The sequence below is a fragment of the Callorhinus ursinus genome, unplaced genomic scaffold (genome assembly GCF_003265705.2).
Source record: "Callorhinus ursinus isolate GAN/ISIS: 27379988/994484 unplaced genomic scaffold, GSC_fseal_2.0 scaffold18, whole genome shotgun sequence".
NCBI lineage: Eukaryota > Metazoa > Chordata > Mammalia > Carnivora > Otariidae > Callorhinus > Callorhinus ursinus.
The window spans coordinates 29,851,586-29,920,941 of NW_027397080.1; the positions used below are offsets into that span (position 1 = coordinate 29,851,586).

The 69,356-nt window shown below is 53.4% G+C and overlaps 1 protein-coding gene across 3 annotated transcripts; it reads left to right on the top strand.

Annotated features, from left to right (window-relative positions):
* The first annotated feature begins 2,330 nt into the window (after positions 1-2,330).
* On the top strand, positions 2,331-52,822 carry CTNNBIP1 (catenin beta interacting protein 1). 3 transcript variants are annotated; one of them, XM_025855700.2, is made up of 6 exons: positions 2,451-2,551; positions 10,295-10,348; positions 25,706-25,790; positions 30,460-30,578; positions 31,147-31,237; positions 50,376-52,822. In XM_025855700.2, the coding sequence occupies exons 4-6, from the start codon at positions 30,483-30,485 to the stop codon at positions 50,432-50,434; spliced, it is 246 nt and encodes an 81-aa protein (XP_025711485.1). In that variant the 5' UTR covers positions 2,451-2,551; positions 10,295-10,348; positions 25,706-25,790; positions 30,460-30,482; the 3' UTR covers positions 50,435-52,822. The 3 variants fall into 3 exon arrangements, with proteins under 3 accessions (XP_073759477.1, XP_025711484.1, XP_025711485.1); XM_025855699.2 differs by lacking the exon at positions 10,295-10,348 and having other exon boundaries at positions 2,415-2,551; XM_073903376.1 differs by lacking the exons at positions 10,295-10,348; positions 25,706-25,790 and having other exon boundaries at positions 2,331-2,551.
* The last annotated feature ends 16,534 nt before the right edge of the window (positions 52,823-69,356 follow it).

The window sequence follows — 69,356 nt, forward strand, 5'->3', positions numbered from 1 at the left end:
GATTATTTATTTATTTATTTATTTATTTGAGAGAGAGAAGCAAGAGCAAGGGGGAGAGGGAGCTCCTCCCTGAGCTGGGAGCCCCACACCAAACTCGATCCCAGGACCCTGGGACCATGACCTGAGCCGAAGGCAGACGCCCAACTGACTGAGCCACCCAGGCGGCCCAAGCGTATGTCTTTTATTTTATTTTTTTTTGAAGATTTTCTTTTTTGGGACACTTGGGTGGCTCAGTGGGTTAAGCGTCTGCCTTCAGTTCAGGTCACGATCCCAGGGTCCTGTGACCAAACCCCGTGTAGGGCTTCTTGCTCAGCGGGGAGCCTGCTTCTCCCTCTGCCTGCTGCTCCTCCCTGCTTGTGCTCTTTCTCTCTGTATCTCTCTCTCTGACAAATAAATAAATAAAATGCATACATTTTTAAAAAGACATATGCTGGGGCACCTGTGTGGCTCAGTTGGTTAAGCGGCTGCCTTCGGTTCAGGTCATGATCCCAGGGTCCTGTGATCCAGCTCCCTGTCAGGCTCCTTGCTCAGCCGGGAGCCTGCTTCTCCCTCTCCCTCTGCAGCTCCCCCTGCTTGTGCTGGCTCTCTCAAATAAACAAATAAAATCTTTAAAAAAAAATGCGTTTATACATTATGTCTTGAATACCAAGCAACTTGTTTAGTTTTAATTCATTTGTTTAAACATCAATATTTACATCATAATTTGAATGTGTACATTTTTTGCATTGGTGTGCTATGGGAAACTTGAAGGATCCGCTGGTACAGTGTGGGCAAATATTGGTTGAGCCCTTGCCGTGGGCATAGTAGCCTGGATACTAATGGGGATACAGACATGACTAGGACCTATTTCTGACCTTTGAGTTCATAATCTCATGACTTCAATTTTTTTTAAGATTTTATTTATTTGACACAGAGAGAGAGAGAGACAGCGAAAGAGGGAACACAAGCAGGGGGAGTGGGAGAGGGAGAAGCAGGCTTCCCGCGGAGCGGGGAGCCCGATGCGGGACTCGATTCCAGGACCCTGGGATCATGACCTGAGCCGAAGGCAGTCGCTTAACCAACTGAGCCACCCAAAAGTCCACCTAATTTTGATAAAATATTCCTCAGTTGTAACTAAAATAGTTATGAACTCAAAAAGAGTAATATGGACATTACAAAATGTAAACACAATAAAGTAAAAAAAAAAAAAACTCCTATTCTTCTCGCATAAGGATGGGGAAGAAATGTGAGGGGAGCGGAAGAGGATGGGACTGAAAAGAGGTGAAAGGAAAGGCTGGAAAAGCCAGGCAGGAGGGCTTCTAAAGTGTGGTTAGCGTAACACTATGTAACTGTTAAAAATGTTGAAAGTGAGGCCATTCTTAAAGACACGCGTCCCTTTAAAAGGGAAAGTGGGTGTTCAAAGCAATTCATATTTTGCCCAAGAAGGGCTGTTTCTCCCTGGATTCTCTCCAGTCAGAGCCTTCTAGCAGACAAACATTTTAATCATGGACCCTTTCTCCCCAGGAAAATGTACTCCCCACCAAGATACATGATGTTTTAAGTTGAACGGACCCACGGAGGCCCATCCCTGAGCTTTCTGGGCTCCGTGGATCCCAGGTTAGACAGGCGTCCAATTCAAGAGTGGGCCTAGCAGCTTCAAAGGTAGCTGTGTTCCCAGTTCCACCGCGCAGGAAGACCACGCCTCGAAATGTTTTGCAACCTCGTCCGTTTCAGATTTTTAGGGGTCTTGGAGAAACCGGCCTCACCGAGGATTCCGCCCCGTCTGACCGCTCCCATTTTTAAACACAGACTCGTGTGTGGGAGAGGCCATTATTTTTACGGGATCTCTGTGCCTCTGGAGCAGCTAGGGACGGGCAGACTCGCTTCACCGCAGAACCAGCTCCATCCTTAATCCGCCCTCAGCTCCGCCCTCAGACCGCCCCTGCCCACCCTCCCCGCCCCCGCTCCCGCTCCACCCCTTGGTTCTGAGCGCGGCTCGGCCGCTACCCACGGCCCTGTTTCCACCCGCCCATCTCGTGGCCCCGCCCCGGGATCCCTGGCCCCACCTTCTCCCGAGGAGCCCAATGAGCGTCCCCGCGCTCCCCCCAGTACCCTCCCCGTAGGCAGGAGGCCCCGCCCCATGGGCCGATTTAACCAATGGGCGTCCCACGGCCCCGCGGCCCCGCCTCACCCTCAGGTCCCTCCCCTGGCGCCCGGCCCTCCTTCCCCCCCAAGTCCCCCCACACACACCCCCGGGCCTTGCGGTGGCCGCGCCTCCTCCGCCCGCGCGGAGCCAGGTGCCGCCCCCTCCGCCGGTCCCTCCCCCGGCGGCCTGGCGCCTCCCTCCCTCCCCGCCGCGGTGACTCACGGAGCGGGAGGCGGAGGCTCTGGCGGCCGCTCCCGCTGCTACTGCTGCTGCCGCCGCCACCACAGCCGCCGCCGTCGCCGCCGCCACTGCTGCTGCTGCCGCCGCCGCCGCGGCTGCTCGGGCTGAGCGCGCCCCGGAACAGGCCGCCGCGCGCCGTGCGCGGACCCGCAGCCCCCGCCGGCCCGGCCGGGTCGGGCGGCCCAGGTAAGCGCCGAGGCCGGCCCCGCGCCCACAGCGCCGCGCCGGGGCTCGGGGGAGCCGCCGGCCCTTTGTCTCCCGGGGAGGGGCCGCGGAGGGCGCCCCTGACCCCTCTCGGACCCGCTGGCTGGCCCCCGGCGCGGCGCCCTGGTCTGGGCCCGGCCTCCTCGCCCCGCCTGGTCGCCGCCGCCTCCCGCCGCTCGCCGCCCGCGACCCCGCCGCAGACCACCCTCCAGCCGTCCTCACCTTCGCCCCGGGGTCGCCTCCACAGGTGTCCGAGCCACCCACTCTGTGGTTCACCCCACCGCGTCGGCGCGGTTGTCACCGTCTGTCAGCACTCCAGGTCCCGTGCCCTCCTGACCGTCCCCTCACTTGCTCCCCACGCTCAGCATCCCGACCCTCTGTATAGAGCCCCTCCATATTTCCCCAAAATAAATGCTGCTAAGGTCTGGCCGCTGGGCCGCCCTTCCTCTCTCTCTCGTGTGATTGAACTGTCGCTTCCCCATTCCACCTCTCCTGGTGAGTGTTCCTGGATGGTGCACATTGCAGGCACATGTTTCACCTGTATGGCGGGTGTGCATTCGTGAGCCTGCAAAATGAACCACTGGGAGCCCCAAACTGCACTTGTCATCTCCTTTTCATCACCCCCACCCAACCACCTTCCTCATTCTTGAACCTGGTAACCGAGGCACATAGATTGGTCTGGACACCCAACCTCTGTTAGGCCCCCCATGCCTCCCTCTCTCTTGTGTGCTGAACTTGTCTGAGCAGTACCTGCTGTCAGGTTAGCCCCTGGGAAGGCGGAGGAGGCTTGCCTTGGCAGCAAATCAAGAGTTTTATGAATAATGAGATGTGTGGCTTGCAGCACCTCCTATCTGAGAATCTAAGTAGGCTGTAGCTGTTAATTATTTTGTCTCCTGTCACTCAAAGAACTTAGGGAAGTGTGCCTGGCCGGCTGCTGGGTAAATTGAGGCACGGGGTGTGTCAGTATTGGACCTGCAGGCAAGTCAGAGTTTGTTCTGAGATTTTCTTCCCAAGTGCCTTGGCTCTTAGCTCCCTGCTGCAACAACTGGGTTTTTGTTCCTGGTTTTGGGTAAACTGAGGCACGGGGTGTGTCAGTACGGGACCTGGAGGCAAGTCAGAGTTTGTCCTGAGGTTTTGTTCCCAAGTGCCTTGGATCTTAGCTCCCTTCTGCAACTACTGGGTTTTTGTTCCTGGTTTTGGGTAAACTGAGGCACAGGGTGTGTCAGTATGGGACCTGGAGGGAAGTCAGAGTTTGTCCTGAGGTTTTGTTCCCAAGTGCCTTGGATCTTAGGTCCCTTCTGCGACTGCTGGGCTCTTGTTCCTGGCTCTAGACCCTAAGTGATACTCATCTTTTGGGCCATTAAAAAATGTCCAGAGATACCAGTTTCCTCTGATTTAAAGTAGGACTTTGAATCATAAAAAAGGTGCTAGCTGTTAAATGTCAGTGTGTCATTCATGGTTTTCTGGTGGAGTTAGTGGGCTTTGTAAATACAAGTTGCCTCTATAAGTTGGAGACTCATCCATAAGTGGTGAGTGCTCACTATGTGACATGCACCATACTGAGCACTGGGGCTCCAGGGGTGAAAACAGACCCAGCCCCTGCCCTCCCGAAGCGGACACTCTAAAGAGGAGGGAGTAAACAAATAAGCAGACAAAGTAATTTTAGTGGCGTTAAGTGCTATGAAGAACCAGTTTGGATCGTATTCCAAGTGCAGTTAGAAGCTGTTAGAGGATTTTAAGCAGAGGTGATAAGATCTAAGCTTTCAAGGATCCGTTCTGGCTGTTGTATAGAGACTGGATTGTAAGGCGCAAAGGTAGAAGCAGGGATACCAGTTGGGAGATAGACGAATGCAGCTTCTGGGCAAGAAATGGTGGTGGCCTGGGGGACCAGGCTGGTGGTACTAAAAGTGAAGTGAAAAGCAAAACTTCAGGAAACACCGACTCAGATTTATACGTCTAGCAGATAATTTCTATGTCATACTCAGGTTTAGTTCAGCTAACCTTGCTCAACCCCATATTGTGAGCCAGGTACTGTGCTAGACTGTAGGGATATAGACAAGAACAAGGTGAATAGGGAGTGGGCCCCCCGTTATAACGATGTGCTCACGGAAGGGTCACCCCCTCCTTGATGGAAGAGGGTTTGTGGGTTAAAAAACCAGTTAAAGGTGGAGGAGCGCAGAACACACTGGGCTTCGTTCCCATATCTGGCTGCATTATTGGAATGAGAGTATTTTTATTGCCCTGCCGATGCTGTAAGATGTTGCTCAAAGAAATTGGGACTGTTCTCATGGTAGATGAGACGACCAGTCAGTGGCCATGCACTTGAACTATTAACCAGAATAAAACTTGATCTCTGTGCTACTCCCAAACTGTGCTATCAGAACATGTGAGAGGCAGAGGACCTTGGGGGTTGTGTAGGCCAGCCCCCTCTTTTCTGGCTGGGGACCTGTGGCCCCTAGAGGCTACGTAACTCCTGAAATCCCATAGCAGTTTGTACATTTTTTAGTGGCACCTGCCAATTTCGACCTCTGTTTCAGCTTCAAGTGTACCTGCATGACTCTCGGCTTTCTGAGGCTAGGGTCTCTGGTGGATTCATCTTTGCATTGCTCCCAACGTCAAGCTCAGTGTCCTGCACAGAAAATAAACTCATCAAATATTAGTTGACTTGTCTGGGTGTCTCAGCACCTAGAACTAGAAGCCAGGAATCCTGGCCCCGTCCCTGTCTTGTCATCAGACCACACCTCCCTGCAGATCCCTCCTCATGCAGGGCACAGTACAGTGGTAAAGCCAGCCGTCTCCACCTCACTGAGCTCACAGAACAGGGCAGCCCCTCCTCAATGGATCTGCTCTCTCTGCAGCCCTGCCTACAGAGAACAGCTGTGGGCGCCGCTGACCGAGTCCTTATTCAACACTCAGCAAAGCGGAAGTGTAGCTCTGAATCAGAGCATGGACTTTGTGCCAGGACTATCTGGGTTTGGATCTTGGTTTCTGCCATTATAAGCTACGTGACCTTCAGCAAGTAACTTAACCTCCCGGTGCCTCAGTTTCCCCATCTGTAAAATACTAATCCTTCAGGGAGTGGTTGGGAGGCTTAAATTAGGTCATACCCATCAGATGCTTAGAACAGCACCAAACACTTAGTATGTGGTTGGTTGAAGTAGTGGTTATCATTCCACTGTTATTTATCTGTTTCTTATTTGCCACCAGAAGCTCTTTGAGGGCAGAGATTTTGTCTTTTTTTTTTTTTTTTTTTTTTTGGTCTACTGTTGTAGTCCAGTGTCTAAACTTTGTAGGCACTCAGTAAATATTTGTTAAATTGAATGACGTACTGAACACCTACTTTATGCCAGACCCCGTGGTAGGTGCTGGGGGTGTATAGCCAAGAACAAGGTCACCAGGATCCGTGGTCTAATGTAGATTATACTCTGGTGGGAGAGACAAACAGTACATAGGTAAACAAAGTAATGCAGGGTGGTGAAAAGAGATATGGGGAGAATAAAGCCGGGCACTAAGACGGAGATGACTGGGATAGGGGTTGGGATCAGAACTCTAGCTCGCTCTCAGAGGGCGACTTTGAACGGGGACCCGGCTGATGGGCACAGAGGACAGCCGGAGCCCTAAGTCCGGTGGGGCTGGAGTGTGGTAACCGAGGAGATGACAGGGGGCTGGATCTGTGGCCGTGGTGAGGAATTTGGATCTTACTCATCAATTCTGAACAGTGGGAACTCACTGCATGGGAACTTTTCCTTGAGGGTCCATGCTAGGAGAAAGAGCAGGATGCTAGGAAGAGCAGTGAGCGGCTTCTCCTTGTCCTGGGAAAGCTTCTGGAGGCCAGCAGGCCAGCAGTGTTGACTTTATTCCCATCAGGTTCCTCTTTTCTCTGGCCTAGGTGCCCAGGAGATACAGGAGCCATCAGCTAGGCTAACAAAGGCCCAGGTGTGCGTGCGTGTGTGTGTGTTTATGTCCTGCAGATTCCTTTGAGCCTTCTTCCTCACACCTCCCCCCCGCTCCGCCAAGAATGAGGATAATCAGTTTCTTGAGTTGAACGAATGAACATTGCCTGTTCTTAGCATCTTGCCTTATACCGTGGCGTGTCGTATGTTCTCTGCTCTTCTCTGTATGAGTTAAAGCTTCTTTTTTTTTTTTAATTAAATACCTCTCCCACCTTTTTTTTTTTTAAGATTTTATTTATTTAGAGAGAGAGCACAAGCAGGGGTAGCAGCATGCAGAGGGAGAGGGAGAAGCAGGGTCTCCGATGAGCAGGGAGCCCAATACAGGGCTTGATCCCAGGACCCCGAGATTGTGACCTGAGCCAAAGGCAGATGCCTAAACTGACTGAGCCACCCAGGCGCCCCGAGTTAAAGCTTCTTATCTTGGCAGTGACACTGAAATAACGGAGTTTTGCTGTTGGTCTTCATGTGTGCATCAGGGATGTCCACACACATGTATGTCACAGCATCTTTGTTGAGATTGACTGGGTAGCTGTCTCCCTCCAGCCCACCACCACTTCTCTTCCAGGCCCCTGTTCAGTATCACCTGGCCCTCTATAGAGAGTCTGGCCACACCTGTCACCCATGAACACCTCCTGTTTGAGCAGGAACACAGTGGTACCTAGAAGGCATTGGCTGTCTTGTCTTTGGTCTGGGCTGAGAGCAGTTGGGAAGCTCAGCAGAGCACTCAGAGAAATGGCATTTAGAACCCAGGGGTTCGGTTGGCCAGGAATCCAGAGTTGGCCTCGTTAGATGGGGTGCTGTTGGCCGGCTTCTCATTCAGGCATCCCCCTTGTCACTTGGTGTTCATGATGCCACTTGCTCTGCTAACCTTGAGGGGCCAACACAAGTCAGTGGGAATCTAAACTTGGTGTTGGCAAGTCACTTTCAGGCTCCTGGGACATTTCATTGGCAGAATCCAAAATGCCTGTTAGTCATATGTCATCTGCAGCCTTGTAAAAACTAAGCCCAGGGTGGGTGCAACCCTTTTTTCTTTTTTCTTTTTTTTTTTTTTTAAAGATTTTATTCATTTATTTGACAGAGAGATAGAGAGCACAAGTAGGCAGAGTGGCAGGCAGAGGGAGAGGGAGAAGCAGGCTCCCTGCTGAGCAGGGAGCCAGACATGGGGCTCGATCCCAGGACCCTGGGATCATGACCTGAGCCAAAGGCAGCCGCTTAACCGACTGAGCCACCCAGGCACCCCGCAACCCTTTTTTCAAGTAATTTTTTTTTCAATGAGAGTGATGTGTGCTCATTGAGAAAATGAATGAAAATGGCATTTTATATACATTGTCTCATTTAATTCTCACCCTGGTTTTGGAGATCGCACCATTAGTTCCATTTTACATATTCAGATGCTGAGGCCCGCAAAGGTTAAGTAATTTGTTAGAGATCAAGCTAGTCAGGAACAGAGTCAGGATTCAAACCCAGGCAGTATGTCTCCTGGTCACGAGCTCAGAGCCCCATGTTAGATACTGCTTCTCGGCAGAAACAGTAGAGAAGAGAAAAATCTCTTAAGCCCAGCGTGGGTGACACTGTTCGGGTGGCCAGAGTTAGCTGACTGGCTGCTGCAAAGGGTTTGAATCCTATACCCTTTCCCTGTCTCATCTGACCTTGGGCAAGCTAATTAACCTCCCTTTACCTTACTTTCCCCAACTGTAAATGGGGATAATGATACTTGTACCTTCAGAGCTCCCAGGGGCATTGTGATGTTTGAGCCAAAGTACTTTTGAACTTCTTTTATGAAAGGGCGCTGAGCACCAATTGCTGTTATAACTCGGGTATTAAAGACCCATTATGCCCTGATCCTCCATGAAGCCTTGTTAAAAGGGAAAGACAACAGTCCCCAGAGGGAGAGGTGTCCTTGCGTGGTGGACACAACTGGACCAAAGCATTGTTTTCCTCCTTCCGAAGTTTCGTAAGGATTGAGGATCATGACTGTTTCTCCATTTTTCCTGGTTGTGTTGTAGTGTACAAGTTTCTGTAAGCAGGTCTGCATGCCTCCTAACATGATTGAGGACTACTGATGGCAAGGCAGAGAAGGGAGATAAAGGGCTTGGTTTCTAATCCTGGCTATGATGTCTTTATAAGATAAGCCAAGAACACAGAGATACCAAGAAGTGACGGCCGTCTTCCATTCGTCCTTCTTCCTACCCCCCTTCCTTCTAATGATTCACTGATTCAATTAATAAATATTTACAGAACTTTTATTACGATCTGGGCTCCATGGTAGGCACTGGGAATATTGTGATGAGCAGAGTAAAAATAGTTCTTCCCCATGCAAAGCTTATAGTCTAGGGCCAAGAGGCTTATTATCTAGATGGAGTCATGTGAATAAAGAAAGAATGTGTTGGTGAATGTTTTGAACTCTCAGGGAAGAGTGAGGATATAATTTCCAGGTGTACACGTTGGCTCCCCTGGGTACCTGCCCTAGGTGGGCCTTGAGGTGGAGGACTGTGTTTGGCTTCCCAGAAGAGCAAGGGGAGAGTTAATAGATTAGAGCCCTTTTATGTCATGCTTAACAAAAGGTGCACTTGGTGTGGACAGTAAGAACTCATTTCCACTGAAAGCCTCAACCCTTTGTTACTTGAGTTCAAGTCAGGAAGGAATGATCATAGGCTCTTCCCAATTTTTTGTTGTTGTTGTTGAATTTATGCCACCAGTCTGGTGCCTTTCTTTATGCCTTGTCTCTCCTGCCTGTCAGGTCTCCCTCTGCCAACTCTGGAAAGCAGGTATATGGCAGTGGGCGGGCTGTGGGGCTAGCGGCTTGGTGCTCTCCGGTAGGCCCACGGGGTTCCCGAGGGAACTGGTGCCTGTCGACACCTGTGTGGGGTCAATTTATACACAGTGGGGTGGGAGGATTATTTCTTCCCCAAGTCTTCCCAGCATCAGGCCTCAGGATCCCTTCAAAGAGTGAGGTCAGGGAGGCCCAGCAGGTCATGGGAAAGCACACAGCGTTCTTCCTCTGTCCGTCCAGCAGGGCAGGGGTGGAGAGGGCAAAGGGCTGGCAGAGGCATCTGCCCATATTCAGAGTGAGAGGAAGACCCAGCACAGCATACTCCTGGGTGATGTTACTTTCACCCGGCCCCTGACATGTCACTGCCTTCCTGGGGCTAGTCAGCTGCCCCTTCTGCCTGGGGGCTCATCACCATTTGCTGCCAGATCAGGAGGAAATGGCCGGCCCAGCAAGAAGGCCAGGTCACTCAGTGTCCCTGGACTTCTTTAAGTGTGGCTGGAGCCCACAGTGACGCTGGTTCAGCCGGGAGAATGTGACCCACTTCCATGTCCTCTCCCACGTGGAGAGCTGGGTGGGAGGCTTTTGGAGACCAGCTCCAATTAAGGTTTTTTTCAGACCCGAGTATCTCCTGAGTATCCTATGCCACCCACATGTTTCCTGCTGCTGGAATCCTGTGGTCCGTGCCCCTGAGCTGAACAACAGCTCCAAGACAGATGAAGTTACCGCCTCATCATCCCGCAGTCCTGGGTTCTGCAAGCGAGGCTTCCTGTGGGAATCAGGATCCCTGTGGGTTCAAACACCTTTCCTGATGTGGGCCCCACCCTTGTTCTTCCTGCTAAATCACCAGGCAAACCAGAGGCCCGGTTTCCAAGGACATGGGTTAGCCTTGGCAGCCCCCCTACCCAGACCAAGGCTCACAGGCCCCCACAGGCAGGCAGCCCTGGCTTCCCACAGACCCCTTCTGACCCTCGCCTCTCACAGAATGTTCTTCTGCTGCAGGAATATGAACTGAAACGTGTTTCGGACCTTCCAGGTTTCTTCCATTCTCTTCAGGTAGAGAACATTTGGATGATTTTCTCTTTGTGATTTTGTTTCTTCTGTGGGGATGGGGGGGTGGGTGGAAGAAGGCTGATTTATAGCCATGAAGATGTGAAAACTACCAAGATGATTTGGGGGTTTTAAGCAGGTAAAAGTGGTAGTTCTGAGCCCCGGAATGATCCAATCGTATTTACAAAGGTGGGAGCAAAAGGTGGTAGGGCAACTGCCAAGGTCAGCTCGGGTAAGCCATGATCTCAGACCATGTGCTCAGCTTCCCGACTGAGACAGAAACTGTGTCATCTCCCCCTCACCCCTGCCCCCCACCCATGTCTGTCCCCACTGTTGCCACTGCCTGGTGGCTTCTCAAGGCACACGGCATTTCTCTGGCCGATCGCTGGAGTTGGAGGAAGATGGGGTGCCGGTGATTTTTAGGAGGACATGGTGGGGCCTACAAGCCCGCAGGTTGGCTGTGGGGGCGTCTCTCCAGGGCCCTGGCTCTGCTTTCCTGCACAGAGCAGCCTTCTGGAGCTTACGGGAGAGTGGAGTTGGCCAGGACAAGTACAGAGTCCTTCTGCACCCCCCAGGGTGAAGCTGCAGCTCTGCCCGAGAGGCTGTGTGCCCCGTTTGCCGCAGCTGTTGGCTGCCCACGTTCTGTCTCGTAGGGAGAGAAGAGGTTTGTTAGGCCTGAGAGCCACAGAGAGAGGAGCTTTAATGCCCCCCACTAAGCACTTCCTGGGCCGGCAGGACCACCCAGAGGAAGAGCTCTCTCTTATTCTTGTCTTCTGACCCCATCCCCCTTCCTTTAAAAAATAGCATTCATTTCTTTTGGCCTGGGTCATCGAGACATAGTATAGAATTCAAAAGGCCATATAGTCTTCCTTCCTGGCTTCCCAGCCCCAAAAGAGACCGCTGTCAGCCAGTGTCCTGTGTGTCTTAACCAGAGACATTCTACATGTGTGCACATGCTTCGTGCACAAGCGTGATCACACACACATGCTTGACATGCACTGTTTGTTTTCACACCTGTCATACACAGTGTTCTGCATCTTGTTTTTTTCACCTCACAATAAGTACTGGAACTCATTCTTTTTTTTTTTTATTAAAGATTTTATTCATTTATTTGAGAAAGAGAGAAGAGAGAATGAGAGACAGAGAGCACGAGAGGGAAGAGGGAGAAGCAGACTCCTTGCTGAACAGGGAGCCCAATGCGGGACTCGATCCCGGGACTCCAGGATCATGACCTGAGCCGAAGGCAGTGGCTTAACCAACTGAGCCACCCAGGCGCCCTGGAACTCATTCTATACCAACACCGTCATCGTTGTCATCATTCAGCTCATACCTCTTGAGCACTTCTTGTGTGCTGGGTATTGCTTTCTTTTCTTTTCTTTTTTTTTTTTAAATAGACTCCATGCCCTGTGTGGGGCTTGAACTCGTGACCCTGAGATCAGATGCCCCCTGTGTGCTGGGTATTGTTAAAAGTGCTTTACTTATATTACTCATTTACTCACAAAAATCCTGTGAACTAAATACTGTTACTGTCTGCAGTTTGCAGATGAGTAAACTGAGGCGTGGAGAAGTCAAGTTACATCTAAGGTCATTTAGAACTCTGACTCATTTTCATGGTTCTATGGCATTCTTTGATTGGTTGTATTTTATTTTATTTTTTTTAAAGATTTTTTATTTATTTGACAAAGAGAGAGCACAAGCGGTGGGGGGCAGGAGAGGGAGAAGCAGGCTCCCCACTGAGCAGGGAGCCCGATGCGGGGCTCCATCCCAGGACCCTGGGATCATGACCTGAGCCGAAGGCAGACGCTTAACGACTGAGCCACCCAGGCGCCCTGATTGGTTGTATTTTAATTTCTTAAACCCGGTCCCCCATTGGTGAACTTTTAAGTTTTCTGTCTTTTGTTACTATTAACAAGGAATATTCTTATACACATTTTTGTGCACTTAAGGGTATCTATAGGATAAATTCTAGCTGAATTGCTAGAGCAAAGGGTGCATCTGTTTAGATTTGCAGTATTGTCAACTCATTCTCATGGAGATGGTAACATTTTATATGCCCATTAAAACTGTATATGCCCATTAAAACTGTACACGAATACCTATTTCCCCCAACCCTTGGCAGAAGTTGTCAAACTTTTTTTTTTTAAGATTTTATTTATTTATTTGACAGAGAGAGTACAGGCAGGGGGAGCAGCAGGGAGAGAGAGAAGCAGGCTCTCGCAGGGAGCCCAACGCGGGACTCGATCCCAGGACCCCGGGATCATGACCTGAGCCGAAGGCAGATGCTTAACCAACTGAGCCACCCAGGCACCCCAGTTGTCAAACTGTTTAATTGTTGCTAATCTGATAGGTTAGAAATGGTATATCATTATCATTTTAATTTGCATTTTCCTTATGAAGAAATAAAGGAATTTTTCATTTCATAGCTTCAAGAGCCATTTATGAGCAATGTGTTACACTGTTTGCTTGTTTTTTTCTTGAGCTGGCAGTCTTTTCTTATTGATCAACAGGTGTCCTTTATATATTAAGAAAGTTTGTCTTGTGGTACCTGGGTGGCTCACTTGTTCAGCAGTTACCTTTGGCTCAGGTCATGATCCTGGGGTCCTGGGATCGAGCCCTCATCGGGCTCCCTGCTCAGTGGGGAGCCTGCTTCTCCCTCTCCCACTCCCCGGCTGTGGGCGCTGTCTCTGTCAAATAAATAAATAAAATCTAAAAAAAAAAAAAAAAAGTTTGTCCTATGGCTGTGATATACATTACACATAGCTCAACAATTTGTCATTATTCTTTTGATTATATATTTCTTTCCATGCATAGAGTTTTGATTTTATGTGATCAGATTTTAAAATCTTTTATAATGTTCAGGTTTCATTTCATACTATTTTCTTTTTTTTTTTTTTAAGATTTTATTTATTTGAGAGAGAGAGACATAGCAAGAGAGGGAACACAAGCAGGGGTAGTGGGAGAGGGAGAAGCAGACCTCCTGCCGAGCAGGGAGCCCGATGTGGGGCTCGATTCCAGGACCCTGAGATCATGACCTGAGCCAAAGGCGGACGCTTAACGGCTAAGCCACCCAGGTGCCCCCATACTATTTTCTTGTCTCACTGTTTTCCTGCATTTTCATGCAATATAGCTACTCTCTATTTTAGATATTTAAAACTTTGTTCCACAGCCAATGAATCAAACCCAGCATCACCAGAGATGGGATGAACCAGGATTGGGTGCCTCCAGTGGGGTGTTGGCAACAGCTGTGATAGCTTCTTGCCAAACAGTTAGTCTTATTCTTAATTCTAGGGAACAGTTAGGCAAATCTAGGTTGTGGGATGTCCTAAAGACTACGTTCCTGGACTCTAAAAAATGTTCATGTCGTGATAGACAAAGAAAAGCTGGTGAACCATTCCAGGCTAAGGGAGGTGAAAGAGCATGGGGATTGAATGCACTTGAGATCCTCCATTGGATCCTGGATTGAAAACCAGTGATGGCCAGAGTGCCTGGCCTCAGTGGAGTGTGTGACTCTTGATCTCATGGTCATGAATTCAAGCTGCATGCTGGGTATCAGGATTACTTAAAAATAAAATCTTAAGGGGCGCCTGGGTGGCTCAGTTGTTAAGCGTCTGCCTTCGGCTCAGGTTGGGATTGAGCCCCGCATCAGGCTCCCTGCTCAGCAGGAGGCCTGCTTCTCCCTCTCCCACTCCCCCTTGCTTGTGTTCCCTCTCTTGCTGTGTCTCTCTCTGTCAAATAAATAAATAAAATCTTTTAAAAATAAATAAATAAATAAATAAATAAAATCTTAAAAAAAATTAAAGAAAACCAGTGACGGTCACACAGCAGGGCTTGGAACCTGGGACATGGGTGTGCATCACAGAATACTACTGGGTCAATGTGAAATTCCTTGGGGGTGCACATAGTGTCCTGATTCTATGTGGGAGGATGGCCTTAGGAGACAGCGGTGAGACATTTAGCAAAGTATTGTGACGTCTACAGCTTACTTTCAAATGGCTCAGGAAGAAAAGCAGGGTACACACCCCCGTATGCCCACAACATGGAGAGACATGAGACGAATGTGGCAAAATGTTAGCGAGCGCTGACTCTAGGGGCAGGTATTGGGATGTTCCCTGTACCAGTCTTTCAGCTTTTCCATGGCTTTGACATTTGTCACAATAAAAAGATGAGGAGAAAAAAAAAAACCAACTTTGTTCCATCTGGAATCTATTTTGGTCTGGTTCTCTTGGCTTTGCCTGGCGCACCTGGGTTACCGTCCTGGATTTCTGGCTTCTTTCCCCTTCTCTTACAGCGTGCACAGTGATCTATTTCCCTTTCTCTTAGGAACCTCTTTTTTTGGGGCGCCTGGGTGGCTCAGTTGTTGAGCGTCTGCCTTTGGCTCAGGTCACCGGGGTCCTGGGATCGAGCCCCGCATCAGGCTCCTTGCTCGGCGGGAAGCCTGCTTCTCCCTCTCCCACTCCCCCTGCTTGTCGTTCCTGCTCTTGCTCTCTCTCTCTCTATCAAATAAATAAACAAAATCTTAAAAAAAAAAAAAAAAGGAACCTCTTTTTTGGGAGGGTTATTCTTTTTTTGGAGTTGGAAATTTTTATGACCTCATATCTTTCTGGTAGACTTACGTGCTTTTCTAGAAGCAGGTAAGAACCGGTGCGCATTGGTGCTGGTATTCTTGTTTTGTTCCTATATTGCATTACGTGCTCCAAGTAAATTTGCAAGGAAGTTTAGGTCTCTGAGACCAAAAGCCTCAGGCGGTGAGAATACCCTCAAACTAGTATGTAGTGTCATTAACCTCTCTCTCTGCGAACCTTGATAGAAGCTTTTTCTTCTCAACTGAGAGTTTTTGCAAGAGGTCAGGCTCCACTTGCGTCATGTGGATATGGTAAAAGACTCCTGCGTCTCATTTTATGAAACGTGATGGTCTTGGGTGGGTAGCTGGCCTGTAAAACCAGGAGCCTTTTTGCCAGGGGAGTGGTAACAAGCCAGTTTTGCTGGGAGCTTCTGCTCCCCGTCCGTGGCTTGGTGACTAATGGTTTCGTGGCTTTGGGAATGAAGGATGTCATTACAAACGGATGATGGGGATTTGGCTGCTGAACTGGATTATCTGGGTGTGCCTGGTCTGGGTGTTTATGCCTACACCCATTGGGAATGGGGACAGTTTCTTTCTCAGCCCCCGCTCGGGCCCCAGCAGCCTCCAGTCCATTTCGGTCCACTGTTCTGAGCTTCTCTGGTGGTCGTGGCCCCGAGCAGACCCTCTAGGTGACCCTCTAGGTGACCGTGGCTGGATTCCTGCTGTGTTAGGTGCTGTGTTTTCCCTGACCGTCCCTCACCTCTCCAGGCGCCACCACATTTGTCCTCAGGCTAGAGCTTTGTGGCCCCCATTGGGGAGTTCTCATCTCCATGTCACTCCCCTTCCCCCACCTATCTCAAGCTAATGGAATAAACGCATATGGATTCTGGAGTTGTCTTTGTTTGAAACATTTTTGTTTTTGATTATCAGCTTGTTAAACATTTAGAAACTGAGTCTTCACAGCCTCTTAGGGGGAGGTTTCCTCCTTCCTCAGATTATTTTTTTGTTCAGAGGTAGCTGGAGGGCAAGGAGAGGGGAGGCTACTGCTTGTGTCATAGAGCAGAAGCAGTTATCCAAACAAACTGTGTGGCTAATGGGACGTGTGGGTAGAATGGATCCTTGCAGTTTGTAGCAATGGTATGCGTATGGTTTTGAGGTAAACAAACATACCTATGTTTTATGCAAATTAACGCACACCTATATGTTGAAAGCTTACAGGAGAGAGGAGGCAGTAATCCTAAAACTTCTTCTTCTTTTTTTTTTTTTAAGATTTTTTAAAATTTTATTTATTTGAGAGAGAGAGCGAAAGAGAGAGCAAGCACACAGAGGGAGGGGAGGGGGAAACAGGCTCCCCGCTGAGCAGGGAGTCCCATGCAGGGCTTGATCCCAAGACCCTGGGATCGTGACCTGAGCTGAAGGCAGATGCTCCACCGACTGAGCCACCCAGGTGCCCCCTAAAACTTATTTTCTTAAGGGTCTATATGAAGAATTTTCACCCAGGAGGCCACGCTTCGAGCCTCCCAGCCAGATCCCAAGGATGGTCATCCCCAGAGCTGAGCGGTAAGGACCTGCGGGCTCTGGAGGCCAGGAAGCGGCCAGCCTGCTGCCTCTGGGGGAACTGAGCCCTCTCCCCAGCAGGCGACCCCATTGATTTAATGACCTAATTCTCACAACAGGAAGTTGGAGGCCTTCCTGGCCCTGGGATTCTGAGGGGATGCAGTGAACCCATTCAGGAAGCTTATTTACTTGAACCAATTATAACAGAACTTTAATGGAGGGAAGGGATGGAGGGAGAGCTGAGGCAAAGGAAGAAGAGCTGGAGAGGCCAGTGCAGGGAGGGGCGGGGAGGGCTGGGCCGGTGCCATGCTTGGGCCTGCCATTACGAGGGTGGCATGAACGCGTCCATAGGCTTCTGAGTGAAGGGACCTCATGCAGCTCCTGAGAAATAAATAGCACTGAATAAATAGTCTTTCCCCTTCCTCTTAAAAAAAAAATATTTTAAATTTCTCAATTTAATTAAAAATGTTAAATGGTGACCTGCAAGAATTGACATAGCTGTGGGCTGTGGGGTTGACAGGACTTCCATGGGTTGAGATTACCATTCTTGCCTCCTTCTCTGGAGGTGACACAGGTCTGTGAAACCTCCTGGCCAGGCTCCTTCCCACCAGGCCTGCAGTGGACTTCAGCTCTTTCCCTCAGAACGCTGACCATTGATGCAAAGTGAGTTTTCCCTTGGTGGAGGGGAGCAGGGGCGTCAGCAAACTGGGGGGCATCTCAGATGTCAATCTAGGTTACAAGAGAGAAAAAGGGTCCTTCTGTCATCAACTTGCACGGGGTGGCTTCGGATGCTGCCAGGTGCTCAGCCTGTGGTGAGGGTCATCCAGCCTGATAGACCTCCTGCCCAGGGCCGGGGACAGAGTACGCTTGCACCCATCTGAGAGCAGGAGCTTCCAACCTCCATTCACTTATAAATAGACAGGAGTCTGCTCTGGAGTCTGCATTACCCACTCCCTGGAACCTGCCAGAGGCCGAGGGTCGTGAATCAGACTGAATCAGAGGAAGATCCGGAGCCGGGTTTTGTAGGCGCACTGGTTCCTGACTTCAGGTCTCCGGCTCTGGCTTGGCCGGGTTTCAGGGCTCCAGCTGTTCTCTGGGAAGAAAAAAGAATATTTTAAAATTAGGTCAAAAGATGCTTTTTTCCTTCTGTCCTCATTCCCCTGTTGTGCTGAGAGAACACCACCACCACCTGTGTGTCCCTCGGTCAGAACCACAGCCTCGAAACTTAGCCCGGGATCAGGAGTGTCCCTGTGCAGCTGGGGAAACTTCCTCCGGCCCCTCCACATTCCCTTCCTGTTTGCATTGTTCTCAGCTGAACCGCCCTGAGACGCTGTCACAGCAGGCCTGCCAGGTACTCTTTCTTAGCTGTAAAAAGAGGGGTTTCACCCCAATCAGGACTTGAAGAGACAGCAATATCCGAGTAACTTATTTTTATCAGTCAGGTCAAAATCATAGGAAAAAAAATTTTTTAAGCCAGAAGTGCTAAACAGATGCCTTATATCAATGCAGCCACGTCAACATTATATAGTCCAAACATACAGGCCCCTTCTAGTCCTCGATGTCTCAGATTCCCTGTGGGGACAGCATTGGGGCTGGGGGCTCCTTTGTGGTTCCCAGGTGACTCAGGTTCCCCGAATCTGTTCATTCACATAACAGAGCCCAAGATGTGACTGGCGGCACTGTTCCCTACCCCCCCCCCTCCAGTGTATCAGCTCCCTCTATGAGTGAGAGAAGAATTAGATTTAATGAGATGTGTGGGTTCATTTTAATGTCTCTGAGAATAAGGCTGCCTGGGGCCTGCCTGCAGATAGCTTGCAGCTTGGAGGTGGGAGGAGATATGCAGACACCCCGGAGCGGGGGGGGGGGGGGGGGGGATGTCAGGCGGGGTCTTGAGGCGGGAAATTTGGGCAGGTGTGAACCCAGGGCTCAGGGCAGCCCTGGGAAGGTGTTACAGAGCAGAGAACAGCAAGTAGGAAAGGGCATTCTAGGCCGAGGGGCCTGCAGCTGCTATAAGCCCCAGAGGTGTCGAAGGAGCCCCATGCAGCTGGTAACTCTGAGGTTACCAGAGGTAACTGAGGGATACCACGGGCATCCCAGGGCCCTCGGCAACATCCCTGGCCCCTGCCCACTAGCATCCTCCCCATTACAACGACCAGAAATGTCTCAGACATCGCCAGATGCCCCCGACTGAGCACCCCTGCCGCGCAGGGACGTGGTGGACAGCTGGTCCTACTACCTGCCCCTGCCCAAGGCGGGATGTGGGGCAGGTGCCCTTTCTTCTCGCCTCCTCTCCACAATGCAGGTCCTGGGGAGCCCTCTCTGGGCAAGTCTGTGCCTGTCCTGCAGCCCTTTGTTGTTACTGTTTAAAGATTTATTATTTTGAGGAGAGAGTAGGGGAGGAGCAGAGGGAGCGGGAGAAGGAGAGAATCTCCAGCAGACTCCTCACTGAGCGAGAAGCCCGACACGGGGCTCCATCCCTGGACCCTGAGCCGAAATCAAGTCGCCTCTTAACTGGTTGAGCTGCCCCCCCCGCGCCCCCTAGAGCCCTTTGGTTTATGCTACGTGCCCTCGGGTGCCATGTGCCTGTGGGCCTTGCTCTGAGGGGGAGTCTTATCCTGGAGGCCCTCCCTCCCGATGCTTCCAGGCGCCCCCTTCCCAGCCTAACCACGCTCTTCTGTGTGGCTGCCTTCCCCACGGTTGTCAGGACAGCCGGGCAGGGCGGCCGCGCTCTGCTTGCTGTTGGGTTGTTTTGAATCAGGTCCCATGGATTTGATTTTAATGCCACGAGAACCTTCACCCAAGGGCCTTCATCAGAGCGGTTCACGCCTGGAACAGGATGCGCCGGCCGCATTGCCATGAAGGGCAGGTTATAGCTCTGAGGTGGGGGGTGTTTGGGGGGGTGAAAAGTCCAAGAGTTTGGACTCACTCCTGTGCCCACGAACCTGCAGCTAGAGAGGAGCAGGGCTTATCTGTGTTCAGGCCTCAGAGCTGCTCCCCACTGCAGCAGGGCCTTCAGGTTGGACTACACACAGCTCCTCACATAGACACACACCCACACACCCACCCCAGAGCAAGGGCAGGCCCCTCCTACTGCCTTGCTTGACCATTTCCCAGTGGCTTTTCAATGTTTTCCCGACTTTTCATTTTGATTTCAGATCTGCAGAAAAGTTGAAATAGTAGTGAACTATGACCTTTACCTAGTGTCACCAGTGTTCACCTTTTGCCATAGTTGTTCACGCACCCTCTGTGCACGCTCACACACCCTTAGGCACACACACTTTCTTTTTCCCCCTGAACCACTTGGGAGTAAGTTGCAAGCATTGAGGTGTTTCACCCTTACGTACTCCAGCCCGAATCGCTTAAGGACCAGGGTGTTTTCCAGAGCGCCCAGGATAAAATCACAGTCAACACACACAACATTGATACAATACCATTATCTAATCAATACTCCCCAGTAAACCTTCCCTAATTGCCCAATAACGGCCTTTATGACTCCTTCCCCCTCTCTCTCTCCCCGGATCCCATCAAGGACCATTCACTGTGTTCAGTTGTTATGCTGTATTATCTTATTTTCTGACTGGCAGGTGTTTGGGGCTCTGGCCTTTTTTTTTTTTTTTTTTCTGCAGTGGATTTTTTTTTTTATTTCAGTTAAAATGGCTGACGCTTCTCAACTTCTGAGCCAGGAGGCGCTTGATAGGGTGGAGGGAACTCATGCATTCAAATCCGGGCCCTGTCACTTTTTAGCTCCTTGGCCTTGGGCAGATTACTTAGCATCCCCGAGTCGCAGTTGTGTTATCTATCAAATGGGAATAATTCTTACCTTGCAGGCTTGTTGCAAGGACTAAAATTAAATGAGACAAATGTGATGAAGGTGACTGACAGTGTGCCTGTCCCTTGGAGAACGCTCCAGCAACAGCAGTAATTATCATTGTTCTGCCACGTAGCCTGGCTTCACAGAGCAGGAAGGAGCTTTGGATCAGGTTTGGGAACTTGGGTTGGGGACCTCAGGAGGAGCTCGTTATCTCCAGCTCACCCCGGGAAGAATGATGCCGCGTCCTGCAGACTCCCTGACTCGCCAGAGCTGCCATTAGACCTGTTTTGCTCATGCTGGTGGAACATGGTTCGAGAATGCTGAGCCTGGCTCTGGATTGAGGAGGCTTCAGTGTGGAATTTATTAATTAAGGCAGTTGCTCATGAGGCCCCAGAGTCCAGGAGGTTGCAGCTTAATTACCGAGAGCAGAGCTTGTGGAAATTCTCTCCAGTGCCCTAGTTTTGATGTTGCTGAGGGTCTGAGCTGCCACCTGATACAGAGCCGCAGACCGGGCTCGGGCCCGCCTCCCTCTCCTTGGCCCTAAGTGCTTTCTATCCATTTACACGTATCCCGGATAGCAGTGTTGCATAGTGGTTCAGAACTTGGACAATCTGGGTTTGAATCCTGCCTCAGTGCAGAGTCGGACGGACTGGCCGAGTGATCACTGGGTGATCTCTGCATCTCCACGTCCTCATTTGTTGAACCTTACAAGGATGTTTGCTCTGAGCCTGAATGATTCATGTACCTGAAGGGGTGAGCATAGTACTTGGCCCATAGTTAGAATGTGTGTCAACTATTTCTTTAGAGGAGTTCTCAACCTGGGGTGATTTTGCCTCCCAGGGGACACAATGGCAATGTCTGGAGACATTTTTGGTTGTCACAACCAGGGAGGAGCTGCTCCTGGCATCTAGTGGATAGAGCCCAGGGTTGCTGCTAAATATCCTACGACGCCCAGGACTGTCCTCACAACAAAGAATTCTAAATTCTCCATTGTGCCAAGGTTGGGAAACTCTGCTTTAAAGCACCCCCAGTGATTCAGGGCGGTATGTGGAACGTGGAGGTGGGGTCCTGCCCTCCCCCCCGACCCCATAACTCTTCACCCTTATCATTCCTTTGAGCCAGTTGGGGGCCGATGGGTGAACTGGGAGGGAAAAGGGAGGAAAGGAAGCTGGGTATGTTAAGCCTTTGAATTCTTACTGTTTAGTCTTATTCCCACCCCCCCCATTCTATAACAAAAATATCACTTGCATTGTCTATTATCACCTTGTGATCTTATCATTAGAGTAACTAGTGTTTATTGAGCGTTTGCTGTGTGCCATGTACTACGCCTAGTGCTCTCTCTCTGTTGTCTCATTTTCACAGCCCTGATAGGCAGGTGCCATAATCATCCCCATTCTACAGATAAGGAAACTGAGCCTTATTGATGGGAAGGCTCTAAGCTGTCTGAAATTCAACCCCTGGTCCTTTTCCAAAACTGTTCCACCTGCATCTCTCCCATCTTGGTTGATAGGAGTGCTGCCTTCAGTTGCTCAGCCCGCAGGCCTGGGGGTCCCCACCCCATGTACCTGCCCCCACTGCGTGCCGCGCCCACTGGCCCTCCTGATGTCCCGTCCACTCCTTTTTCCTGGATTCCTACCATGCCCTCCCCCTGCTTCTGCTCTCAGCCCCCCACCTCCTCTCTGTGTCTGAGTCAGGGTGGACCTGCCAACACCCAAGTCAGGCCAGGCTATATACCTCTGCTTGCTGCCCCTTCTTACAGGTCCAGGTCAGGTTTCCCAGAGGCCTCAGTGCCCTGGGCCCCTTGTCCCCGTGCACGTTCCCTTCCTATGGCTTTTCTTGCTCTTCCTCCAGCACACCCCACCCTGGGGGCCTCCGTCCAGCTCTGCTCTGGGCTCCCGCGGCTCACTCCATCCCCCCGTTCCAGGCTTGGCTCAGGAAGGCCCACCCGGCCACCCCACCTTCCTGATCCCCTCCCCCAGCTTGGTTTTTATCCTAGAGCTTGTTGGTCACCTTCTTCCATCCACGCTATATTATTTCCCATTGGTTGATTTTTATTTTGTTTTGTCTGCTCTCCCCTCTCACCAGAGTATGTAGGGATTTTTGACTTTTTTTGCTGATATATCCCAATACGTAGTAGCTGCTGAATACATTTGTTGATTGAATGACTTCCCCACGGCCACCTGGCTGGTAATGGGGTCACCAGGTTGCCACATCTTCACCTTCACGCATGTTGCTCCGTCCTCCCCATCCCATCCAGGGCAGCATCTCCCAGATCTGGCTGCTCACCACGTTTTGACTCTGTCTCCGGAACACTTTGCAGATGTCCACTGTAGGAATGACTTTATCTGAAGGGGTTCTGCCCTACTTGCCAGCCCCCGTGGGCTTCTCCGTGGCCCATGGAGTCCAGCCCTAGCTCTTCAGCCTATCCCCGGGGCCCTTACCAGCAGGCCTCCCATGCTCCTGCCTGCAGCCACCCTGCCAGTCCATGCTCTTACCCACCTGCCAGCATGCCCCCACCCTCCCCTTCACCGTCCCTTCCCTGTCACCCCCCAGCCCAGGCCCTGGCTCCCTCCTGGTCCGGCGGGAGCTTCCCCTCCAGCTCTGCCCCAGAGTCTTCTTCCCGCTGCCGCCACAGTGGTCTTGTGAAGCTCAGACCTTACCTGAGGACCCCCTTTTTCAGCGCCTCTCCTCACCCCTCTCTGAGACCCCTGGGGTCCAGTACCAGCTCACCTTGACACCTCTCACCCAACACCTTCTTCCTCCAGGTTTTCCAAAGACTAAGTCTTCTCTGGATGCCTTCCCGCAGGGCTGGGTCAGGCTCCCAGCTGCGTGTCCTCAGGGCACCTTGCTCTTACCTTTGTGTCTGCACTTACCCCAGTGTCTGTGGGTGCGCATACCTGGGTGTGACTTGCTGGGAGCCCCTCATCATAGGCAGACTACGGCTGTTTTGCTCAGCTGTCCATCTTCGGTGCCTAGCACAGGGCCTGGCATGTAATAGACACTCAGTAATCGTTCAGAGAACATCCCTGTGCCTCCAGTGCCCCTCTCCTTCCTCTCTGCCAGCAAACTCCTATTCATCCTTCAAGACCTAGCTCCAGTTTCCTCTCCCTGGAGCTCCTCCTCCGTGTTCTCGCAGAGCTTTGCACATTCCTTATCCTGCCACTTACTCCCTTGGGCGCAGGCCCTGGCCTTTCCCTGCTGCTCCTGCCACTTACTCCCTTGGGCGCAGGCCCTGGCCTTTCCCTGCTGCTGTGGAGCTGCTCTGGGGGAGGGGGGAGGCACGGCGCGGTCCTCGCATCTGACACTCTGGTGGTGTTTGTGTCTTAGCCCGAGCTCCGTCTTTGGCTCGTCGTTGCTGTTTGTATTGTTTTCCGTTTGCTGTGTGTAGTGTGATTTCCTCAGCATCATGGTCGCTTCCTGGAAGGAGGTGTCACAGCCCCACCTTTGTATCTCCTGTTCCCTGAGCCTGACACAGGGCTGTGTACCCCAAGAAAGGTTTTAGTGAATCCTTCTTGAGTCTGTGTCACGTCTACTTCAGGTTCCAGGGCCCGTGGCAGCTTGAGAGGCACCTTGACATTCTTTTTCTCATTCTGGACCAGCTTTATAATTTGCGGGGCCCCATGCAGGGCCCCTTGTTCAAAAATGATGAAGCGTTTCAAGACTGTGATAGTAGAGCTCTAAACCAAGGATGGGGCCTTCTAGGCCTCAGCTCATGAAGCCTGCCCTGATCTCATTGTATCCAATGAGGGAAGACATGGTAGAGGTCATGATTTCCTTTTTACAGAGGGCAAAATGAAGGGCCCAAAGGGCAGTGACCAACCTCAGGGTGCACAGCTGATCGGCAACAAAGCAGAACTGAAAACGTTCCAGCCCCTGGAGCATGCTTACTGCCTTCCACTGGCTCAGGGGCCCCCAGGACTTTTGAGCCTCAGTTTTCTCTGTAAAATGGGGACATTGAGCTGATCATAAAATGCCAACTAGAACAGCTGGTCGCAAATCCCCGGACAGTCTCATCAGGAACTGTGGCCTTTGGATGCCTTCCCCTTAAAGTCACTAATGCAAAGCTACTCTCTGCTTCTTGGAAGGACCTCAGTCCTGTAGACAGTAGGAGGCTAATTGGCTGTTGTGGTAGTTGAAGAAATTAAAGCCCTCAGAAGTGGGAGAAGCCTGTCTCTTCTCATCTCTTTTTGAAGGAATGTGGGGACTTGGGTGGAAGTTTCCCCAGGGAGCCTTGGTATTTTGGTGCTTTGATATCTAGAGGAATAAAAGAGCAATTAATTGCTAAAGATGCCTGTTCCCGTAGGGGTGGCTGTTCCCGCAGTCTGAAGGTGGAGAGAGTGTCCCCATAGGGGCAGTCTGAGGACAGAGGGAGTGGCGGGGGTGGGTGACAGTTCCTCCATCCGAGGGCCCTTGCTGCTTGAGGAGATACGCAGACCAGAGCCCCGGAGGGTTCGAGCTTCTGAAGTCTCGCTCTCCGGGAAACACATTTTCTTTAGGGGGCCCCCTCACCGCGAGTGAGCATCTTTCTTTGCCGAAAGACAGTGGAAGAGGGGTTTCCCAGCTGTCCTTGGTCCCACATCTCCCGCAGAACAGGTTTCTCAAAGTGTCATCCTCAGACCTCTGTCCTCACAGCAGGGCTGAGAGTTGGGAGTCCGCCGGTTGGAACCGAGATCAGTGCACACAGTGGAGGAGGTGGCTGGGCTGGTGCAGTGGGCACCGCTCCCTGGTGCCCCCCACCTGCCTCCGCCTGTGCTCCTGCCAGAGTAACCTGCACGGGACCTCAACGATGAGGCTATGCGGCAGGGGCAAGAGAGAAGACAGTGTTCTTTGATCCCTGCAAGAGATGTGTTAGGGGCCTGGAGACATGCGGGCAGGCCGGTAGGTTGTAAATGACCTGCAGCTGTGTTCTATGTGCATTGGGGGGGGCGGTTAGTTTATGCTTACATGTCCAGCTACGGTTGTTCACTAGGCATAGGACAGACAGAAACACATGTCTGAGTGCAGAGCAGGTAGAGAACCGTGGTGCCCGTGCCTGGCTCAGGTTCTGTGTGGTGGGTAGGATGCCTTCTTGTGCAGGTGCAGGACTGCGCATCAGCTGCCTGGAGTGACTCACCTCTGGGGCTACGTCTCTGAGGGCAGCTCTCAGCTGGACTTGGTGACTAACCCGAGGCAGGAGGGTGTGCGGTGACCTGCTTCAGCCAGAAGTGACAGGCGAGCGTAGCTGCAGTCAGCACCTGATCCCAGAGGTGTTGGTGCAGGTTCCCGGGGCTGGCCAGACACACAAGTATTTCCGGATCGTGGCAGAGCCTGCTGCCAGGAGCTTCCCGCCAGTGTGGTGGGTCCATCAGCGTGGGGCGTGAGCTCCAGCTTCGACTCCGGCAGCCCCGCGGGTCCTCCCGGCTCCTCCCATGACCCGTGTTCTGTGTTTCCACAGGGCCCCACCTTCCTATTTCTCCCCGGCCACAGCCCGCCCATCACAGTTGAGCAGCTGTTTGCCTGAAGTTAATTTCCAGAGGCAGGTAAGGACCCCAGGGGAAGGACTTCTGGTGGCAGGCCATAGGGTAGTGCTGGGGAGCGGGTCTTGGGTCTGGGCTGCGGGGCTCGAGTGGAAGGGAGCTCCTCTCGCTTCCTTCTTCCACCAAGCCCGCTACTGCTCATTTCTCCTGCCGCTGTGGGCCCTTCTCGTCAGTGCCGTGGCGTGGCTCATTTCTTAAGGCTAAGATGTGTGTAGTCTCTGGATTAATATTTTGTGTCAGTTCTGTGAATCACAGTTATATGATGTTGTTTTACATTGCATACATGTAAATGTACCTTTTTTAATGTGAGCATTTAAAATATATCACAACTTTTTAAAAAAATGGATAGAACAAAAGACAAGTGCTGGGACCCATGGAGCAGAGGTGGATTGTGTGTGTCAAGGATGCTCTGGCTGTCTGGCCCCAGCCTGAGGTGACTCACTGTTTTCCAAGCAGGTGTAAGACCACCCCGGGTATAAATGTAAATTCCAGTTTTATAAATGTGGGTATTCAAACAGCATGAGCTTCAAGTTTATAAATAAGAATGCGCGCAGGTGGCTGTGTTTGCATTCAGGGCCGCTTATGCCTGTCCAGAGGAGGCCGGCTTTCAAAGCTCTTTATCGGAATGGGCCTGATTGCTGCAGGGGACACTCGGTGGTCCAGCTCTGGGGTTCCTCCTGCGCCACGGTTCTTCTAAAGTGACAGCCACTGCTTCAAAGCTGGAGACCGAGTTCTGGGAGAGGCTAGATCCCTGCAGGGCAGGGCAGGAGCATGCTGTCTCACCTGTGGCCTCGGTGTCTCCCACGGAATGCAGTGTGGCCTCTTAGGCCATGGGCCACTTTGTCACTTTGGATCCCTCCTAGTGGTTGGGATCCCCGTCCCAGTCAACCTTCCTCCCACAGAGATGCGGGCTCAGAACCAACAGGAACATAGGGGGTGTGGTAGGGAGTATGTCTGTGTGTACGCATTGAATGTATGTCCCTTGGTTTCCCCTAATTGCATTTGTCCCATTTGCAGATGTAAGTTTCTGGACTCCTCCCCACTTTTTGTGTAACACGTGGCTATCTCCAGCAGCATCTGTAGCCATGGGCCCTGCCCTCACCATTCATTTGGGTAGTTGATGGTTTCCTGTTTCTGTTTTCATTTTCTGGCTCGTCTACATTTTTCCCTAGTTAGCTCCCACAGTGGTAGCAAGGAGAGGGAGCAGGTCTGTCTCTGACTTGGGCCGTTAACACTGAGACATTTTCTCAGGACTTAGAATGGAAATGCCGCCACTGTAGATGATGGGATGTTTCCGGACCAGCTGGGAGACCATAACTGAGAAGCACTGTTACCTTTGCCTCTCATGGCTCAAGTCTGCACAACTACTGTGTCCAAATTAGTTGCAGTTTGGACTTAGGTGATTCAGACACATCTCACTGGAGCCCAGTTCTTCATCCCTACAGGGGAGAATACGGATTTTCCCAAAAGAAGTTAATCTGATACTTGTCAGAATGGTGATGAAAATTTAATAGCATGTTTGCTGGGATAGGCACCAAACCCAAACATGCTTTAATAGACTGGTAGCATATCAGCGACTGCAGTGTCTGTGTTGTTTGGGTTGGTCATGATTTACTCTCTTCAGTTACTAATTTTCTTCACATTGACCCCCTGATGCAGACTCTGTTTAGGACAGAACCATGTAAACCAGCCATGATGTCCTCTACTGGGCAGCCACGTGCGCTCGTGGCTCCTACGTTCTGCCCCAGATCCAGCCCTGGGTGTTTCCCCTTGTCAGGCAGCAGGACAGAAGCGACTCGAAGTAGAGCTCGAAGAATACTAGAGAACCAGAATTTTTAGAAATGACGAGTCTGCCTCAAAGCAAGACTGTCTCTGCCAAGGAAGCTGAGGTGGGAGTAACCTGGCCCCAAAGATCCATTCAGGCCCCATGACACCCTAGGCCCATGGCTGGGTGGCGAACCGCCCCCCCCCCCGCAGTAATCACAGTTTGAGTGTGGGGGCTCCCCCCGGACAGTGAGGCTCCAATGGAAGACAATGGAATGACATCCATTTGTACAGGATGCCAGGAGTTTTGGACAGAGCAAAATTCTGTAAAAATGGACCATGTAAAATGATTCACACACACTCAGGCTCATGGTCACACTCACACATTTCTGCAGGTTCCGAGCCTACCTCTCTATTGGAGGAAGCTTGGCTGGTCAGGAAAGGACAGTGAGGAAGGGGTCCCCAACCACGGGGAAGCCAGGACCCCTAGGTCCTGGTATGCGTAGCAAAACTAGATATGTATCTTTGCCTGAGTAGGGCCAGCCCCTGAATGATGAATAGATCTTGCTGTGGGACCTGGGACTGGGGTGTGGTTTGTGACATAGGATCAGAGTAAGGGCTTGAACCAGATGGGCCTGTTGGGGAGTTGGGGTGAGGGTAGGCGGGGAATCTTGCTGGAACTCTGGTTTTTTTGTGTGTGGTGACACCTAGTGGCAGGTCACCGGTCTTCAATGCTGCCTTTCACAAAGAGAGAACAAACTGACCATCAGCCCTTGGACACAGGTTGGGGGTGGAAGATTTTTACTCCCCGAAGCCCTGACTCCCAGTTTGAAGGCTTTGTGGAGTGTTTTAGAAGTCCTCTGGAGAACAGGAGAGCCCAAGGCACTCCAGTTGCTCGAATGGGAGCCCTTTGTCAAGGCTCAGTTTGGGTTATGGAGACTAGGTACTCTGGTCAGTGTCAACACAGTGACATTTGCCCCTAAATCAACATGGATATTGTAGAGAGGGAGAAGCTTAGACACCACAGGCCATCCTGATTTTCCAGCCAGCCAGCCGGGTGGTATCTGTTAAGTACCAGGCAGGGTGCTGGCCTATGGAGGACAGGGTGAGCTAAGTGGGCCCTGGCCTTCTAGTCGGGCAGGGGAGAGACGATAAACAAGTACTCCAGCAAGACCTTCTCAGAAAATTGGGACTGGGCTATGTGACCCAGAGGGGTTGGGGGTGGGGGGGACACAGAACCTGCTTCAGTTACGCTGTCAGGAGAGGTTCCCTGGGAAGGCGTCTTTAAGCACATTGAAGGGTGAAAAGAAGCCAGCCCGGGCTCAGGGGGATACCCAGTGCAAAGGCTGCTGGGGGAAAGAGTTTCTTGGTATGTTCTAGAAATAGACTCGGGTTAGGAGGGCAGGGTGCAAGGGGAGGTGTGAGAAGGAGGCAGGACCGCCGATGCGGGCCTCGTGGGTCCTTGTGTGGGACAGTGGAGTGGAAGGAAGGGAGGAGGGGTCCCTGTGAGAAGTGATGTCCCACGCCTGGGCTTTCCCACTCAGCTGGCTAGGGAGTTAGGGTTTGTCCGCTACACTGGGGATGGCGGGGCTGCCTTCCATCAGTGGCCCTCTGGAGGAGGTGGCTTACCCCTTTTCCTGGTTATTGGTGTTCATTAGGCTTTTTTCTGAGCCCAAAGGAGGTGACAGGTGAGAAGACAGTACAATAGGGAGCCTGGGTGGGGGGAAGGATGTGGGGGGAAGGAAGGCCCCAGAAGGGACATGCTACGTCAAGTATACAGCTCTAAGTAAGCCCCAGCTTGCCAGCTTTTTAGCCCCTCGTGGGGACTTTTGGGCCAGAGCCCGTGTGAGCTTATGGGAACTGAGCAGTTGACGGGGACCTCCAGGGAGGCACTGCCCAGGGCTCTGGCACATTTCTGAGTCTGCCTTCTGCACAGAGAGCAGGCCGGCCTGGGAGAGCCTGCTGGTCCAGGGCTTGCTGGCCCCTGAAGGATGGACGGCATGAGGAGTGTCCTTGGCTCGCAAGCCAGGTTCCCTTGGTCCTCCCAGCGCAGCTCCTTGGCACCAGGGCTGCCGAGGCTCCACCCCCACCAGCTGCTGCGTTATTTCTGACTCATCCAGGGGTTACAAGTGTGTAACCCAAACCCCTCCACGCCCGGCTTCCTCTCCGCCAGCTCCTCCTAGAGGGGGGAAGCCCTGGGACTTTTCTCCTGGGACCTTTCTGCAGGTCGGGTCCCTGCTGTCCCCGGACGCAGCTGCTGCCTGCAGGGCGCTCCCCTCTGACGGGGGGTGGGCGCGTGAGGGTGACGGCCGTGAGCTCAGGTGGGTATCTGTGCCCCACAGCCCCGGCTTGCCTGTCCCCATCGAGGGACTCCTTGGAACCCAGCCCAGGCGCCAGCCTCTTGAATTCATCAGGGGCTTTTGCGGAGAGGGGCCACCCTTGTGTTTGGGGCTGGGCCCCGATCTCTCGGTTTCTCCAGCCAGAGGCGCCGGCTGGCTGCCTCTGGTCATGTCACTTCTGCTCCTTGTGGAAGTTGCATGCTTTGAAAACCTGGGACACTTTGGGCTTCATTCAGCACATCTCCGGTGGCTCATCGCAGGGTTGTTGCTGAGGGGGTGGCTGGAAGGTCAAACTGGCCAGAAGTTCTGGGTCAGCTCAGTGCCCTGGGCCCAGCAGCTCCTCACAGAGGGTGCCAGCCCCCAGCGCCTGCTCCAGGACCGAGCCGCTCAGTCTGGCGGGCTGGGGCCAGCAGGGGTGAGGCAGGAACAGGCAACTTGCCACCTGCTCTGGGCTCTCAGAAGCGGGACCCTGAAGCCCTGTGGGCTGCCTGACAACTCCTGCCGAGTACCCGGTCTGTGTCTGGTGTGTCGTCCTGACCCCCGCTTCAGTGCCTCTCCTCGCCCTGCAGGAGTCCCCAGGGCTGGCCAGGGAATGAACCGCGAGGGGGCTCCCGGGAAGAGTCCGGAGGAGATGTACATTCAGCAGAAGGTCCGCGTGCTGCTCATGCTGAGGAAGATGGGATCAAATGTGAGTGCCTTCGGGGTGCCAAGCAACAGGTCCCCCAGGGAGGGTGCCTGATGTGGGCAGAACAGAGATCCATAGCCACCTCCTGTGACAGCCCTGCTCTGGGAAGGGGGATGTGGGGCTTGTGGTTTGGCTCTGTGGCCAATTCTTGTCACCCAGAGCCCTGCCCGTCCAGTTCCGGGGGGGACTGCTGGGGTGGCCTTCCCATCCCTGTGCCGAGCGTGGGCCGGGAGGGGGCGGTGTGAGCCCCTACAGGCCCTGACCTTACTCTCCTCCTGTCTCCGCAGGAGCTGTCCAGGGGGCGCTGGGCAGAATGGTCCCTAAGAGGACAGCATGATTCAGAAAGGGATGGGCTCCCTGCGCAGGCCCCGGGCTGCACGGAACCCAGTCTCAGATCTGATCCGAGCGGCAAGGCCTGGGCGGCCATGGGCCAGGCTTCGGGGTGGGGGCAGGGGGTGCTCGCTCGAACTGAAGGGTCAGGACTCGGGAACAGGGACCCCGGGATAGGAGGAGGTACCTTCGGGGAGCCCGTGCGTGCCGCCCCTCACCCGTGGCTGTCTCCCCCTTGCAGCTGACGGCCAGTGAGGAGGAGTTCCTGCGCACCTATGCGGGGGTAGTCAACAGCCAGCTCAGCCAGCTCCCCCAGCACTCCATCGACCAGGGTGAGTCCCGGCCAGGGTGCCCGGCCACGCCCTTCCCAGAGGCGCTAAGTTGTGGTTCTTGGGGAAAACTTAGCTCCTGGGGCCCATGAGGAGGGGCTGTAGCTGCCACCCATCCACAAAGCTGAGCCCCAAGCCTGGGCCCATCTCCTTCCCCAGATGGGAGCCGAGGAACCCCTCAGGTAATGGTGGGATCCCCCCTTTCTAGGCCCGGAGGAGCCAAGGAATCGAGGCATCTGGGAGCCCCTGTGACTGCAGAGGCTCTGGGTTTTTGCATTTCCTCATTCTTTGGCTTGACCCCCGCCAACCCGGCACCTGGTGCAGGGAGAGCGTGAAACCACCCTCATGGGCTAGGACCTGTCCTGGGCACGGCTGTGCAGGGGCTTGTGTGTTCCTGGCTCCGCCCAGGCGAGAGACCCCAAGGGCTCTGTGTGTGTCCCTGAGGTCTCTGTCTGCCCTGGGGACTCATTTCCATTTTGGGTGCCCTCACCTGATCATAATAATGGTAGCAGGTAACACTCAGGTATTTATTGTCTAGCAGGCACCTGCTGGGTGCCGGACACACATCATTTCATTTACTCGTAGAGAGGTACTGGGGGTATTACTCGCACTTCGCAGGCAAGGAAACGGGTTCAGAAGCAGTAAGGGATCGCCCTGGTCTTACAGCCCGTTAGCAGAGGGCTCAGGATGCACAATCTGCTGCCCAGCTCAGGGCAGGGCTTGTCACTGTCTGTCCTGGGGTAGCAGGAGGCTGGGCACTTACGGGCTCTCCCATTCTGGAAGGCTTACTCTCACCCTGGAGCCCACAGTGTCCTCACCGGCTCTTCCATCTAGTCCTTTCCTTTTATTTTTTTTTCGCCTCATTGGCATTATCGGCCATGAAATAGTGCGGCCTGTGGGGCATCAGATGTGAGCTGGCTCCCGGCAGCGGAGCGCCGAGGGGCATGTGGCTGATCCGTGGGGCCCAGGAGGAGAGCAGGTGTAGCATGAGAGGCTGCTTGTCTTGAAGCTGTCCTTGCTCTCCTGGAGATCACAGGCCTCAGTTCTGGCGCAGGGCCCGGCTCCCCGGCTCTGACGCTGGCTGTCACCTGGCCTGTGCACCCAACTCAGCAGAAACGTACAGGGCGTCCCCATGGCTCCGGCAGCTCCTGACATAGCCACTCACCAAGCACAGTCTGCCTGGGTCACACTCATGCCGCAGCCTGTTCTGTACCAACGGCCAGGGGTGGAGTCTGCCCCTCCTGGGGTTTGTTTCTTTCTCACCCACGGCTGATCTGGGTTTCCAGCACGGGCCCACCCATACCCCCCAGGCTCCTGAACCATATCTCCCTGAAACCCTCAAGGTCCTGGGTCCTTAGGACATTGCCTTTTCTCCCACCCCAACTTTAAGTCACTGAATTAACCAGAATTGGGGCTGGGTGATAAGGATGCCTCTAGGAGGATGCACTTCAAGGAAAAAAAAATCATAGTAAGTTGTAGAACTGTATGTCATTGTAGAAAGCACCCCCCCAACACACACACACTCACACATGTATGTGTATGGGGAAAGAAAGCTGGAAGAACATAGACCAGGCTGTTAATAGGAAATTTTAATAGAGAGTAGAACTATGTAAGGGACTTTAACTTTCCAAGTCACACGTTTTTTGAAAACTAATTTTTTAAAAATTTTTTTATTGTTGTGTTAATCACCATACATTACATCATTAGTTTTTGATGTAGTGTTCCATGATTCATTGTTTGTGCATAACACCCAGTGCTCCACGCAGAACGTGCCCTCTTTAATACCCATCACCAGGCTAACCCATCCCCCCACCCCCCTCCCCTCTAGAACCCTCAGTTTGTTTCTCAGAGTCCATCGTCTCTCATGGTTCGTCTCCCCCTCTGACTTACTCCCCTTCATTCTTCCCCCTCCTGCTATCTTCTTCTTTTTCTTTTTTCTTAACATATGTTGCATTATTTGTTTCTGAAGTACAGATCTGTGATTCAACAGTCTTGCACAATTCACAGTGCTCACCATAGCACATACCCTCCCCAATGCCTATCACCCAGCTACCCCATCCCTCCCACCTGAAAACTAATTTTTTAACATTGCACATGCATTTCTTCTGTAATAAGGGGAAGTTTAAAAAAGCATTGAGAGAACTCTCTATCTCACCTAGGTAAGCCAGCAGTTGAGAATAAAAATGAACTGTGTGGAGTTAAGGTCATGATAGCCTCACCTGGCCTGAAAATGCTGAGCAGTCAGGAGTGAGCCATGGGCATGTGGGTGTGACCCCAGAATCTAGGCCCTCCTAGTTGTGGGGTGTCCGAGGGACAGCCAGGCTGGCCTCAGAGCCATCTCCCCAGGGAGCAGACTTCTGGAGCTGCACCAGGGCCCAGCTGATGTCTGGGGTGATTCTCTGCTGTCGGGGCCCCCTGCCTGCTGCCCTGGGTCCCCACGGACTCCCCTGAGCTGAACTGCACAGGAAGACACGCTGCTGCAGGAAGTCCTGAGGATTCCTGTGGACTGAGTTGGGGGCGAATGGGCAGCTGTGCCTGGAAGAGCTTTAGGAAGGTAGCATTATTTTTGTGTGCCTAAGGACACTGCAGACATGCACAACACAACAGCAGTCGGTACAGTCTCTCCCGTCGTGGGGGCACAACCCCGGGAGCAGGACCCTGCGTCTCTGCCCACACTGGGGGGCCAAATGGGTCTTGGCTAACATTCTAGCCTGCCCACCTTATCTGTTGGCAGGGCCGACCTTAGCTGATGCCACAGGGATGCTGCTGGCAGGGGCTCAGGTGCTGTCCAAATGGTAAAAGTCCCGGATCATTGTTTCCAGTGCATGGGATCCCAGCATAAGAGGCCCCTCCCCCCCCCGCCCCCCAAATAAAGGCCTAGGAGCAGTCAAGGTGACAGTCTGGGCTTGACAGTCTGGCAGAAATCTGGTGTGAGCACCTCCTGCCACGAGGTGGCACTGTGTCTCAGCAAATGCCCAGCGCTAGTCTCTGCAAGAGACAGAACAGACTCCTTGAGTTCCCCTCAGTGGGGGTCTGAGGCCACCCACCAACAGGACAGAGCTTGGCATTGGTCTACCATCGTAGACTCACACACGCTTCCCCTCTGGGGCTGGAGAGGTCTGGTACTGGGAGCCCTGCTGGCCCTCCCTAGCCCCAGGGAGGAGAGTGGGCTGGGCATCCCTTGCCCCACGCCCGGGCCTCCCGCCCTCCTGGTCTTCCCTTGGTGAACTGTGAAAGTGTGTACAGTATCGGCTGGGTCCGGGCAGGTGCCGGAGACCATGCTGTGTGGGCCTGCACTGTAGGGACTCCCTAACCAGTGCTGGCCTCTGCTGGCCTGAGACCTCCCATGCTAGCCTCCTTTTGGAAGCCCTCCTTCCCCTCCGTCGTCTTCTGTGATACACCTCTCCCTGTCTCTCCGTCTCCCCCAGCTCCCCTTCTGCCCCTCTCCGCTCACTGTCTGTAAGTGCTCCTTTTCCCGCACCCCACTGGTGCTTTCCACATTCTGCCCTCCCTTCTGTCACACCTCCCCACGGGGGTCTCACAGGCTCTGGCCAACACCCTCCGAATATATACCCTCAGCCCAGACCCTCTCCTGAGCCCCCGGAACTTTACATGCAGCTCCCTCCTGATCATCTTGCCACAGACAACCCACGCTCAGATCCCGATTCGTGCTCTACCCCCACGAACCTATTCTTCCGCCTGTATTCTCAGCGACGGATATATCACCAAATAACCAGTGTGCCAGGGACTCCTCTTTGAAGTCCCAAGTGTCCACTGAGTTACCAAGTCCTTGTAATTCTTCTCCCCGAATGCCCCTCAAACCCGCTCTGCCCTCTCCACCGTGGCCGGAACGCTCATTCTGTTCAGAGCTCATACTCATCTTGGCTTGACCCCTGCAAAGCCGTTCCTGGCGTCTTGCCTTCTCACCTTGCCCCCTCCCACACACTTCCTGCCCCTACCTCAGCAGCTCTTTCCCCAACTTAAAATCTTTCAGCGGCTCCCCACTGCCTTGCGGCTGAAATCCAGCCCCTCACGTGATCAGCAAGATCCCCTGACACGGTGGCCTCACGCACCGTAAGCAGCCATAGCGAATGGCTGTCAGCTCCTGTCTCAGGCTGGTCTTTGTGCCTCTGCGTTTGCCTCTGGGCTGCTGGGGGCTCAGCCCTGACCCCCAGCCTTCCCCTGCCTCTCGCAGGCTGGGCCAGGCCCCCTGTGGTTGCCGTCACACACATGTACCCCAGCTGTGCTTCTCCCCACCCTGTCTCCTGGTCCACCTCCTGAGCAACTCTGAGCCCCTTCAGCTTGGGACTGTGGCTTCCCCCCTTTTGTATTTCCGGGGCTGGGCCCCCATGAGGCCCAGGGCATGCTTGTACCAATGAACGGACCGGGCTGTGGGTCTGAGGGCCCACTGTCCCCCAGAAAGGCAAGAATGTGGGGCCAGTTCTCTGAGCACTGTCTCCTGCTCCCCCAAGGTGGTCAAGCAGAGCTGCCGGCCAGGCAGGACTGACTCTGAGCCAGAGGAGATCAATACCTCTCTGGGAAGGTCGCCTTGGTGAGAAAGCCAGCTGGAAACACGGGGGTCGAGAGCTGTAGCTTCCAAAACGCAGGCTCGCCAGAATGCTGAGTTCATTCCTTTCTTATTGCTGGTGCTACTCTCTCCATAACACATATTGATCTTTTTTCCTGGTTATAAAATAACGCACAGTCATTGTTGAAAGCGGGGAAAGGGAGAAGTAGCAGAAAAGCTGGACGGATTGAATCCGACCACACGGCTGCAAGCACTATTACCTCCTGCTCAAGTTCCCGTCAGCCTTTTAAAAATAGGCTTGTATTGGGGCGTCTGGGATGGCTCAGTCGTTAAGCATCTGCCTTGGGCTCAGGTCATGGTCCTGGGGTCCTGGGATCGAGTCGCACATTGGGCTCTTTGCTCGGTGGGGAGTCTGCTTCTCCCCATGCTTGTGTACTTGCTCATGCTCGCTTGCTTGCTTGCTTGCTTGCTTGCTTTCTTTCTTTCTTTCTTTCTCTCTCTCTCTCTCTCTTTCTTTCTCTTTCTTTTTCTTCAAATAAATAAATAAAATGTTTAAAATAAAATAGGCTTGGGGGTGCCTGAGTGGCTCAGTCATTAAGCGTCTGCCTTCGGCTCAGGTTAGGATCCCAAGTCCTGGGATCGAGCCCCGCGTCGGGCTCCCTGCTCAGCGGAGAACCTGCTTCTCCCTCTCCCACTCCCCCTGCTTGTGTTCCTGTTCTCACTGTGTCTCTCTGTCAAATAAATAAATAAAATCTTTAAAAAAAAATAGGCTTGTATTGGGGCGCCTGGGTGGCTCAGTTGGTTAAGCGACTGCCTTCGGCTCAGGTCATGATCCTGGAGTCGCGGGATCGAGTCCCACATTGGGCTCCCTGCTCAGCAGGGAGTCTGCTTCTCCCTCTGACCCTCCTCCCTCTCGTGCTCTCTATCTCTCATTCTCTGTCTCTCAAATAAATAAAATCTTTAAAAAAAATAAAATAAAAAATAAAAAAATAGGCTTGTATTTACATTATAAATTTGGGACCATACAGTATAAATATTTTAATATCCATTTTAACATCTGTGTTTTATTTGTGGTAATTTTATAGTATTTTCTTAAAGATTTTATCTACTTATTTGAGATAGTGAGTATGAGCGGGGGAGAGGGGCAGAAGGAGAAGGAGAAGCAGACTCCTCACTGAGCAGGGAGCCCGATGCAGGGCTTGAACCCAAGACCCTGGGATCACGACCTGAGGCCAAAGGCAGACGCTTAACTGACTGAGCCACCCAGGCGCCCCAATAATTTTATAGTATTTTAAAACAATTTTCTTTTTCTTTTTTTTAAAGATTTTATTTATTTATTTGACAGAGAGAGAGAGAGAGAGAGAGAGCACAAGCAGGGGGAGCAGAAGAGGCAGAGGGAGAAGCAGGCTCCCTGCTGAGCAGGGATCCCGAAGTGGGGCTCGATCCCAGGACCCTGGGATCATGACCTGAGCCGAAGGCAGCCTCTCAACCAACTGAGCCATCCAGGCGCCCCTTAAAACAATTTTCAAGAAAACATTTTCGCGATCGCATAACATGTGGCCCCCTGGCTGTGCCATAATTCGTTGACCAGTCCTTTTCCCGTTGGACATTTCTTTTTTTTTTTTTTTTAAGATTTTTTATTTATTTATTTGTTACAGACAGAGAGAGAGCACAAGCAGGGGGAGCAGCAGGCTCCTCACTGAGCAGGGAGCCTGACACAGGACTTGATCCCAGGACCCTGGGATCATGACCTGAGCCAAAGGCAGACGCTTAATGCCTGAGCCACCCAGGCGCGCCCCCCGTTGGAGAGTTCTTTCTCATTTTGCCATTAATTACAGTAACAGCAAACACCTGTTGAGCTCCTCCTGTGTTCCCTGGCTTCCTTGCCACGTAGCACACAGTGTGACCCTGTGAGTCCCCGAGATCATCCCGTGAAGCAGGTGCCGTCACGGCCCCACCTTGGAGAGGACAGAACAGGCCCGGAGAGGGTTAGGCCGGCGCTGGGCTGCAGGCTGTCAGGGCGGGCACCGGTGTGCCAAGCACCGAGCAACCATCCTTGCACGTAGCTTTTCCTTGTCATCATTTATTTTAAGGTGAATTCTAGCAGTGGCTTTAAGGTCATGTGCGTTTTTAAGCAGGACTGCGTTTTATCTGAGGAACACGGGTGATTTAGGCAATTAATGTATTTCAGGAAGGTGCAGAAAACATTTGGAGTTTTTCGCTGCCTTTTAATCCTGGGCCCTTCACCCGAGGTGCCTTTGAATGTGCTGGTTCTCTGAGCGCTCTCCCGCCGCCGCCCCCGGGACTGTGCAAAACCCCCCCGTGACAAGGTGCCCGCAGAACTCTCGTGCAGTGCCGTGGATATGCTCTTGTTCAGGTGTCCTGGGGCTCTGGTCTAGACGTGGCCCATTTGTGAAGGAAGCTTCTGTCCCTTCCCTGCCCGGGGCCTCCCAGGACATCCTTGGTCTGCCGCCGCCCCCGCTTCTTGGCCCTGGGAGCCACGGTGCTGGCATGCTGGCTGCTCAGGCCTCTTCTAGCCTCTGTCCGATCACACTCCTTCTCCAAGAGACTTTCCAGGGAAGGTCCCCAGGCTGGAGCCAGCTGGGCTGTCCCAGGGCTCTTCTGACTTTTCCCCCTGGAAGCCAAAGCTGCTGCTCAGGGTATGCTGCCAGAGAGCCTAAAATAGGTCATTTGGTCTCAGGGTTACACTGGGAACCTTGTTAAAATAGTTGTGGTCACAGGCAAACCCGCAGGAAGCCAGCGACTCCAGGGGAGGGCCCACCACCACGAGGGCTTCACGGTTGACCAAGGCAGTGCCCTCCTCTGCTCATCCCCCCGTCGCGGCCCTCTCAGTGCCCCTGGCGAGGTGCTGGCACCGTGGGGCCCATTCCACAGCCAGCCTTCTTCCTGGAGTCCTCTCCCACGCCCTCCAGCTTCTCTTTCACTTCCTCCACAGAGCCCTCTCTGACTCCTTCCGGGGTCAGCCTGGGCCCCCCTCTCGCTCCGGAGCTCCCTGTGACCTTTCCTGCAGTGTCGCTGCTGTCACGTTGTCGGGAGCCCTTTGGGACCCAGGTCTGTGCTGTGTTCCCAGTGACACGTGCTGCCCCTAGTCCAGATTCTGGCACAGAGCTGGAGTTTTCTGAATCCCTGTACAGGCCGGGCCTCCAGGAGGCGAGTCCTGTAAGAGTGGGGACCGTCTGCTGGGGGTTCTGCGTCCTCTCTTCCCCCAGGTGGGGCTCCAAGGCTTCTCCCAGAGGCTCCCGGCGATGACAAACTCTGGACTGAAATGGCAGTCAGGCCTCGGGAGAATTCCAGTCTAGGGGACGGGAAGATGATTTTTTTTTTTTTAACTTTAATCAACACTTAGATGAGAATTACCTGTAACCTAGTAATAATAAAATTGAACGAAAAAGATCACATATACATTGAATCAGACTGAAAAGCCAATCAGAAGAATTGGGTATATGATAACCCAGGTCACAGAAAAAGAAAAAAGCATCCCAAGACCGGGTCAGGGGTATGCTGAAATGTAGGGCCAGTTGCCCCGTCCAGCCTCTTGTCCTGGCCTGGGAAGGGCTGCTTTGACCTTTCTTTACCCAGCCTAGTGGGTTCTAGTGCATAGAACCAGAACAGGGGCCTCAGAGGTCTCAAAGCCCCTCCCGCAGCATGGCATTGACCTCCCAACACCCCACCAAAGGCAGACCTCTGTCCTGGAGCGGAGCGTCAGGGGGCGGCTCAGTCCAGCATCCATGGGACAGTGTTGCTCGCTTTGGTCCACCAATCCCTGTGCTGGGCGTGGTGCCAGGTGATAGCCCCCGCCCTCGAGCTGCCAGTCCAGCGGGGCAGACGGATACACGAACAAATGCACAGATTGAAATATGACTCATCCTGAGGGGAGGGAAGCCCACCCAGAATTGCCTGAGCCCTGATGGATGTGTGGGAATGTGTGTAGGGGGGAAATTGGAGGAAGCCTCTGGAGCCTGCCCAGCATGAGCGTTGGGTGTCTTCGTGTCCCCTTAAGAGACTGGTGGGGTAGTGGCCAGGTGGGTGGTGAGTGGCCAGAAAGGCACATGGGCTCTGGACAGAGTTCATCTTGAGGACTGCGAGGGGTCCTCACGGATCCGAAGGGGAGGGATGGCTAGGTCAGATTGTCATCCATTTAGGGCGAGCACTGGGGAGAGGTCACAGGACAAAGGGTAAGGCAGGGAGATAGCTGGAAGGTCACAGTGACACCCACGTGTGAGGTGAGGCAGATATTTTTCAGAGGCGGGACATTCAGGACCCAGGACCTGCAGGCAGCGTGAACAGGTGGGGGTGAGGTTTGAGACCCAGGGCCCAGTGGGAGCTGCTGCGGGAGGCAGGAAGGGGAGCTCTGAGTGGCAGGTGCCTGGGGCTGTCTGGCAGGGGCAGGAGCCAGGTCAGAGCTCAGGTGCAAGGTGGGAGCGGGTGCAGGAGTGTGGGCCAGGGGGAGGCGGGGAATCGAGGGAGGTCGTACAGGGAGAGCAGGCAGCGTGAGAGGAAGACGGAGCCTGGCGAGCACAGCACTGAGGGCAGCTCTGGAAGGAGGGGAGGGGCAGGAGGGGCATTGTCAGGGTCCCCCAGGCCTGTCATGAAAGGGTCAGTGGCGACTTTTCTAAAACAGTTTGTGTGGAGCCTGGGCTGGGAGCCAGATTGCCGTGGGCCTGGGATCAGTGAGGAAGCAAGTGGGAGGACAGAAGCTTCTTTCAGAATGCTGGAGGACAAGGGACATCGGCTCAGGGTTGGGGGCCAAGGGACGGTCTGCGGCATTGAGTTCTCGGCGTATGGGCCACAGACCACCACCCCTGATTCACTGAGGGTATTTGTTAAAAATGCAGACTCCTGGGCCCCACCCCAGCTCTGCTGAAGCAGAGTGCCTGCCAGGTGAGCCTGGGAATCTGCATTTGAAATACGCCCCCGCCCCCCCCAGGGTGATTCTGATGCCCACTAGAATTTGAGAATATACCAGGACTTTAGATGAAGACCTGGTCATTCCTGACCCCTCCCACCCACTCCTCCTAGGGTCTGTCCCTTCTGCATACAGCCAAGCTCTCTGGTCTAGGAGAACTTACATTTTTGGGGGGACCGAAGAATTTGAGGAAAACAAATACCTCACCTGGGAAAACAAGCCCAGAGGTAGAGGATGTGTGTATGTGTTGGGCTCGGCGGGGGTGTGGGAGGGCGTGAGGTGGGTTTGAGGGAGCTTGCCTGGGACTAGAGCAGAGCAGGTGTATTAGAACTCCCAAGTTGTGACACCGTCCCCCCGGCCCAGAAGCTGTTTATGATGCTTTCTGCTGCAGACGTCATCCTGGCCGGTCAGATGGGTGGGCTAGGTGGGATCCGTCCCATTTCACAGATGAGAAAATGGAGGTAGGTGTGCGGGCACGTTGCCCAGGTGGGCAGGGTCAGACCCAGGCCCAGGTGCTGGGGTGCCAGGATCCACCAAGAGAGCCTAAGTCCAGGGAGGCCCTCACTGGCTGGTCAGGAGGCCCAGTGCCTCTGCTAGGAGCCCATCCCACGTCTGGTGCTATGTGCTCACCTTCGGGCAGCCTGAGCGCCTGGTGATGTGGTTGTCAGTCTGGAGCCCAGTAGGCGCCACGGAGCCTGGAGCCTGGTTTGGCTGCTGAGACCTTGGTGGATCTGCGGCCGCTGTCCCTATGGCAACCAGTATCATGCTGTCTCTAGGTAAAAGCCATCCCCTGGGAACTTTAGGCATCAGCGTTGAGATGTATAGAACCCCCGGGGCTCCTAGACCGTGGCTGCTAAAAACAGCGCGTGCCACCCAGCGGGTTTGTCTGGAAGGAGGCCTAGCCCAGTGGTACTGGAGCCTCATCCCCATGGAAATTTTCCCCCTTGCAGGAGGGTCTGGGACCTGTTTTTCCAGAAGCCTTGCTGCCTGGCTCATCTCCCTGGAGCTGGTAGCTGAGCCACTGCAGTCTTGGGTAGCTAGGTAGCAGACCCTAGCTCATATCGGTGGCAAGCTCCTGGGGCTCAGGAGGAAGGACCGCAACCGACAGTCCTCGGCCAGAGAAGGGGCAGACCTGGGAGGTGGGAGTTGCCCTGGACACTTTGGAGCATGTGGCCATGTTTCCTCTCTAGCCCGTCAGCCGTGTGTGTGGAGGATGGCCGGGGCTTGGCCGGCCAGATGCCGGGGACTGTTTGGAAGCCCTTAGCTGAAGCGAGCTTCCTTGGTCGTCTCCGGCTTCCAGCAGCCATGGGAATTTGAAACCTCTGAGGTTTCGCGGTTCCATTTCTGAGTTTTCCAGTCCCTAGTTGTTCACTCTCACGAGGAAGGTGCGAGGCCCCTTCGGAGGTCAGGAGCTCCCTGGCCCCAGAACATGGGACTCTGGAGCAGTCCTAGGAAACTCTGGCCAGCAAGGGGCGCAGGGGTTTCAGAGCCCGCCCCGTGGTTGTGGGAGGCGGGGCCTGCACCAGCTCATGGCTCCGAGTTGGGTGATGGGGACACCCCCACCAGTGACTGATGTCCCTGGGAGTCCCCCTTTATTTCAATGACATCTGTGCAGGGCTGTACCCTGGACCGTGGGGCCCAGGGGCCAGCCGCCTGTGGGAGCTGGACCAGGCTTTCCATACCATGGGACCAATTTCTAGGCAGGGTCTGCCCTAAGAGCTGTCTTCCCTCCCTATCCACCTTTGAGTGCTGGTTCTAAGGTGGCCTTTGCAGCATCCAGAGCCGGAAGAGCTCTCGGGGTCTGTTTGTCCCCCTGCAGGGAGGCGCTTTGGTGGAATGCAGGCAGGAACTGTGTGGTCGGCTCATCAAAGCTGCCTAGGAGGCCTCCCCCCCCACTCCTCCCGTGCCTGCCTCTCGCTGGGCAGGGTCCCTCCTGGAGAGGGAGGGTGGGATCCGGAGCTGACCTCATCTGCCCCGAAGCTTGCGCTCCAGGGTCTGTGCCTTTCTGAGACCAAGCTCTGCCTTTCCTGGAAAAGGAAAGGGGCTGAGGGGCTCCACTAGGATTTCTCCAGACGGGTTTGTGTCACAGGCCATGTGCACCCTGCCCACATTGGCCTCGGGGCTGCAGCTACCTCCTTGCTCCTCTTTCCTGTTCTTTGTCATCCAGGATCACCGAGCCGGCTAGAAACAGACAGCTGATAGGGGAGTGTTCTGGCAATTCAGGAAATATATTGAGGTGCTTGTGTATTTATGAAAAGACCTTTGAAAGACTTTATTTTAGAGCCTCAAAGAGCAAGAGGGATTCTCCAGACGCTGGGGGTTGTGTGTGTGCGCCCGGGGCATTCTCCATACCATGCTGCCCCCTGCCCCCAGCCCCCTACACCCTGTAGGGAGCCACGCTTCTTGAGGGCCAGGTGCAGGTGCCTCCATAAGCCGGGGACACGGCTGAGGGTGGTGCTGGTGGTGGTGTGTGGAGCCTGTTCTGGGCTTTGGATTCTGCTGCTGTGAATTCATCCTGAGCTTGCAAACAGACCAGTGAGCCCATTGTCTGTCTCCCACCCCCGGCGGGGGGTCAGCTTCTCTTTTCTAAGCTCCTGCATAGTTGTCATTTTTCTCTGCCCAGTCACTTGACTGGATTCTGTTAAAGGGGCAAAGCTGGCATCGGGTGTGGGACGGGTGCTGTGCCCTGGTTCAGAGAGCTATGTTCTCACCAGCGCCTTGGCCCTGTTTCCATGGCAGGTGAACCGTGGGACTGGGGAGACATCTGGCAGAGCCCTAGGCCAGGGTGGGGATTGGGGGCTGCAGGCAGGGGTCTGGGCTCCGGGGTCCTCCCGGGATGGTGCTTTGGGCTCCATGTTGAATTCTCTCCAACTATCCCAGAGCTGTTTTGGTGGTGTTCTTTAAATCCTGGGTCTTGGTTCCATTCTGATAGGGGCTGAGGGATGGGTCCAGTCTCTGCCGGGAAGCCTGAGACGCCACAGTGCCCTGGGTGACTGGAGCAGGTCAGTTATTGCCTTCTCCTGAGGAGAAATGACGGTGTGTAGTAGTGGTGAAGGCGCGGACTTCAGGGTCTAGGTCAGGGTCCTCCCTGTGCTACTGACTCACCGAGTTGCTTCTAGTCTCTGAGCTTCAGGCTCCTCATCTATAAAATGAGGATTCATCCTGTGTCCCAGGAACTCTCTAGGTGCTTCGAACATGCGAGTGAACAAGATAAAGTCCCTGATTCCATGGAATGTGCTTTCCAATGGGGAATCAGATCACATCAATATATAACTCTGTAGGTCATGCTGAAGCAGGCTACAGCCCTCTGAGGGACTGACGCAGGGCACTTTTTAGAAACTGTGTTCAGGGAGGGCCTGAGGAGCTGATTTTGCCCAGACTCTGGTATGAAGAGCAGGAGCTATGACATGAACTTGGGGAAGAGCACTGAGGCAAAGGAAACAGCAAGTGCAAAGGTCCTGAGGTACAAGTTACTTGTGCCTAACGGACAGAGAGTCCAGGAGACCCATGGGCTGGAGTGGAGTGAGGAGAGGGGTGTGTATAAAAGGTGAAGAGGCCGCCAGAGACCAGAGCATGTTGGGTCTTGCAGGCCAGGTATGGAGTTTGGCGTTTGCTTTGAGCGCAATGAGAAATCTTGCATTAAGAAGCCTTTGGAGAGTTTTGAGCAAAGCAGTGGCAGGGTCTGACGTGTTTTTAAGAACTTCTTTCTGACTCCTGTGTGGAGAATGGACAATCGGAGCCAGAGTGGGGAGATCCAGGAAATGGGGTACAGAAAGCTAGCGAGGGACAGTGGTAGCCTGGACTGGGTGGTGATAGGGGAAGTAGTGATGTATTCAGGATATAGTTTAAAAGTAGAGCCAGGGGCGCCTGGATGGCTCAGTCACCGGTAGTTGAGCATCTGACTCTTGATTTCGGCTCAAGTCGTGAACTTGTGGTTGTGGGATTGAGCTCTGTGTTGGGCTCTGCTGAGCACAGAGCGTGCTTAAGATTCTCTGTCTCTTCCTTTGCCCCTCCCACCTCCCCCACCCCCTGCTTGTGCTCTCATTCGTGCTCTCTCTTTCTCATAAATACGTACATACATACATACACACGTACACACGTACATACGTACATACATACATAAAAAGTAGAGCCAACATGAGGCACCTGGCTGGCTCAGTTGGAAGAGCATGCAACTCTTAATTAATCTCAGGGTTGTGAGTATGAGCCCTACGTTGGGTGTAGAGATTACTAAAACAAAATAAAAACAAAAACACTTCAAAAAAAATAAAGAGGGGCACCTGAGTAGCTCAGTCGATTGGGCATCTGACTCTTTTTTTTTTTTTAAGATTTATTTATTTGAGAGAGCGAGAATGAGAGAGAGAGAGTACATGAGAGGGGAGAGGGTCAGAGGGAGAAGCAGACTCCTCGCCAAGCAGGGAGCCCGATGCGGGACTCGATCCTGGGACTCCGGGATCATGACCTGAGCCGAAGGCAGTCGCTTAACCAACTGAGCCACTCAGGTGCCCTGGGTGTCTGACTCTTGATTTTGGCTGGAGTTGTGGTCTCGGGGTTGTGAGATCGAGCCCTGTGTAGGCTCCGCACTAGGTGTGGAGCCTGCTTGAGATACTCTCTCTCCCTCTCCCCGCTCTCTCTCTCTCTCTCTCAAATAAAATAAAATCTTTTAAAAAAATAATAAAAGTAGAGCCAATAAGATTTGCTGGTGTGCTATATGCAGAGTGTGTGTGTGTGCGTGCACACAGGACGGGGGTGGGGGTGGGGAATCAGGAAGTACCCCCCACGCAGGGGTTTTGAGCAACTAGAGGACAGCTGAGGGTGGAGTGGGCCTGGGAGCCGCACCATTTGGCATTCCACCAGCACCATATGAGGGTTCCAACTTCTCCACCTCCTCCCTAACTCCTGTCATTGTCACTTTCTGATTCCAGCCCCATCCTAGTGGGTGTGAAGTGGTGTCTCATTGTAGCTTTGATTTGCATTTCCACAGTGACTAATGATGTTGAGCATCTTTTTGTGTGTTTGTTGACCATTCTTATATCTTTGGAGAAATCTCTATTCAAGTTCGTTGCCCATTTTAAAAATTGAGTTGACTTTTTATTATTATCGTGTTGTATTGTTTATATATTCTAGGTACTGGCCCCTTACCAGATATATGACTTATGTATCTTACATACAGATATATTGTAATTTATTTTAATTTTGATTTTTAAAGCTTTTTTTTTTTTAGGTTTATTTATTTAAGTAATCTCTAAACCCAACGTGGGGCTCGAACTCACCACCCTGAGATCAAGAGTCACCTGCTCTTCCAACTGAGCCAGCCAGGTGCCCCCCACCTTTTCACTTTTTCGGTAGTATCCTTTGAAGTATAAATGTTTTTAGGTTCGAGAAAGCCCAGTTTAATTGATTTTTTTCCTTTATCACTTACGCTTAGGGTATCATATCTGAGAAATCATTTCCTAACCCAAGGTCATGAAGATTTACTCCTGTGTTTTCTTGTAAGAGTTTTATAATCTTAGCACTTGGTCGTTGGTGCATTTTGAGTTAATTTCTGTATATGGTGCAAGGTAAGGGTCCAACTTCATCCTTGACATGTGAATATCCAGTTGTCCCAGAACCATCTGTTCACTTCTTTCCCACCCAATTGTCTTGATACCCTTGTCAAAACTTAACTGACCCTAAGTGGGAGGGTTTATTTCTGAACTCTTTGTTCTGTTCCATCATCCTACATGTCTCTCCTTACGCCAGTCCCACCACGTCTTGTTTGCTGTAGCTTTGTAGTAGATGTAAAATCCCCAAAGTGTGGGTCCAACTTTGTTCTTCTTTCTCAAGATGATTTTGGCTGTTCTGGATCCTTTGCATTTCCCTACAAATTTTAGGAGCAGCTTGTCAATTTCTGCGAAAAAGGCAGCAGGGATTTTGATAGGAGTTGTGTCAAATTTCTTCCTATGATGTTTTTGAACAGCGATGTTTTGTACTTTTCCGAGTACAAATTCCATACCTCATTTGTTAAATTTATTCCTAAGTGTTTTATTATTTTTGATGCTATTGTAAATGAAATGGTTTCCTTCATTTCGTTTACAGATATTCATCGCTAAGGTATAGAAATACCAATGGTGTTTGTATATTGATCTGGTATCCTGCAACTTTATTTGTTCTAATAGTTTTTTAGTGGATTCCTTAGGATTTTCTGTATACAAGGTCCATGTCACCTGCAAATAGAGTTTTACTTCTTCCCCTTTCTAATTTGGATGCCTTTTATTTCTTTTTCTTGCCCAATTGCCCTGAATTGAACTTTCAACACAACATTGAATGGAAATGGCAGGAGTGGACATCCTTTTCTTCTTCCTAATCTTGAATGGGGAGAGCTTCCAGTCTTTCACCATTAAGTATGATAACAGCTGTGGGTTTTTAGTAAATGCTCTTTATCAGATTGAGGAATCTCCCTTCCATTACTAGTGTGTTGAGCGTGGTTCCATGAAGGGGTGTTGGATTTTGTCAGATGTGTTTTCCGTGCCTATTCAGACAATTGTATGGTTTTTGTCTCTTTTTTCAGGTGTTAAAACACCCTTGCATTTCTGGGATAAGTCTCACTTGTTCAGAGTTTGGACTCCTATTTGTATATTGCTGTATTGTTTGCTAGAACTTTGTTGAGTATTTTTGCATATCACAGGTATTATGAATATCTGTATTCGTAAGAGAGACGGGTGTGTGTTCTCTTTTTCTCGCGATGCCTTCACCTGGTTTTGGCCATCTTTATCTTTCGGTATGTTAGAGAGTGTTGAACAGGAGAGGCTGCTCAGCTTCTCTCCTCCCGTGCTCACCTGCGTCAGGTGGGGAGGGATGGACGGAAGCTCTGAGCCCGAGTCCAGACAGCGCCAACAGAGCTAACAACGGGAAGGACACAGCCTCATCTGTAAAATGGTATAGGAAACTAGCTGACAGCCTGGAGGCATGTGCTGGGCCTTCCTGTTCTGAGCCTTGTGATTGCCAGCAGGGAGAGCACCCTAGGGATCTGCCACATACTGGACTTTAAGGGAGCAGGAGGGACCGTGGGGACCAACCTGATGCCCCCAGCTCTAAAGCTCTAAGAGCTCAATTTACAACAGCTAACTGAGCAGCATGCCCTCCCTGTTAGGCTGCTGGCCCAAATTTCATGGAGAAGAGGAGAGAGAAAAGCAACATCCTTGCCTCTGCACAGTTCCTGGTCAGGCCCTTGTGGAATGATGAGTGCAGGCCAGCCGATGATAAGGACAGGTCAGACAATGTTCTGGCAGGGCCTGTCCCCTCTTGGTGAGGCCTGGGAAAAACAGCAAGTCCTTTGGGAACGGAACAGGGCACAGGATGGGCAGCAGCTCTGTGGGCCCTTTCCGCACCCGGCTCCAGCAGCAGAGTGGGAGGCTCTAAAAATGGAAGCTGCCGATTTTCCCACCCCAGCCGGGGCTGGGAGACCAGCCAGCACCGTGGCACCAGTGGGACTCTGGCAAATCTTCTGTTTCAGGTGTCTTGCTAAATAGGAGTCATCGGAGTCCCTGTGTGACCTTGAGGAGGTCACTTCCTTCCCCAACTCAGAGCGTCACCCCGGTACACATGCCAGGCAGGCCACCGTGTTGCGAGTCCTAGCCCCTGGTCTGTTCCTTCTGCAGACTCACCATTCCCTCCTAGGGTAGCCAACGCTATTTCTGTGCCTGCAGCTCAGCAGAGAGGCCTCAGGTCCCTGCGAGAGAGCCCACGAGGCAGGCAAGGAAAGAAGCAGGTAGGCTGCCACCGCTCATGGCTGACCACTCCCCTTCCCCAGCCCCCGCCGGCCCCTCTGGAGTAGCGAGCTGGGCAGGCGGCGCGCCCCAGGAAGAACCGGCGTCTGGTAGGTAACCAGCTCAGCTGCTCTGCAGGCTATGATGTCATCTTGGATTCTGTGGTTGCTAGGAAAATTCTGCCTGCAGTGATATTTCATGGTCCTAGGACCGAGGCGAGAACAGAACGTTCCCAAGAAGACAAGGGGAAGGATTTGTAGGACTTCCCAAGCAAAGGAGCGCCCATCCCAAGAAGTCAGATAATTGGAGCTTCTTGCTAGATGCTTATTCCCCTTTTCAGGAATGGAAGTTGTGCTGGTAACAGCAGAACCCCCTCAAGGCAGATTGGGGTGCCAGTGGGGGGCTGGTTGCCTTGGCAGGACCTTGGTGCCCTGGTGGCCAGAGTGAAGGCCCATCTCTGTGATGTTGCGTCCTTGTGGGTGAGCTCTCCTCCTGCAGCACCCACAGTTGGGTGCCTCTGCCAGCCCTTGGTGTGGTGGGACGGTTAGGAAGGAGGAGGGGGAGCTCCTCTGTGGTGTGGAGGACGCGGGCCAACACCATGCCCGAAACTCTGCCATGCACCAAGCACACTGGCCCCCTCTTCTGTGGCCTTTCCTGTGTCTGCCCTTCCCATCCTCCCCTCCTGGGGAGAATCCCTCCAATGGTCTGGAAGAGAAGTATGTCCCAAAGGCCCTGGCCACGGATTCTTGTTCAGGGCGTGGTGAAGAACCACCCGTGAGAAAAGGGGGAGGGGCGCCTGGCTGGCTCAGTCGGTAGAGCGGGCGACTCTTGATCTCAGGGTTGTGAGTTTGAGCCCCACACTGGGGGTAGAGATGACATAAAAATGAAAATAAAAAATTCTTAAAAAACAAGTACTATGGAAAGAAAGAAAGAGAGAAAGAGGAAAAGGGGAGAAAACAGTAGGCCCCAGGGAGGGCCAGGGCCCAGGAGGGGGCGGGACCTGCCGGTCAGCCCGCCTTGCCCTGCAGCCTCTTCCTGCCCGAGCAGTCTTGGGTGGCTGCAGCAGGTCAGTATTTTGAGCTCTTTCCCTCCTCCCTCTTGCCTTTTCTGGCTGCATGTCAGAGCCTGTCTTATGGAAAACAAGACAAAGGAAGTGATTTCATGAGCGCCTGGACCAGAATCTCAAATCTATGATTAAAAATAACAATACTAAAGATTCTGGCCATTATCTATTTCTGTAGGAGGCAGGCCAATTGCATGCTGGAAATGGGTACCCGGCTATGCTCCTTTGAGCAGGTGCTGGATTTGGGCAAAGAGGGATGGCTATTAGAAGTCCTAATGAGAGGCGCCTGGGTGGCTCAGTCGTTAAGTGGCTGCCTTCGGCTCAGGTCATGATCCCAGGGTCCTGGGATCGCCCCGCATCGGGCTCCCTGCTCCGTGGGACGCCTGCTTCTCCCTCTCCCACTCCCCCTGCTTGTGTTCCCTCTCTCGCTATGTCTCTGTCAAATAAATAAATAAAATCTTAAAAAAAAGAAAAAAAGAAGTCCTAATGAGCAAGAACCTCCAAAGGGATCAAGACACAAGCCTTGAGAAGAAAGACAGAGGTTCCCAGCTCCCCTGGCTTTGGTGACCTTGGAGCAAGGGATGTGAGCAGAGCCCTGCGCTAGGACAGCAGCCCTGGGTTCTTGTCATGCAGGCCTGCAGTGCCATAGCCTTAAGCAAGCCTCCCAACTTCACCCCTGCGGCCCTCCTGCCACCCTACGGCAGGGTTGCTGGCCATGTCCCCTGGCCAGGCTGTCAAGAAAGGTCTAGAGAGGAGGTAGGCTGCCTTGGAAGCACTGGGTACTGGGGAGGACCGCACTAGGCGGACCAATGCTGCAACGGGCCCCAGCCGCCTTGCACTGCCCCGTCCAACGGTTCTTGTCCCCTGGTCTGCAGGTGCCGAGGATGTGGTGATGGCGTTCTCCAGGTCGGAGACGGAGGACCGGAGGCAGTAGCGGTGAACCCCCTGGAACACCCTGGAAGCTGGCAAGGGCCAAGAGATCTGTGAGGACCTCGGCCAGCTGAGTGGCAGCAGAGCACCTTCCCGATTCCCCCCCCCCCCCACCCCCACCCCGCCCCACCCCGCCGTCACTCAGCAGGGCTGGCCTCGAGGGAGTCACCGGTGGTGCAATTACAATTGGCTTAAGGGGACGGACTCATGATTGGCTGCAGAAAGAAACCCTTTTATTTTTAAATCTTGACCAACAGAAACCTTTTATTTTTATTTCTGACTTTTTCTTTCTTTTTTTTTTTTTAATTTGCGCCTCGGTATGTGGCTTCCCAGGAAGCTCTCCGAGATCTGGTGCTTTATTTAGGTCACTTTTTAGGAATGTGAAGAGGCCCGATTGGCTGCTTAAACTGGAAAAGGATTTTGATTGGCCGGCTAGTGGGAAACGGTTTTTTCTTTGATTGGCTGCAGGTGTTCTGCTGATAGCAACAGCTTCTCTCTTTTGAATGCTGAAAACAGGGTTCGGGACATTGGTTGTTATATCTGACTTGAAAAGAAAAAAAGAAAAGAAAGAAAGAAACCAAGTGCGCTTTGCAATATTTATTACACAAAGAGCTTGCTGCTGCTTTCCCGTGTTTTGTTTGTGTTTGCATTTGATTGGTTTTTGATACGTGTGTTTGGGTTCTCATTGGCTCGTCCAGGACTCCCGTTGCCATGGGCTGCCCCCCCACTCTGCTGCGAGCAGTCCCTCTCCAGCCGGGGACCCACCTGGAGGGTGCATTTGCTTTAACGACCACACCTGGCTTCCCCAGTGAGGGGACCCCCCAAGACCCCATGCAGGGTCTACAGCTGGAAAGCGGAGCCCCCAAAGAGGTTTGTGCGGTCCTGAACGCGCGCAGACCGCAGCTTAGAGATGACCATTAGGCAGGATTTATGCGCATCACTTCCATGGGTTGGCAACCAGCCAGCTCCCCAGGGGGTGGGGGGGGGGGGGGGGAATGGAATTGCTGGGCCTCTCCAGCCTGCCCATGCCGAGCACAGGAGCACCGCACTGGGCGGCTCTGTCTTTTCAGCCCTTCCCTCCAGATCTACTTCCTGAGGCCTCATCTGGGGCTCCTCCTGCAAAGGGCAGGAGCTGCTCCTGGCTGTGAGACCCCACAGTGGAGCAGAACTCTCTGCCTAGGAGCCCGGAACCCTCACAGAGCTTGGCTCACAAGGCCCGGGAGGCCTTTGGCTCTAAAACCCTCAGCCCTGACCTCCGCCAGCCAGGCTCCCAAGGTGCCTGCCGCTGGGCAATAGGCCCTGGCCAGCACCCGGAGTTCTCGGATCCCAGGCCGGCGCCCCTCACTGCACCGCCTTCAGGAGGGTCTCTCTCCATGTCAGCCTGCAATGGACAGAGTCATTATTTATGAAGTGCCATCTGAGACAGCTGGCTGGGCCTTCGCTGAGCAGGTCCCACCAGGCTGGCCCTCAACTCAGGTCCCCGGAAACACATTGCCGAGCAGCCGTATGTGAAGGGCTGGAAGAACCCCGGGTCTCACCCACCTGTCCTCCCCCTTCCCTTGGGGTAGTCCTCCCCCTGCCCTTCTCCCTGTGTCTCTCACCAGAGTGGAACCCGGGGCGTGGGGAGGTGGAGAAAGACGTAGGCCCCAGGGATGGGGAGCCTACACGCTCCTCCTGAGATAGTAAATGGCTGAGGCCCCCTTTTTGCCCCAGATATCCAGATCCAGGAGAAGACTCTCGGAGCCAAATTTCCCCCGTCTCAGGGCTGGGGCTTCATGGATCACAGGAGCTGCCCTGGGACCATGTGGGCGGTTCATGCTGTGCTCTGAGCATCGTCTGGGCCTTGCCCCAGAAGGACTTGTGTGTCACAGCATAGATGGCCCTGACCTCCTCCACACACGGGCCCCTGGCCCTGGTTAGCTGACCTGGCTAGGTTACCCTGCAAAGACTGTTGCTCCCCAAGGAACGAGGACCGTGGGGACTCCAGCAGGGACCTGAGAGCATCTTCTTCCCGGAGAGCTGGTCGTGTGTGCACACACACACTCCCAGTCCCAAGTCCTGCAGCTCCAGTTGGAGCCCCTGGGGAAAAATGAGCTTTTTCCCAGCCCCCTCCCCCCAGGTTATGACATCTGTCACCAGGTGCCAATGCCGTGTTGCCATTTGCCCTCTCTGTACCTGTAGCTCCCACAAAGCGGCCGTGTCCTGGCCAATGGTGTGTTTTCTGCCCCAGCCTGCCCTTGTCAAGGTCACGGGTGTCCCTGTTGTAACAGCAATGGCCCTGATCTGTCTTGTCGTCTGAACGGGAGAAGTGAAGGTGTTGCTGTGGCTCCATATTTCGACTAAAAATATATCTGTTGGAGAAAAAAAATTAACAATAAAGATTTTTAATAGCGTGGTGTGTGAGCTGAGTTATCTCCCTCAGAGTTGAGTGCAGTCACTGATTCCTCGTCTCATGGGCTCTGCTGCGGGGCCCTCTCTCCTCAAGGAGGCACCACAAGGCGGGTCAAAAACACCACATTTGCTAGTTTAATTGTCTGCAACCTGGCGTGGAGCTTGGGCTTTGGAAGGATTCCGAGATTTACCTAGTGCGGCCGACAGGTCCATAGGAGGCTGAGCCCGCTTTTTGACCTGGAAATTTTAAATATCATCCTAGATTGGCCTGAGGTCAGTAGTCTTCAGAGGTGACCTTGCCCCTCCATGCTCCTGACCAGACACGAGCACCCTGAAAGATGCTTCCTTCCACCCTAGACACCCAGCATCCTGTGTGTTGGCCGTGGTCTTGGGCTGCTTATAACAGAAGTCCAAACAAAATATCCGGTCCTTCCGTCATCCCAGAAATGGGAGATTTATTGGTGTTCAGCTGTATATTCAAGTTTAGAAGCTGAAATCATTTCTCCTTTAGGAATTTTTGCTTTGGAAGCATTTTCTAGAATCTTTCATTTCTACCCTTCATCATCCCATTTTAGGTCTTCATTTTTTTTTTTTTTTTTTTTTTTTTTTTTTCCTTTATCCTCCTTTTTTTTTTTTTTTTTTTTTTTTTTTTTTTTTTTTTGCTGCTTACATGGACTCACTGCTTCTATTTCCTTTTCAAAGAGTTTCACTGGGTGCTAAACACTGTGGGGTTCATAGAATATGAGGACGGATGGCACAATCGACATCATTCCCTCTTAGTGTTGGGAGAGATGTTGGAGGTTGCCTAGCAGCCCACACAATGGCCAGATGTGTGTGTCACCTCTGAAATAGCTCTAAAAAAGGCTTATCCAGCCTTTGCTTGAATCCCCTCTAGGATGGGGGACTCACTACCTCACAAAATAGCCCATTCGACCTTCAGGTAACTTACATCCAGCTTTATACTGAGTTGGCCTGCCTTTCTCCGTACCTTCCCTTTCCAGGAAGGACTTTATGGTTCTTGAGAAACAGACAAAAAAAGATAGTTATGTTAGCCAAACATCACAGAGACGCATCAAGGGCTCACATTGGGTAAATTATTTGTGTTCTGAGTTGCACTGTCGGGGAGTTAACCTCTCAGCCAATCTGTTCCTCTAAGATGAGCCGCAGAGCAGAGGGAGGGGCTGGCTGGCTCTGGTGCCCACTGCCCAGCTCCCAGCAGCGAGCCTGGAACTGGAGCCGGGAGGGAGGGAGGCAGGCATCCTGCAGGGGGATGGGGGGTTGTCTAATGGGAATTAGGCCACCAAGAAAGAGGACTTGGGACACCTCAGCAGGCCAAGGGAAAACACTGGGGACAGCACTGAGTCTTTGAGGGTCCCTCAGCCCACACAGCAGGCAACCATCTGGGTTCATCTTCCTAGGTACAGGTGCATGCAGCCAGCATTGACAACAGGTGGCCCTGGGACTGCTGAGGCCTGAGGCCAGCCGGGGGCCAGACTGAGTCTGGGGGAGGCCAGGGATGGACTGAGAAGGGGGGTAGGGCACCCTGCCTTTTGTTGGTGTTTCCCAGCCCTGGGGGGAGGGTGGTTGAGACTGAAGGTCTGCTTTGCCTGTCCCTGCAGGTGCCTAGCAGCTGGGAGAATCCAGGTTGCTCCACCCTTTGAACGGGACCCTTTGTAGCAGGGAAACCGATCCCTCCATGGCACCTGGTTCGGTGGTGGGGGCAGGAACCAGCTTGCAGGGCCGGGAGCTCGGGGTCGGGGGGCCCAGGGGACCCCACCACTACCCACTTGCCCCGCCTGCCCGGGGCACTCTCTCAATTTGTCTGTTGCCCATGGCACCCACCCCTTTCCCAGAAGATGAGATAGTCCCAGACTGATCTGAGGCCATGTTTAGAAAACGTTTCTCTGTCCAATGAAGGAACTGACTTTTCTTGGGCAATAACTGGGCGTTTAGTAGGGGATTTGAGGGGGAGGGGGCTTGGGGGTGACCATGGCTGCTAGTCCTAATTTAAAGAAAGGCCTCCTCAAAGAATAAGGGCAGTGAAATGCTTGTTGAATATCAGCCAATGCTTTGCCTTCACTTTCCTCCTTGACTTTGGAACTGCTCCCTCACGGATGGTTTCCCAGAGAGACCTGCCAGTCCTGCCGGGCAAGCAGGCCAGGGGGAGCTGCTAACAGGAGCCGAGCTACACCCTGCCCGGGCCTCTTCCTGAGTCCCCAGGGAAGGTGCACAGTGTGCAACAGGTGGCCTCCCTGTTTGCACACCTGTGGGAGCCCCGCCCCACATACACAGCCCCGGGAGGTGACTTCAGACCTAGGACCTCTGAGAGTTTCCACCTCCTTGGGCTTTGGCCTTGGCCCTTGAAGGTGGGTTTTCACAAACATCTTTTATGCAGGTAACTACCTTGTCCCCGTCTTTTTTTTTTTTTAAGATTATATTTAGTTATTCATAAGAGAGAGAGAGAGAGAGAGGCTGAGGGAGAAGCAGGTTCCCCGCTGAGCAGGGAGCCCGAGGCGGGACTCGATCCCAGGACCCTGGGATCATGACCTGAGCCGAAGGCAGATGCTTAACCATCTGAGCCACCCAGGCGCCCCCTTGTCCCCATCTTAATGACACAAGGAATGTGTGTTGGGCGCCACCTGTGTGCAGATGCATAGCGCTGTATGGTATTATCCCCATTTTACGGATGAGGGAATGGGGGGTTACATAGTTTGCTAACGATGATTGTGCTACAGTCAGAACTTGGACCCAGGTTGTCTGAGCCCAGATTCCATGCTTGTAGCCACTATTTTGATGGGGGTGGGGGTAGGGGAGAGTAAACCCTAGATCACCGGGTTGCCCAGTGCCCTCTCCGTGACCCCAGGACCAATCTGGGGTTTGCTCTTGTTCTCTAAGTCCCGCTGTGTCCAGCTATCGTAGGTTGTTAAATATTTGTCTGGTGCTGGGTCCTCAGGCCAGCCCTTACCTCTGGGGTGAAGCCTCTGCCTTTCCAGCCTGGGTGTGAAGCTGGCCTCCCACCACCTCACGGTGCCCTGGCAGCTGCCCAGAGCCAGCCATCGAAACTCCTGCTCTTCACCTTTCACCACTCTGATGCCTCACGTGGGGACCCAGCAGTTCTCCAGGCTAAGCTGGTTTTTCTAGAATGGTTTCCTCTTCCACTTCTCCTTGCCTCTTCCTGTTCACAGCCCCGGCCAAAACTGGCAGTCCAGCCTCAAAGCACCCCTGTCCCCACGTGAGTCAGTGAAAGAGCTCAGAATTGGGAGACTGCAGGCTAGGCTAGGAGCCCTGCCTCCCTACTGTGACCTCTGTACTCTTGGGCAGGTCTCAGCCTTAATTTTCTCATCTGCACAATGGGAATAATAATAAAGCCTATTGTACCTTTGACAGATTCTACACAAAAAAATGAATCCAATAAAGCCCTAGATAAACACAATTGTCTCTTGACCTGGTTTATACTGTTTAGTCCCACAGTGTAAATCTTTATGTCCACGCAGGTGGGGGCTGGGGAGACAGTGAGACCTCTGGAGGCTGGCTGGTGGGACTGAGAACCGGCCCTGCCACTCGGCAGCTGCGTGACTTGGGGCAAATTATCCAACTTATTGGAAAAATGGGAACGAGAGCATCTATCCCATAAGACTGTTGCTGAGAATTATGATATAATGCAAATGACCAGTTTAGCAGAGACCGGTCCACAGTGGGTGGTCGGCACATATGGGCGTCATTAAGTCACGTGATGGTGTCCCCCCCCCATCCTCTCTACTTTGAAGTCATTCAGAGCAAGGCCCGTGTGCAGCTCCTGGAGGGGAGGAATGTGGCCCCAGGTCCAGCCAGGTACTTGTTAAATGCTGCCTTTTCCTTTTTTTTCCTTTTTTTTAAGATTTATTTATTTATGTGAGAGAGAGAGAGAGAGAGAGAGAGAATGCGAGGGCGAGCAGGGGGAAGGGCTGAGGGAGGAGGGAGAGGACCCCAAGCGGACTCCCCGCTGAGCACAGGGCCTGATCCCACGACCCTGAGATCATGACCTGAGCTGAAGTCAAGAGTTCGACGAGTAACCAACCGACTGAGTCACCCGGGCGCCCCTGTTAAACACTTTTTTGATGAGTAAGAGAGAGCTGAGATGATCCCTTGTTAGAGGCTGAGGGGGAGCTACCTTCTGCTCCCCTCCCCACCCCAGACCTCTCCCTCTGCTAAGCAGCTTGGTGAGGGGGAAGGGCGTTAATTGGAGCAATCCGTCAGCCTCCGCGCGAACCTGCGGGGCTGAGGGGGTCCCCCAGATGGACCTTGTCTTATCTGGACAGGCAAGGAGGGGCCTTGCTGAGCCTGGGGGCGGGAGTCCTGTCTTCCAGGGACCCTCCTGCTCACTAGCTCGTGCTCAAACTCCAAATAGAATCAGAGCCAGCCAGAGAAGGGGATAAAATTAAATCCTTGATCATGATCAAGTGGTTAAAAAAAAACCCCATCACAGCCAGAGGCTCCTTCCCACTGCAGCCGGCTCTGCTTCCAAGCAAACAGGCGGAGGACAGGGGGGCCGCTGGGCCCTGAGCCCTGAGCCCTGAGCCCCCAGCAGCCCTCCCCGGCTGCCCTCCTCCGGGCCCTCCCAGGTCACAGATCTCAGCCCCCAGGGCCTAACGTTACCCTTCCCACACTGAACCCCAAGGAGTGGCATGAAGCCCCTCTAGGCCTCAGGCAGTGGCTGCTGTCAGGGGAGGCCCTCCTGGGCTCCGGGCTCAGCTGCACACACCTGGGATCCGATTCAGCCTCAGACCGTTACAGGCTTTTTTTTTTTTTTTTTTTTTTGCGACAAAGTCCATCTGGGGGACCCCCTCGAGGGACTGCTCCAATGAATGCCCTTCCCCCTCACAAACCTCAAGGTTTCTCTCCCGCGTGGAGCCCGACTCCAGGCTCCCTCTCACGACCTTGAGATCAAGACCCGAGCTGAGATGGAGTGTCGGACGCTTAACCCGACAAGAGCCACCCAGGCGCCCCTAGTTACAAGCTGTTGGATGGGGACGCATCACTCAACATTGTCAAGCCTGCTTCCCAATCTGGAACATGGAATAGTAATGGCACTAGCTCTCGGGTGCTGCCTGGAGTCAGCGTGTGAGAAGCCGCAGCGGCCTGTCCCCCCCCCCCGCCCCCCAACACACACCCCGACAGGCGATAGGGGTGTACCGGCTGGGGAGGATTTCACAACCACAAGGCTGACTGAAGGCCAGCCTCCTTTTTGTCTCCAGGACCCAGCAGCTCAAACCCTGCGGACTGGGGGTGCGGGGGGGGTGGTGGTGGTCCCAATTTCAACCTCCCCCGAGGCAGGGGCTGGGCTGCTCCAGGGGTTTCTTCTGAACAGGCCGTGGGTGGAAACAGTCAGATGTTGGGGGGAAGACAGGCTGAGAGGCCCACCGTGGTCATGGGGCAGGCTCCCTCAGGCCCCCCTTCTGCAGACCGGCCCCGAGGCTGCCCCCGAGGGAGAGCTGGTGGCTGCGCTGCGGGCGCCTGGCAGGGCAGAGCCTGTGGTGGTCAGGCAGGCCCCGGAGCCGGGGGGCGAGGGGCTGTGAGGACGGAGGACTGAGGTGGCCCTTGGCCTGGGAGCTAGGACAGGGCGAGAGGAAACAATGAGGCGGTAAAAATAGCTCTTTGTTTACCACAGGCTGCACATCCTCATGTGTCCCTGTGTTTGTGTGAGAGAAAAACACCGACCACCCTGGGGAGCCCGGGCAGCACTCCCCGGCCCCGGGCGTGCTGGGGGGCTCAGCTGTGCGCGGAGAAGGGGCCTGGCCGAGGGGACAGCGAGACAGGTCCCCGGTGGGGCCAGCCTCCCCCTTGGCTGTCCCCACACATGCTCCCACCCGTCGCAGGGCTCCAAACGGCCTCGTGGGTCTCTCTGGCCTCGGGGGGCCGCTCCCTCAGCAACAGCCCGGCCCACCCACCCTTGTCAGCCCACTGCTCCTGCTGGCTCGTTCCTTGGGAATCCGTCTGGGCGTGGGGGTCCAGCATCCCAGGCGAGGGTGGTCTGTGGACTTTCCTCTGGCCGATTCACCCCCCCACACCCCATCCGGAGCTGCCCGAGGCGACAGACAAGCCATTCCCTGCGAGGGGCAGCCTGGACTCTGGTCCCTCAAGGTTTCTATCTGGAACCTTCCTTCTTCGCAGCTCTCACAGGTCTTCCCGGCTGATGCGGCTTGCTCCAGAGGCGGGTGAGCCCTGGGCCATCCAGATGACCCCCAGACTCCCCCAGACTCCCGGAGAGTTAACCCGGCCCGGCTGCACCACTGAGCCAGTCAGGAACTGCTGACCGAGGACCTGCCATGGGCGAGGTGAGGGGAGGCACGGACGACGGACGAGAGGGTGCAGCCTTGCCCTGTGGTCTCCGAGGCCACTGGGCCTGACTGACCTGGAAATAGGCCGCAACAGAGCAGCATCCCGCGGGGAAGGAAAACCCTGGTCACCAAGGAGGCTTGTCCGCAGGGAGCTGAGGTGGTCAGGAGGGCCCCGCAGAACTCCTGCACCGCCCGTGGGCCGTCCTGCCCCCGGCCCCGCTGTGCGGCTCACGCTGGGGTCAGGGCAAGGAGGTGGCAGAGGCCTGCTGTGTGCCCTGGCTGGTCCCTGGCTCCTCCCCAGGAGCCAGACCGAGAAAGGGCAGCCCGAGAGGCCCCGGAAGCTGCTTCAGAAGGAGAAAACATTTGGAGTGATGTGTCAGGGCAGGTCCTGGAGTTCAGGCTGGAGCCTGGGGGTTGCAGGACAACCAGCAGCACAGCGTGATCTGCCTGGCCTGGAGCATTCCTCCTGGTGCTGGATGGGCTTGCTCTTATCACCCCTTCCCTCCCCAGGCTGTGTAATCTCCTCAGGGCCCCAAGCGTTTGTCCCTGGGGGAAGGAAAGACGGAAGTAGTCTGTCCCCACTCTGAGAAGCCAGGAGGACAAGCTCAGGCCTGGGTGTGGAGGGCAGAGAGGCTTAGGAGATTGAGCTCCTCAAGGTCATTTGCCAGCAGAGGAGGCTGCGGGGGGGGGGGGGGGGAGGGGGGGGGGCCCTGCAGACAGAGCGTGGGACCACCCTCAGGCCCCTGACCTTGGTTGATTCTCTTCCATGTGCCTGAGCCTCAGTTTCCCAGCTGTAAAACAGGGTTGCTGCTGGCCTCAGTGCAGCACCTTGGATCCTCCCGGCCCCCTACCTGCCAGGCATGTGGAAGGGTTGTGTCGCCCTGTCCCCCTTTAAGTAAGCGTGACCTTGCCTGGCTTTAGCTAATGAAGTATGGGTGTAAGCGATGGGTCAATGCAGGTAGAAGCTTGAAGAACCTCTTGGGAATGTTCCAGAGGCTGCTGCCCAACCGCCTGCGTCCTGGCAAAGCCCCAGCCAGTCCACAAGTGAGCAAGGAAGTGTGTGGTTTTGTGCCCTGGGGGTCTTGGGTCTGCCTGTGTGCGCACCATCAGCTGGCCTCTCCTGACCACTATGTTGCCTCAGGGATCTCGAGCCTCTGAAGCTGGGCGGCTTCTGACTCTTGTCAGACCTGAGAATACCCTGGTCCACTCCCAGCTCCACGGCTTCCCCGAAAGGCTGTGTCCAGGAGCCGCCGCTCGCTTTTCTGGGATCTGAGAAAAACACCAGGAACACCTCCTGCCCCGGTCCCTGCCCTGGACTCTATAAGGCAGTGGCTGCCCTTTGCACTCAGGATACAAATCTCCCTTCCCTATTGTGGGCGGCCCTGGGGCTCAGGGCCCTGGCTCCTGGTGACCTCTGACCTCCTCTCCCACCGCTGGCCCCTCCTCCTCACTCGCAGCCCTGCATCCCTCAGAGCTGGTGCGTGTCCTCCCTCTGCCTGCACTGTTCTTCCCACAGCCCTGAATCCTCAATTTTTAGCTGCCAGCTTAAATGTCACCCCCTGTCTTAGACTCCTTGGGATGCTCTAACAAAATCCCACACACCGGGTGGCTTCTAAACAACAGAAATTCACTCCTCGCAGTTCCGGAGGCTGGAAGTCCAAGATTAGGGTGCCAGTGTGGTCGGGTTCTGGTGAGAGCCACCTTCCAGGTTCTGTCTTCCCTCCGCGTCCTCCCATGATGAAAGGGCCAAGCGAGGCCTGGGGGCTCTCTTCTACAAGGGCACCACCCCCACGCATGGCGCTCCACCCCCATGACCTAATCCCCTCCCCAAGCCCCACCTCCTAACACCACCACACTGCGGGGTGTTCAACATGTGAACTAGGGGGGACACGAACATTCGGACCATAACACCCCCCCTCAGAGGATCTTTTTTTTTTTAAAGATTTTATTTATTTATTTGACAGAGAGAGAGAGAGCGCGCGTGCACAGCAGTGGGAGAGGGAGAGGCAGACTCCCTGCTGAGCAGGGAGCCCGATGACGACTCGGGGCTCCATCCCAGGACCCCAGGACCATGACCTGAGCCGGAGGCAGACGCTTCACCGACGGAGCCACCCAGGCGCCCCGCGCCCTCAGAGGCTCTTAACTGACCCGCCCTATTTTGCTTTCTACTCTGACGTGCTCTATTTTCTTTATGTGAAACATCCGCTTGTTTCTTTCTTGCTCCGCCAGAAGGTAAGCTCGTGGGAGCAGGCCACCAGAGCCACGTGCAGGGGGCAGCAGTGGTCCCTAAAGGGAAGAATGCTGGGTGGTCAGGGACAAGCCGTCCACTATCGGGCTCTGGTGCTGGCTGAACTTCTGCGTCAGGAAACCCCACGGTGACACCAACCCTGGTGCTCAGCCAGCCTGCCATGGGGGACAGGAAGAGCAGGGGGAAGAGCCCTCCCATTGAGCTTGAAATCAGAGCTTCCTTCTTCCCCATTCGGACCTGGCTTTGCCAGCCTAGAGCAGTGCTGTGGGTGTCACACGGCCCTGTCTGAAACGGCAGGTGTCCCACGGAAATAAAAGAAGGCTGGAAAATGCATGCTGTACACACTCGTTTGGAGAGTCACAGTATAGGGAAGGTTCTGAGAAGTCCTGCAATGAAGACATTCATTTCATCTAGCTTCTACCTTATCTTTTTGACCACAGAACTCATAAGTCTCTTATGTATTCCATAGAATATTCCATAAGAACTGCCCTTGTGGAGGAAGAGTACGAGGTGTAAAATCGGAACTCAAGTTCCAAGTCCTGTTTGTTACGGGTTATGTCTGACTTCTCCAAGGCTCAGTTTTCCCCACCTGTAAAATAAGGGGGAATTCTAACCCCCGCAGGGTTGTTGTAAGTGTGGAAGGAGAACAGAACTTTGGTAAGTCTCTCCTAAGCTGCAAAGCGCTGTGCGGCTACCTGACCATTACAACGGGCTTAACCTGAAAAATAACATACGCTGTTTACCTTATAAGGTAAGGGGACGCCAAAGGAAAAGAAAGTGACTCATCCAAGACTGGCCAAGCTGGTGACTGGTTAGAGACGGTCTCCAAGGGGAGGAGGAGCTCTAGCAGGAGTACCGTGAAGAATGAAGGCCCAGGGGCCAGGAGAACAGAGGTGACACTGATGGGTGGCAAGCCCTGGGGAACAGGTATCTGGTGGGAGGGAAGGACTGGCTCTCCCTGCTGATCCCTTCTTGAGACTTCTGAGCAGACAGCAATGCTGATGTTCCCTCTCCTTGTCCCCCTGCCCCCGCACTGCCTGCCGGGGGGGGGGTGCTCTGCCTGGAGCAGGGTGGGTCTATGAGTTTCCTCGGGCTGCCTCAGTGAAACCCTTGTAGGTGCTTCACCAACGGAAAGGGACCGCCTCACGTTCTGGAGGCCAGAAATCCAAAATCAAGGTGTGAGCAGGGTTGGCTCCTTCCAAGGGCCGTGCAGGAGAACGTGCTCTAGGCCTCTCTCCTCGGCTTCTCCCTTGTCTCTTCATATTATCTTCCCTCAATGTGGCTAAATTTCCCCTTTTTATGAGGACTCCAGTCATATTGGATTAGGTCCACCCCAGTGACCTCATTTTAACTCAGATGATGTCTGTAAAGACCCTGCCTCCAAAGAGGGTCACATTCCCAAGGACTGGGGATTAGAACTTCAGCGTCTGGTTTTTGCCAGAGGGGGCCTGGGGGGCGGGGGGGACACCATCCAACCCATACCAGTGGGCATTTGCCCCAGTGGGCACCTCTCTCCACCTCACCAGCCCAGTTCCTTGGCTGAAAGCATGTGGATTCTGGCCTGCCGGAAGAGAGAGCCCATAATTGTGTTAATTGCCACAATACTAGATCTGCAATTAATATGCCATGGGAACAAAGAGCAAATGCACTAATAGCACATAATTGGACCTAAACTACACCCTCGGCAGAGCACTGCAACTGAGCTCTGCTGTTTATGCTCCTTTTCAAATTAGCAAAGATGAGCAAATTAACATCCGCTTCCCCTTCACCCTGCTCAGAGGGGAGCTATGGGGAGGGAACCTTGGGTTGGGGAACGGATGGTGGGGCACCCTGGGCAGATCCTGTCCAGAGCCAAGCACCCGGGCCTGACCTTTGGAACTAGAGGCAATTGAGGACTTGGAAGGAAGTGAGGAATCCAGACATTTCCTCAAGTTCCCACATCACGACAACCTGTCTGGGCCTTGGCTGATGCCCGGCCCTGGGATGGCCGGGATTCTCGCAATTGGGGCGTGTGGAGTGACTCACAGAACACTGCAATTATTTGGTGCCCTGGGGCAGGTTTGAGTCAATTTGGAGGCTTGAGGCTTAAGTGCCACACCTCTCCTCCTCCATTCCTGGGGTGGCGGTCAAGTCCAGAGGCAGGGGCAGGCCCCCTCAGAAAGGGCCAACAGATGCTCTTGGCCTCTCTTCCTTCCACCCTCTCAGCACGCAGGCCTGACTGCCCCGTGTCTCTGTGGCCCCGGGGACGGGCTGTCTGGGGCCTGCCCTGCCCGTGCTTGCCTTCTTCGGCTGGAGGCGGCTGGCAAGAGCTTCAGCCTCAACTTGTCCCATTGCCTGCCCAGTGAGGGCCGGGCAGGGCCTCCCCCCCCCCCCCCCCCCTGTCTTGGTCCCCCCCTGTCCCCCCCCCCCCCCCCCCCCCCGTGGACTCAGCCTGCAGCCTGCAGGTCAAGCACCCTTTCCTCGTCCACCAATCCCTGTACCTTGCAGGGCCTGTGAAGCCAGGGGGCCCAGCGGATGTAGGATTAACCGACTCCTCAGCTGGTCCCTTCCCCTCCCCTCTAGGCCCCTAGGTCGCCCCTGCCTCCCTGGACCTGGGCAGAGGGTGACGGCCCTACTTGCTTGCCCCTCTCCTGCAATTTGCCTCCCTGCCCTTCCCGGGCTGTGCTGGCCTCCTCCCTGGCTCCTGCCAAGCCAGCCACAGCAAGGCTCGTTGACAATTCTCTGAGACCTATCTGCCCCCTTCCGAGAAGACTCTCTTCCTCCAACAGACAGCCTCTCATTTGCATCCCCTAAATCAATGCCCTCAGCTGATCAAAGCCCAGCACTACAATCTCAGTGAGGTTGGCTTGGGAGGGGAGAAGAGGCAGGACTCCCATCCCCCTTTCCTGCTGCCCCTTGAGCCCAAGGGGAACTGGAAACAGGAGGCGCTTGGGAGTGCAAAAAGGGGCAGGAGCAGAAGTCCCTCTCTAGGTGAGGTTCTCTTCCCCTGCTTTTCCTGCAGGCTGAACAGACAAAGGGACAGTGCCAGGCCTGTGTCAACAAGGCTTGCTGTGATGTTCCAGGCCCTGAACATGACTGGGGCCCTGGGTCAAGCCCAGAAGGAAGGGAGGCTCTGGAAGGAAGCCACCTACCTCATCCTCCCCAGTCAGACCTGCCAGGGCTCAGGCCTCAGGGTTCTTAAAGAACCAGCAGGATTCGGGAGGCAGAGAGGAGAGGGTTAATCCCCGCTCCCCTCCCCCACATGTGACCAAAAACGTCCTCATTGGAATGATCGCCAACACCGACTGAACACTAACTATGTGCCAGGCCTAGTGCTGAGTCCTCCCGTGCATTATCACATTTAACCCACAGAGCATCCCTATAAGGCATGTATCATTCTGATCCCCATTTTATAGATGACAAAACAGAGGAGAGGCCACTGAGCTGGGAAGTGGCAGACTTTGGGTTAAATGAGAGAAGGTGGGGCGCCTGGGTGGCTCAGTCGTTAAGGGTCTGCCTTCGGCTCAGGTCATGGTCGTGGGGTCCTGGGATCGAGCCCCGCATCGGGCTCCCTGCTCGGCGGGAGGCCTGCTTCTCCCTCTCCCACTCCCCCTGCTTGTGTTCCCGCTCTCGCTGTGTCTCTTTCTCTGTCAAATAAATAAATAAAATCTTTAAAAAAAAATAAAATAAATGAGAGAAGGTCCAAGAAAGGCTGAGTAATCTGAAAAGAGCTACAGGCAGGGGAGAAGGCCCTGTGTGCTGGTGTGTGAGGGTGGGAGCTGGCGTGGGGTGATCAGGACGTGACTGTCCTTACACAGAGTCTTGGCTGCCCTTTGGGATGGAGCAGGAGGCCTGGTCCTTGGTCAGGACATCTGCTTCCCCTCATGCCCCACTGAACTTCTTGGCTCCCTCCTGACCACTCACCATACCATGAGCCAGACGGGGATCAGCCAAGTAGTTCTCCCATCTTGATGTCTTCTGACTTTCCAGGGTCATGCAGAAACTTTCGCCATCAGGCAGCTTCTGGGAGATAGGAACGTCATAGATAAGAGCCTCTGCTTTAGAGACAGAGAGATGTAGGTTCAAATCCTGACTCTCCCACTTTGCTGCGTGGCCTGGGGAAAATTACTTTACCTCTCTTAGCCCCAGTGGTGTGCTCTGTAAAAGAGGGATAATAACAGTGTTCAGTGCTGCTAGCACAGAATCAGACCAGGCTTCGGGCAGGGCTGGCCCACAGCAAACACTCACTATGTGAGCTCCGGATCTCCGGGGGTGGTTAATCTCTGCAACCCAGATGAAGAAGGAGAAAAAGTAATCCTGAGCAAGTAAATGAGCTGGAGGCTTGAAAAGGCCAGAGATTCTGATGTCTGGCTCTTGATTTTTATTGGTGCTTGCTGGTCTGGGGAGCTTGAGGGGCAAGGAAAATGCACAAAAAGGCCAGAGGAGCCTCACCCGAGGCCAGCAGAGCTACTTCACCACTGACAAGTCACTTAAGCCCACTGAACTCCTGCTTCCCATCAGTTAAAGAGGAATGAGTGAAAACTCTACCAGGAACATTGCTGTGAGGCCCCAGAGTGTAGAGATGCCCTTCAAAAGAAAAAAAAAAAAGGAGAATGCTGAGCAAATCCAAACTGTAAAGTGCTGTGTGAACACAGTTATTTATTATTATTATTATTATTATTAGAGAGGGAGAGAGAAAAATCTTAAGCAGACTCCCCACCCAGCGCAGAGCCCAATGTGAGGCTCCATCTCACAACCCTGAGATCATGACCTGAGCTGAAATCAAGAGTCGGAGGCTTAACCAACTGAGCCACCCAGGCGCCCCTGGGAAAGCAGTTATAACCATCATCATCTCCTCAGACCTTTTTTTAAAAGATTATTTATTTGAGGGGTGCCTGGGTGGCTCAGATGGTTAGGCGTCTGCCTTCGGCTCGGGTCATGGTCCCGGGGTCCTGGGATCGAGCCCCACATCGGGCTCCTGGCTCGGCGAGGAGCCTGCGTCTCCCTCTGCCTCTCTCCCTGCTCATGCTTTCTCTCTCTCTCTATCTCTGTGTCTCAAATGAATAAATAAAATCTTAAAAAAAAAAGAAGGAAACCCCAACCTTTAAAAAAAAAAGATTATTTATTTGAGAGAGAGAGGGAGAGCACAAGCAGGGGGAGCAGGAGAGGGAGAAGCAGGCTCCCCACTGAGCAGGGAGCCCGATGTGGGACTCGATCCCGGGACCCTGGGATCATGACCTGAGCCAAAGGCAGACGCTTAAGTGACTGAGCCACCCAGGTGCCCCTGTGAAAGCAGTTACAACCATCATCATCTCCTCAGACTTTTCAAAGCATATTCATATATATCATCAGCATGGTGAGAACACTAACTGCTAACTGAGCACTACTATGTGCCACACACGGAGCTAAACCCTTGATATGCATCCTCTCATTCAATCTTCCCAATAATCTAAACGGGGTATTATTATTGTATGCCCATTTTACAGATAAGGAAACTGAAGCTCACAGTAATTAGGTTGTCTGGTCTTTTCTGCTAATAACTGGAACCCAGCTCTGTCTGAATCCAAACGATGTAAGTAAGACATTTCTCCTATTTTCTTAAAACCGCTTTATCCTACTCTACCCCCAATTCCAGGCAATACGATGGAACTATGGGCAGAACCTAGGTTTGGTGCTGCTTCTACTATGACCGAGCAGTGGCCGTACTCCCTCAGTGGTGCCAGGGAAGCTGTGCTGTTTCTGCCCCTGCCTTTCCCTCCTCCCTTGCTCCTTCCCAGACACCTAACCGCATCCTGTCCATTGGGATGTTGTGTGTAGACAGGGCACGTCGTGTTTGCCTTGTGCGTCCACAGAGGGACCGCGCTTATCCATATGTTGTCTGTTCGTGTCGTGCGTTGGTAGATAATTCATGCTGCAGAAGGAGAGAGCCACCCCTCCCCTCCACCACATAGAAGAGTGAGTAGGTCCTGTGCCTTTCCCAGCTGTCTACCCAAAGAGAGGAGGGGACTATGCTGTGTGTCACCTTGGGGAAAGCATAAGTAGGAAACCCCAATCCTTGTCCCACATTTTGGGGGTGCAAAACCGAGCTGCCCGGCTTCTATGGGAAAGTGAGATTTTCCTCCTTTGGAAATTCTCAACGGCTAGTGATGGCTGATGTTGCCTGCGTGGGAATGCCTACTTCCTTTGCAGATGGAGAGCCATAGAGAGCTTTAAAGGGAGTCTGAAACAAACCGTCAGGCCTCAACCTGACTCCCTGGAGACCACGGGGATGTCCCTTCCTAAGTCAGGGTTTCTGCCACTGCCAGAGAGGCACAGAGCTCTGAGCCATGGACAGTAATGAACAGTAATGATAGAGACTGTTGTGTGTTGGCTCATCTATTCCTCACTCCCCTCTCCCCCCAGGGAAGCAGGCACTGACTTCTCTCTGTTTTACAGATGAGATACTGAGGTTGGAGAGATGAAGTGCCTTATCCAAGAGGTAGAAACCACACAGTTAGCAAGAAACACAAAAAGGCTCACTGCCGCTGTCTTTGCAAAAGCAAGAGATTGGAAACAGCCCATCAGTGTGGGAGAAAGAGTCATCAATAGAGGACTGATTCAGTCAATTCCGGTACATCCACATGAAGGAAAACATATGTATGCCTGTCAGATGTATAAACGTGACATGTATGTCACATTTCTGACACCAGACATGTAGGTTTTCCACGCCAGGCAATTCTCCGATTCTCTGTGGACACCAACTAGGTGTGCTACAATTAAATTCAGTTCTAACCCTAAGTCCCTAGAGTTAGCACAGACCCCACGGGTTAAGGGCTCAGTCTCCCACTGCCCCCACTTCATTTTTTTAAAAAATGGATTCCCTGTTTATTTTTTTAAAGATTTTATTTATTTATTTGAGAGAGAGAGAGCACAAGCAGAGGGAGGAGGCGGAGGGAGAAGCAGGCTCCCTATTGAGCAGGGAGCCCGATGCGGGACTCGATCCCAGGACCCTGGGATCATGACCTGAGCCGAAGGCAGACGCCCAACCGACTGAGCCACCCAGGCGCCCCCACGGCCCCCCCTTCGGGTGCCAACTGCAAGTAACCGGTCCCCAGGTGACCTCCACTTCTGTCTAACTTGGCTACCTTTCCAAGGATTCTCATGACCCCCTCCTCAGGTTCAATATTTTGCCATAAGGGCTCTCAAAACTCAGGGAAATGTTTTACTTACATTTACTAGTTTATTATGAAGACTATTATAAAGGAGACAAGTGAATAGCCAGATGAGGAGTACATTGGGCAAGGTGTGGAAGGGTCCCGAGCACAGGAACAATTGTCCCTGTGGAGTTAGGCTACACCACCCTCCTGGCGCGTGGATGTGTTCACCAACCCAGAAGCTCTCTGCATCCTGCAGTTGAGGGATTTTGGAGTGGCTTCATCACATTGGACGATTGATCACTAATTTGATCTCTAGCACCCCCCTTCCCCAATTTGGTGGGCAGGGGCCTGAAAGTTCCAAGCTTCTAATCATGGCTTGCTTATTCTGGTGACCAGCCCCAAACCAGGAGCCATCCGGGAGCCTGCCTAGAGTTGCCTCTTTACAACAAAAGATGCTCCTCTCCCCCAGGAAATTCTAAGGGATTTAGCAGCTCTGTGCTAGGAATTGGAGATGAAGACCAACTACCTATTTCTTATTATATCAGAGTATCACACTGCACAAGAGAATGCAATGCAGCTCTGAAAGGGATCCTGAGATGGAACCATCTCCAGGATATCTTATTCATCAAAAAAAAAAAAAAAAAAAGCAAGATGTGGATGTGATATGCTTCTTTTTATCTAAGAAAGGGGAGAGTAGTATATTAGAATCCTAGCTTGTATTTTAAAAACCCACAGTGGAAGGATAAGCCAAACCCAGACGGAATGGTAATTTTAAGGGCAGGAAGGGACAGGGAGGAGCACACGTGAATGGAATCGGACTTTTCCGAGCACCTTGTTTTCCGGATTTGCCTTTGG

Excerpts from the sequence above, each read along its gene's own strand:
- CTNNBIP1 (XM_073903376.1), top strand. The coding sequence starts at position 30,483 with ATGAACCGCGAGGGGGCTCCCGGGAAGAGTCCGGAGGAGATGTACATT. Across the intron at positions 30,579-31,146 it reads TGAGGAAGATGGGATCAAAT|CTGACGGCCAGTGAGGAGGA; the intron begins GTGAGTGCCTTC and ends TCCCCCTTGCAG. Across the intron at positions 31,238-50,375 it reads CCAGCACTCCATCGACCAGG|GTGCCGAGGATGTGGTGATG; the intron begins GTGAGTCCCGGC and ends CCTGGTCTGCAG.